We start from the raw sequence: 62,396 nt of genomic DNA, 5'->3' as shown, positions 1-62,396 counted from the left end.
ATTACAGGTGAGCTTTAAGGAACCAGGTTCTCTACCGCCATCTAGCGTTGAGGAGTATGGGCCGATACCGCAGCGCCCCCTGGTAGCTTGGAGGACGTGACAATGTGCTGAGACATTACAAATACCTTGATAATACTGATAACCGTGATAATTTTGGTCACTATAATTGTGATAGGAAATTTTCATACCGTTAGTGTGTATTTTATTTTTACTTTCAAATTAGCGGCAATTTTTCGTCAGTTGATTGATTTGACAACAACAAAACAGTAGGCTGTGACAATCTCACTTATAGTAAATATAGAATGTTTAATTTACTAACAAAACGAAAACAAATAGGCCATGCTATAGGGTACAACGGGGCTAAAGGCAACAGATTTTGTGTGAAAATAAACCATACAAGTTGTTTATTTTGTTTAATAGGGTAAAAGGCTCACCAACATGGGGCAAAAGGCACATAATAGATAGAATACAAATACTTTATATCTAGTATATTTGTATCTAGTATAAATAGATACAAATACTTTAGCTTTTTTAAAAAATGTCATAGTTAATATTTGTTCAACACAATCACTGTTGCAAAGTTTGATTTTCTGCTTGTTTTGCTAAATAAATAAACAATTATTTTTTGTTAAAAATTAAAAAAATGTTAATATATTTAAAAATATATTTTAAAATACAGAGACAAAATCATTTTAAAAAGTAAAGATTCTGAAATCACTGAAGGGGATCCCATAATAATTTAATATAGATTTACAGTGGTAACTACAAATGAAATTTTATTATATAATATGATTATATCATGTTTTGGAATATAATGGTTTCATTCTAAACATGGTGATTATCTCTAAGGTGGACGCCCAACATAATATGTGATATGTACCATACTTTTAAATATTCATTATTTAAAAACTGTTGATCTTACCTTAAATAAAACTGAAAATCATTAAGAAGAGTAATTTTCATTTGCTACTTAAATTCTGATTGTGAAGTTCCTTTCTGAAGTTCCTGCTTATCTGAGCTGTAGATCCTGAACTGAGAGACTGAAGAGTGTCATTGTTCTCTACAGGTTGAACCGTTGTGGTGTCACAGATGAAGGTTGTGCTGCTCTGGCTTCTGCTCTGAAATCAAACCCCTCACACATGAGACAACTGGATCTGTATGGGAATAAACTAGGAGCATCAACATTGACTCTGCTTTCTGCTGGAGTGAAAGATCCCCACTGTAAACTGGAAATATTGCGGTAAGCTTGTTTACGACATTGTTCAAGTTTAACAGCCACTCACTTTAATGTATTTTGAAAGAAGTAGATGAATATAAAGTGTTTCACGATAAAGCTGAATTTGTGTGTGTTTTGAACAAGGAAAAAATGAAATAAATCTGTGAAGCTGTCAGTTATAAGCGTTGCCTGCTATGACATGACAAGCTTGACGCATCGTCATGGAACTATGAATGTGATATTTTCTAAACCATTGTCACCTTAAACTCACACTGGGGGCTCAGAAAGAAAATGTTACCCTTTCATGTGAAAGGGGTTAACAAAATCTAGGTGTGTCAGTAGATTAAAATAATTTAACATTATTTTGTTCTTTGTATATCTTTCAATCTTTAAAAAAAAAAAAAATTGGTAACACTTTATAATAACTTTCAATCATTAACATTTAGCATTTTGTAATGTTTAATTAGTTAATATACTTCCTTTGTGCAGATCTCACAATTTACAGAATTTGTATTAAGGTAGGATTGCTGTACATCATTGTGTGTGTATGTGTGTGATCCAACTCTTAACAAAGATAACGTAAATCAGATTACAGATCAGAATAAGTTATTCCACTTAGATAACTACATTTTATGATCAGTACGTTTTGTGTTATGAATTCAGAAAATCAAAATCCTTCTATATAAATTCTTAAACACTAGGCTTAAGCCCCCAAATATCTCAAAATACACTAAAAAACATCTTTAGAACACTTTTGCTGTTCAATAGTAGTTGACCGGGAGGGGACGTTTTCGGTTCACTTAATTTTGTCATGGCCACAACGTAATATATCGTTCCCACAAATTAATATCTCATGGCCAGGATATATTTTCATATTCCCACAAGATCATTTTGTCAAGGGAACGACATCGTTATGTCGTGGTCATGAGATGCTATGTTGAGAGAATTTCATCCATTTCTTGTGGCCACGACTTCTTATGATGAGGGAACGACAAACATTTTTTTCGTCACATCTTAATGTCAAATTAATTAACACAAAATAATAGTCTCAAAAGCTTTTGATTTATTCACTGTTAATAACCATAATAATAATATTACTACTACTACTACAACGACTACTACTACTAATAATAATAATATAGTTTGAAGATAAATATTTTTTAGCTTTTCTTATAAGCTAATTTATATTATTTTTGTTAACATGTTTATGTGTGTCATAGAGAAAAGGGGAAGGTAAAGCAAACGTATTTTTGCCAAACTATTTTGATATGTAATTTAAATAATACAGAATATTACATTCTGCATGATACAATATAAAGATTTCACTGTGATCTGATTTTGTAATTTTTGTTTTTTTTAGTTACGAAAACATTACTTAAAACCAGGTTTTCCTATGTTTATTCATGTAAAAACGAGTGGAATGTACAGAACACTAGATTAAAAAAAAGATTACTGCATATTAACAGTGTAAACATGAACCATGCGACCATATAATATCATTTAAATGTTAATAAATAAAGAAGTCCACTTCTAGAACAACAATTTACAGATAATGTACTCACCCCCTTGTCATCCAAGATGTTCATGTCTTTCTTTCTTCAGTCGTAAAGAAATTATGTGTTTTGAGGAAAACATTTCAGGATTTTTCTCCATATAATGGACTGGTATTGTGCCCCGAGTTTGAACTTCCAAAATGCAGTTTAAATGCGGCTTCAACGATCACAATTGGGGTTGTAAACGATCCCAGCCGAGGAAGAAGGGTCTTATCTACCGAAACGATCGGTTATTTTCATTTAAAAAAATACAATTTAAATACTTTTTAATCTCAAACGCCTTGTCTTACTCTCCCTGAACTCTGTGTATTCTAGCTCAAGACAGTTAGGGTGTGTTGAACACTGTTGTTCTGGAAGTGGACTTCTCCTTTAAGTGTATCTGCAATCATAAATCAAAGAAGAATTTTTAAATATATATATATTTAGGTGACGAGGATCACTCAGTCGCTTTGTGTCAAACTGAAATGCAGTTAAGGGGTTTTTGACCAGTGAATGTGTGCAAATGCGCAGTTTGTCCATCACTGAAACAGCGGCATTACATTACGTTTTACAAACATTTTACAAAGTTTGTTGTAGCTATATGGGCGCTCAGTTTTTTTCTTTTCTAAAATACATTTGACCAAAATTTCATTTTGAGATGAAATGCTACTGTTTGCACAGGCTATTTAAGGGTATTGGCTATAGACTAGACGGAATGCAGAGCCCTCTCTCTCTGGTCCCACACGTCTCAGACCTTAAATACATAAAATACGAGCCTTTATAGACAAGTGTTTCTTGCGTAAAGAAAATGTTGTACTTATTCAAACAAAGCACAAGACTTGCAAGACTTCGTTCAGCTAAGCTGCTGTGGAACTTCCTTCATTCCTTCCTTCCTTCATCCTTCATTCTGTCAAGAGAGAGGGGGTGGAATTATGAGGTTTGACTGACAATTTGAGCGGATCCAACAAGATTTAGTCACAAGCTTGTTTTAGACAAACGTAAAGGGTGACCAATAGGCACTGATTTATTGAAGGGAAAAAAAAACAACGCCACCAAAAAAAGGGCCCTACCTGTGCACGTGCCTGCATGCGATGCTGTCTACGCACGACGTTTATCAGCTTTGGTCTAATGGTTAGGGAGTCGGGCTTGTAATCGAAAGGTTGTAGGTTCGAGTCCCAGGTCCGGCAGGGATTGAAGGTGGAGGGAGTGAATAACCAGCACTCTCTCCACCCTCAATACCACAACTGAGGTGAGTCTTGAGGCTTGAGCAAGGCACCGATCCCCCAACTGCTCCCTGGGCGCTGCAGCGATAGCAATATGGCTGCCTACTGCTCCGGGTGTGTGTTCACGGGGTGTGTGCGTGTTTGTTCACTACTCACTACTGTGTGTGTGCACTTGGATGGGTTAAATGCAGAGCACAGATTCTGAGTATGGGTCACCATACTTGGCCTCACGTTACGTCCTTTCCTTTTCTTTAAATAAATGTTACATAAAGTACATCATATAAAATAGGCCTATACAAGAAAACATTTTTATCCATCACACAGTCTTCTCACACAGTCCATTAACTGATCGTCTTTTTTCGTATTATTATTATTATTATCCTATTATTATTGGTTATATTTTTATATTAGTTTTTTAATTTCCATCTAAATAACATATATTTTATTTTATTTCATGTAATTAATAGACTGGCCTATGTAAATACTATAGTGTTTCATTGAGGAATGAATCATTCACATAGTTTCGTTTGTAAACGCATGAAAACACGCTTATTTATCATCACACCGGCATAAATACAATCAGAAAATCAAAACTTTATTGGCATAATTGTCGCATGTTTACAGTATTTGCAAAATATGGTAGCAAAAAATAGCATATACAAAATGTTAATTAGATAAAGCAATACAGAGTAAATATAAAAATATAGCAATAACCGGTTATTATATAATTTATTATTATTATAATTATTATTATTAGTTTTATTTATTTATTTATTTATTTTAGGCTATTATCATTTTAATAACTGGTTAGGGCTATATTTTGTAAAAAAAATTTATGCCAATAAAATTTAGATTTTATGATTGTATTTATGTCGGTGTGTGATGATAAATTTACAAATGAAACTATGTGAATGATTCATTCTTCAGGCCGGGGGGGCTGTTTTTGTGTGTAGATGTTCTATTAATGCACAGAGATTGTCTGCCTGAGGGGAGAAGTGCAAACAGGTTGTGGCTGGGGTGAGAGTAACATGGTATGTCATTAAGGTGCTGTGTTTATATGATCTTGCAAGATCATTTTGATGAATTGGATTTATCTTTGATTTTTTTGACATGCAGATTTTAATTGTCATTTTTACAAAAACTGTTCAGATTAGAGGTCTTCAGGGGTCCACTTGGATCTGAAAACCCAAGGTCTGACCCAAGACCTAAGCGGACACGGGTTCGGTATTAGCAGCCTCGGGTCTCAGTGTGAATGTGTCAAATCCTCTGCTGAAACTCGGCAGAAGTCTCCCTCCCACCCTGGGGACAGAGGATTCATTAATCTGGGGTTACCACAAATGTAGATACTTTCATATACTACTACAGTTACCAAGCATGAAGAATAAAAACTGAAATAAGTCACTGACCACAGATGTGAATCGTTTAGAATGCATTGCCGTTTACAGCAAAATGCTGTATTATTAGAAAAACAGTCAGCTGCAAAAAAAATTACTGTAATTTTTACAGCAATTCATTACAGTGTAATGGAGCAGTGGGTAAATAAGTCAGCAGGACACCGGGATTTTTCCTGACTGACTGTGCGACTGCATATATCAATGCTGTTTACGTTCGGGTCCAGTTGGGTTTGAAAATAGCCTAAATGCCATCGGGTAGGGTCGGACTCGGGTATAATTTAAGTTTTTCTTTTAAACAATGTATTTATGCACGTCGGGTCTGCGTAAGAAGTGATATGGGTCAGTTTGGGTTGGGTACAGATTTTAGGACCCGAGAAGACCTCTAGTTCAGGTAACATCTTCCTCTGGCATTTCACAAGTGGAAAAAATTCTCTCCCTTCTACCACGCAGCCTATGACAACTATGGTAACTATGTCAGATCCTGAATGTTTAGAAGTGGCTTTTAAATATCTATCTACTTCAGTTGACCCAATGTATATTGTTATTACTATTATTAGAAGTACTATTTTTGTCATATTTCATTAATTGTAATTAATAGTTTCTTTTGGTTGTTCTCAAGTGGAGAATTTTTTTTTTTTACACATTTGATTGTCTGCGTTTTGCTTTCAGGTTTAAACCCATAGTGATCCCATGAATGATGGCGTGGTCGTGATGAGTGATTAGATGGCTGCAAGGTCTGGTTTGGGGAGGACATTTTTCCAGGGAGGACGTGTTGTTTCAGAAGAGCGCCGAACATGACGAAAGCTTAGCAGATGAAGAGACCAGTATCAAGAGGTTCTGCCGATTTGTTTGGGGACTATTTTCCATCATTAATTGATCTTTACCATACATCTCTGCCATATGTACATCAACTTGACAGTCACCATTGTAAGCTACTACTAAATATATTGTAAAATCTTTAATTTAGTGTAAAGTTGCTTTTCAACGATATGTATCGTGAAAAGCGCTATACAAATAAATTTGAATTGAATTTGACTATTTTAACGCAAAAGGTCTACATTTTGTGCACCTAATTATAAGGAGTTTGTTACCTAAGATCGATGAAATAAGATTCACATTTGTAAAAATTTACATTTGTATTTTTGATTAATATATTTATTTATCCTTTTGCTTGCAAGGAAAACTTGGAATGTTTACTTGCCTTCAGTAAGCAAATGTTTTACTTATATTAGTTTATTAGTTTTTGCTGTATTGAAATTATTTTTTTAAACATGGTGGCTTTTTCTAGCTTCAAAGAAAAAATTTGTTTCTGACATCTTTGTGGCAGTAGTTTTTATGGATCTAAAACCACCTTGGGTGTGCATAATTTTCTAATACTTTAAAGGTCCATCATCAATTAATCCTTACATAATGTAATTTATAATTGATGTAACTAAATGCCCTCTCTGGGGTTTAACCATTCGTTATATAAACCCAAAATACACAAAGCCACAAATACAAATTTTCTGCTCTTAAGGTTCAGTTCACCAAGATACCTACTCCTTTACCACCACCCTTGAATTTATACATTTACTATAACAATGAATATAGTCAAGTTTTGCCCTATAATTTCACATTCTAAAATCGGTTTCACTGTCCAAATATGTGTCAGGGTTGGGGTGTAGGGAAGAGGCGAGGACTCAAGTTGCAGGAGAATGGGCTTTTTATTTATATAAAAATAAAACAAAAACCACAACAAAAACTACCCCGTGGGGGGAAAAACACTGCTGGCAGCTTGGCAGGGCAGGATCGGACACAGACAGGGAACATACGATGACGAACTCGCACAGGACTGAAAACACAAGGACAATAAATAGAGAGCAAACGAGGCAGGTAATGAGGAAAACACAGGTGGGGCAAATTCACCAATTATCAGGAAACAAGATGGGTGGGGTCAAGACAATAGACATGAGAGCACATGGCACATGGAAACAGAACAAAAGCCACATGCTCACACAAAAACAAAAACACGACAAAAACGCAGCTAATGAGAAAACTCATAAGCTGCGTGTTCACACAACACGCGACATAAAAGCACGCAGCCAGCGAAAAACCAGCTGCGTGCTACACATTACAAGACATAACATAACATAACATGAAAGCACACAGCCAAAAACTTGAGCTGCGTGCAACACCAGCACAAGACAACACAAAACAAATCACGTTGACAGAAGAGCATACGGACCAAGCAAGCTCGAGACCGCATACTCCCACAATAAGACAGAACATGGAGCATGAGTGTCCGAACCCCGACACTAAACCAAAACTCATCAAGACATGAGTGGCGGGATCCAAACACCATGCTCCAACAAGAAACAAGGCACGCAGAAAACATGAAAACAAGACATGATGGGAGTGACAGGGCTCTGTCACAAAACCACAAGAAACCTAGACAGAAGTGACAGAACCCTGACAATATGTCACAATGCATAAGTTAGCAATAACTTCTGTTACATGACTTTAAGTTTGCTAAGCAGAGCAGGACACTAATTATGAGATGGTGTGATAACAAAAATCAAAATGGCAAGATCCAAGAGGATTGCTTTTCTTAAATTTCAATTGACATTGCATTTTTCTAGCTGTAAAGGTTAAAAACAGGGGTGCCCAAACTTGGTCCTGGTCCTTGGTTTATCTCCAACTTGGTTGTGGCTAGAGGGAATACAGCTCAGACTGGAAGCTAACGATTATTGTTGTACAGTGTGACAAAAATAACGTTAGATTGATGTACGCATGCCCAGTAGCCAGAGCTGTATCCCTTCTAGTCTTTACCTTGCCAGGGGGTTTCTAATATGCCTAGTAAGAGATTGATTAGCTGGTTCAGGTGTGTCTAATCAGCCCTCCGTGACTGAGTTTGGGCACCTCTGGGTTAAAACAATGTTAAGATACTGACAAACAGTAGTGTTTCCTTGGACTCAGACTCTGCACTTTGTGACTCGGACTTGAGTCCAGCTCGGCCCATTTTGGACTCGGATTCGTCTCTGACTCGATTGGTTGAAGAATCTGACTCGACTTAGGTGGACTTGAACCCAACACTTAGAATCTGATAAAAAATTAATTGCTAAAAGTCTAGTTGATAAGCTTCCTGTGTCCAAAGGAAATTATGGGATTCATTTTGTTAAGAGATTTTATTCAAAACAAGGCGTGTTGCCAAATAGTTTTTCTTTTGAAAAAAGTTGGTGTAAATCAAATTACTAAAATGCTAGAAGAGCTTCAAGTCAACTGGGTTGGACGATATTTTAGCTTTATTGTTAATCTTTTCTTGGAAAATTGTATTGTCCCATCCGATATGAAGTTAGGTAAAATTATTCCATTATTCAAAAAAGGTAACAGATACGAATCTGGAAACTATTGTCCAATTTCCATTCTTAGCGTGGCCTCAAATTTTAGAAAGAATTGTGTATAAACAGATGTATGAGTATTTAAGTAATAGTAGTTTAATTTATGATTTTCAGTCAGCTTTTAGGAAATCTTATTCGACTGATACTTTACTTTATTTAACAGATTTTAAAAGGAGGCAGATTGATGAAGGTAAAATGTGTGGTATGGTACTTTTAGAGCTACAAAAAGTGTTTGACATGGTAAAACATTCAATACTTTTATACAAGTGTCATGGGTTTTTCAAGTAAAGTGATATCCTGGATGAATTCTTATTTAACTGGGAGAGTTCAGAGGATAGAAATTCATGGGGTTCTTTCTGAGGAAAAGTTTGTTAAAAATGGAGTCCCGCAGTGTTTTAGGCCCTCTTTTGTTTCTTTTATACATAAATGACATGCACGCAGTTTGTGATTGTGATCTGTTTTTATATTCTGATTATTCTGCTTTATTAATTTCAGATAAGGATGTGGGTAGGAATTTAGGTAAGGAGGTTTGTAAAGTAAGAGACTGGCTCACTGAAAACAAACTGATGTTGCATTTATGTAAAACTGAATCCATATTATTTGGGTCTAAAAAATAATCTGAATAAGGTTTCTAAGATGTCTGTTAAGATGGGGGATTGTTTAATATCAAATAGAATTTTGCTAGAACAAAATTTCTTGCCAGACGTGTTAGTTTTTTTGATAAACAGACTATAAAATTACTTGCGTCATGTTTAGTGTCATGTCATTTGGAATATGCATATATTTCTTGGATGTCTGATTTGTCTCGTGGTTGGTTGGATAAGTTAGAAAAATCTCAGAATAAATTGATATGGTTAGATTCAGGGTTCAGTCGTTTTACACATGTGGAGGTTTTCCATTTTAAGTGTTTTGATTGGTTATCAATAGAAAGCAGACTAGAACACATTAAATTAAAATGGTACATAAGATTATCAATAAAGCTCCTTCATATTTTAATGCACCTTTTTTAGGGTAAATGAGCAACATTGTTATAAAACTAGGCAAAGTCTTATGGATATTACATTGTCATTTTGAAACTATGCATGGTCGTAGGTCTTTTAAATATTCCGGAGCACTTTTGTGGAATAAGTTACCTCTGAATATTAAAGGTATTTCAAATATGGCTAGTTTTAGTTTTAAGCTAAAAGTTGGCTTTTATGTAAGTTGTTTTGTTGACAAATTTGTATTACACATTTGGTTATTTGTGACTGGTTATTTTTGTAAATGTGTAATTTTATTGTAATTTTTGTATTTATAATGTAGTGCCAGTGTACCTGTTACCGGGAGTTGAGCTTTACAAGGACCACAATCTAAACAAGTTTTGTTTTTAAACAAAAAGAAAGAAAAAGAAAAGATCATCACACGCGCATGTGTTTGTGTAACTTTGCAGAATGATCCAATCCTTGATCCAAAGTCAAACAAGGAAATAGGGTGACCACATGGCAGTAGGGCTGTTGCGGGCCATAGATGTGATTTTGTGGGACAATTGTTATGCTTACTGTCATGCTATGTAAATACTGATTACATCCGTTGTCATATGCGCTGATCTGTGTTTCTGAGTGTTCACTTCCAAGCGAGAGAAAGCACGTCTTTTTTATGATTCAGTTCAATTCAATTCAAGTTTATTTGTATAACGCTTTTCACGATACAATTCGTTGCAAAGCAGCTTTACAGAAAATTAATGTTCTTACAATATAGTTAGTAGTAGCTTACTAGTGGTGACTATGTTAAGCTGACGTACATATGGCAGAGATGTACGGTAAAGTTAATGACGCAATCAAACAGACAATTAACAGTATTAACAGTAATAAATTATATGTTGCAATCAAAAGCAAAATTTGGTAGTGCTGTATATTGTTTCCGGGTTGGCATATCTCTTTTTAGGTGTTCTGGATCCAGACTGAAGCTTGTGTAATTCCTAACTACCACAGGATGTCAATCCCGTGGCAGAAACAGAGGAACAAATGGGGACATAATTAGCGTAGCTGCTGTTCAACCAAGCAAAAATTATTTGTTTAACCCAAGCTAAAGAATAATAATAATATGCATATGATCAGATACTGCAGTACAAGATTATGAGATGCACTATTTGAATGCTTGGCTAAAGAGATGTGGCTTTAATCTAGATTTAAATACAGAGAGTGTAACGTTCAAACTCCGAACGTTATCAGGAAGGCTGTTCCAGAGTTTGGAAGCCAAATGTGAAAAAGCTCTACCTCCTTTAGAGGACTTTCCTATCCTAGGTACTACCAAAAGTCCAGAGTTTTGTGACCTTAGGGAGCGTGATGGATTCTAGCGTGATAGAAGACTAGTTAATAGGTAGTGTAGAGACTGTAAAATTAGGGTAATATGATCATATTTTCTTGAACGGGTAAGGACTCTAGCAGCTGCATTTTGGACAACCTATAGCTTGTTAATTAAAGATGAAGGGGAACCACCTAGTAGTGCATTACAGTAGTCCAGTCTAGAGGTCATGAATGCATGAACTAGCTTTTCTGCATAAGAAACAGGTAACATATTTAATAGTTTGGCGGTGTTTCTAAGATGGAAGAATGCTGTTTTAGTAACATGAGAAATTGAATTTTTCAAAAGTTGCTGTCTAATATATAACACACAGATTTTTGACTGTAGAGGAAGTAATAGTACATCCGTCTAATTGCAAATTGTAAATCAAAAGATTCTGTGTACTGCATGTTGGTCCAATAAGTAAAATCTCTGTCTTATCTGAATTTAATTGGAGAAAATTATTGGTCATCCAATCTTTTACATTTTTAACACACTCTGTTAACTGAAGTTTCATCTGGTCATGTTGAGATATATAGTTGAGTATCATCAGCATAACAATGGAAACTAATCCTGTGTTTTCTAACAATATTACCAAGGTGCAGCATGTATATTGAAAATAGCAGAGGACCTAGGACAGATCCTTGTGGCACTCCATACTGGTGATAATTGAGATGACTCCCCATTTAAATAAACAAAGTGGTAGCGGTCGGACAGGTAGGATCTAAACCATCTTAAAGCCTGCCCTTGGATACCTGCATAATTTTGTAGTCGATCTATGAGTATGTCATGATCTATAGTGTCGAACGCAGCACTAAGATCAAGTAAAACTAGCACTGAGATGTAGCCTTGGACTGACGCAAGAAGCAAGTCATTAGTGATTTTAACAAGTGCAGTTTCTGTGCTATGATGGGGCCTGAAACCTGAAATTCTTCATAGAGATTTTTTTTTTTTTTTTGCAAGAGGGAGCACAGCTGAGCAGACACAACTTTTTCTAAAATTTTGGACATAAACAAAGTTTAGAAATGGGTCTGTAATTTGCCAGTTCACTATGGTCTAGTTGTGGTTTCTAAAGAAGAGGCTTAACTGCCAGCTTGAATGGTTTTGGGATGTGACATAAAGATAACGATTAGTTAATAATATTGAGAAGAGGTTCTTCTGCTACAGGTAACAACTGTAAATTCCCAGAACATAATTTAGTGGGTACAGGATCTAATATGCATGTTGTTGGTTTAGACACAGTGATGAGTTTATTTAGCTCTTCCTGTCATATAGTTGTAAAGCACTGCAGTTTTTCTTTGGGTGTGGCGAAAGAAGCCAATGTATTAGACGCTGTAGAATCTACATTTGTTATTGTATTTCTGATGTTATCTATTTTATCAGTGAAGAAATTCATAAAGTCATTACTATTAAACTGTAAGGGAAAATATTGGGTGATGAAGATTGGGTGATGTCTGATTATTTGTTAATCTAGCCACTGTGCTGAATAAGAACCTTGGATTGTTTTGGTTATTTTCTATGAGTTTGCGGATATGTTCTGCCCTGGCAGCTTTTAGAGCATGTCTATATCTAGACATACTGTTTTTCCACGCAATTCTAAAAACTTCCAAGTTAGTTTTTCTCCATTTGCACCCAAGATTACGAGTTTCTTTCTTAAGAGAGCTCATTCTCACATTTAACTGTTTCGCTTAATCGTGTTATTACATTACATTTTTCTGTGGACTTTCTCTGTCACTCTCTCTTTAAGCTCATCTCTAACTCCTCTTATCTCCTTTCACTGCATCTTGCTTTCTCTATATGTTTCTTCTCTATATGTTTCTTCTCTGTGGTGTGCATCCCTTCTCTCCACTAACCACTTCTCTTCTCTTGATATTAATGAAGCTACTGACAGCTCCACCTAAATATCCTGCCTTGACAATATCTGTACTTTCACCTCCTGTCCAGCATATGAATCTTCTTAACCATTAGGCTCTTCATAACCATCAGTCAAGCTTAGAGCTGCTGAGAGCAAATGACACAAGACCAAAATCCACACAAAGTCTCACCTCCTGTCAACTTTTTCCTCTGGTGTTTCTGTTCCCAAGGTCTTATACTAGCAGAACAAAACAAGTAACACCTCAGATACTCATAAACTGTTCACAACATTCTCATTTCTTCCACCTTCTCCCACTTCTTCTCTGACTGCTGAGGATTTTGCCACCTATTACACTGATAAAGTGGCAACCATAAGTATCCAGTTCTCTATGAAACTGGCACACTGCAAACCTCCACTCATGCATGTTAAACTCTTTCTTCTTTCTCTCTCCATATAGAGATAAATGTCTCCAAAGTTTTTTGTGTCAGCAATCCTACAACGTTGTAAAAAATAAATCCGTTATTGTTACGTGGGATAAGGGAAGATTTCAGCTGAAGTGTATTGAAAGCTTATAGGACTTTTGTTTTTATTTTTATGACTTATTGTAGTAGGAAGGAGGACTTTTGTTCTGATAGCTGAGCACCTGAACAGAAGAAGGCCTAGTGGAGTAGATGCAAGCAAACTTGGAGAAAACAGCAGCTCTGAGAGCACATGCTATGGTTGACAACTCTGCCTGCTCTGGAGGATTACTTTTTTTTTTTTTTTTTTTTTTTTTTTAAATGTGTTTCCAGATTATTTTTCTCTTCAATGAAGGCACATGTGGATTTTCACCATTACTGGACTATTAGCTTTTATTGTTTTTTTTTTTCTCCCCTCTATGAGAGAAGCATTTATTTATAGTTGATTTTCAAAATACACCAAACTTTGTTTTGGTTTACTGATGTCAACAAGCCAAGTTTATTATAACCTGTTCCTTAGACCCGTACAGTATCTCTCTTCTAAACTGCTACCTGCTGCTTCTACACATCTCTGATTACTAGCAACTTTCCCACTGCATTTAAGCAGGCTCAGGTAACCCAACTGCTCAAAAAACAGCACTCAGTCCTATAGCAGCTGAAAAGTACAGACCAGTCTCTCTCCTCTTTTTTTTTTTTTTTGTCAAAAACCCTTGAAGAGTTGTTCTGCTTTTCTTCTCAGCTTTCATTTCTTAATGATGTTTCAGTAAAATTTCCTAAATCCAGAAACTTAGATGGATTTTGTGTGGTTCACATTTTTGTAGCCATGTGGTCTTAAAGTATACTAAATAAATATGTTTGTTTTCTCTCAACCATCTACTTAAATACAGGAAAATAATGTGAAAAAATGTGATTTTGAATGATTTCCAATTCTTCTGTTTGTTGTTTGACTGTCCCGTCTGCTTTAAAGTTTGTCTGTTCTGATGAAATAGATGTTCATTTTCTCATGTGTTTCTTCAAACCCAGACTCCATTATAACGGTAAGAACAACCTTCACTATCAAACATTTATCTCAGGTCACTCTCTTTCTGTCGAGTTGGATCTCTTGCCTGTTCCTGCAGTCTTGTTTCTGCTCTCAAACAGAGTTGAAGCTGCTTAAAAATATCGGAAATAAGCAGAAGACTGAATGAAACACATTTCATTTATTTGATGCTGGACCTGCTTTTAGCTCCAGTGATGATCTTACTTCTGTCCTCCACTTAATGCTCAGTTGTTTTGTTGTATAACAGCGCCCCCATGTGTCATCAGCTGACTTTTGGGGGTCTGAGCTTTTCTGATGCTGATAGTGATGTTGTGATGTTTTCTTTTTCTGTAGATGATGTTTTGTTTCGGGACTGTTCATGTCTGGATGACATGGTTCAGGGTAGCATGATGAAACATACTTAATTTAGTAATAACCATATCACTGTAATGTAGGGGAAAATGTGCCAAAATTCAAAAACCTTTTGGATATGTCTAAAAAAAATTAATGTATTCATAGCAAATGTTTTTTTTATGTAATCAAACTGAGGAATTTTAATGACTTTTTTTTTCATCTTAGATTTAAGTGTTTATTTAAAATAAAGACTTAAAAATCTCTAGGTTATTTGTTTTATGTTCTGTGAAACATATGTGTGTTTGTTCCTCTATGTTAATGACAAGATTAATAACTATGTTTGACAACACATTTGATCTTAAACTATTTTAAATTAGATCAGGATAAAAATGTAAGATGTCAAATGCTCTAAGGGTCATGTTGTCACATTTCACGTCCTTTAGAAAAAAGTGTATTAATAAAAGTAACCATTAATGTACCAAATATTTGTGAACTTAATATGGGGAAATAGAAAACACTCTAAACTCCAAATGAATTTACACAAACTGGAAAAAAAATAAAAAATAAATAAACTAAATGGTGTTTGATGCCTCCTGCTCTCCTCTAAAATAAATCACTGTGTAATGAGAACTATGCCAGAAAAATAGGAAATTAGTGTGATACTGAAATTAAAAGATTTTTGTATTTATTAATGTTATTTAAGTTATTATTACATTTAACTTTAAATGATTAAATGCTTGAGTCTTCTGATCCAAAAGAATCTTATTTGTGCATAAGTAATATTCATGAAATTAAACATTTCAAAGCCATTAAATGTTTACTGATTAAGACTTGTGAGGTTTCAGTCTCTCACTCATACCAAACTGTTTATGAACTGAATGGAATGTGCTGGAGATTTCCTCTTCAAACAGGATTGGCAACTTTTGCCAGAAGTGAAAGAGTTTGTATTGCTTTTTTTTTTTTTTTGTTTGTTTTTTGTTTTGTGCCATTTTACACCAGAGCACTGTGTGTTCATCAGTTGCCTTAGTAGTATTTCTAGTTGCCTTTACAGGACTTTATGTGGTGAAGAAACATTTTATGAGAATCTACAAACATGTCGGGAACCTGTGGTAAACTACAGTAATATTTTTATGAAGGTGAGTGAGCATTAGTCAGGTGAGCTGCATTCATGACTTCCTCATTAACTTCAATGCTTTCTTGCATTTTTAAAAACTTAAACATGAAGAACTTAAAGAAATACATTTCTTAAACTTATTATATCATTATAGGGTAGTTGAGCATATAGGTCATTTAATAAAAAAAAAAAAATACATTGTTTAATAATCGATACAAATTGGTGAATAATTTGTAGTCATCCCAACATTCTATTATTCACAAATAAAAACATAAAGTAACCAACAAATGATATCTAGTTTACATACATAAATTAGCATATTTAAAAATATAAGTTTGGTAGACTAAGGAGGTTGTTTTTTATTTATTTAATTGTATTATTTTATATACATGATTGAGGTCTTTTTATTATAACAATTGTTTTTAATTGGACTACATTTTGGTAAAAGGACCATTGCCTGCTGATCCATATTATGCCATCAGTGCATTTTGCATTGTTGTTTTACAAAAGCCACAGAGTATGTGTTAAAGCAGGCATGAGTGCCTATAATAGAGGTACCATTCTAATGAAGTCTAAATTTAGTAGTATTTTTTTTTTTTTTTTTTTTTTTTTTTTGCAACCTTTAACTAATAATGGACACTGAGCCATTTTAACAAAACAAATTTATAAATGACAAGACAAAATAAATTTGTTATAAAAATAAGTTTGAATGTTAAAATGTTTGTCTTCGTCTATTTCCTTCTGTTTGTTTTAACTTGCATTTATGCTTTAGATTTGATTTGTGTGCTCATTGTAAAAATTCCAAAATAATTTTTAATTAGTCTACTAAAATACACTAAAAAATAAAAGTTAATAATTATCTGTAAATAGTTCAGTTTGTCTTGTACATTTAAAAAAAAACAAAGAAAAATGAAATCAGATGGTTAATGCTTGTTAATAAGTGGTCAAATGGTTACAACCCTTCCTATCTATGGGGCATGTTGTCACATTTCACTTCCTTCTCTTTGGCTAAATAACAAACAAAAAAAATTAACTACATGAATGAAATAATACTGACTAAAAGGGTACTTTTAGTGCTACTTTAATGTTGTTGTTGTTGTTGTTGTTGTAATATTTTACTTGAAAATAGTAAATACTCTAATTTCTGAATTAAAAAAAAATTAATTTAAAATCATTAATATTCATGAGATTAAAAATCTTAAAGCCTTTAAATGTTTACTGATCAAAACTAGTGAGGTACTAGTTTCTTTCTCTCTTTCTTATAACCAATCTGTTTATGAACTGAACTGGACAAGCTGGATTTTTTTAAACTGGATTGGCAACTTTTGCAAACAGAAGTAAAAGAATTTTTACACCGTGTGCCATTTTACACCAGGACATACTATTTTTTAACTCACAAAAACCAAGCATCAGAGTGATTTAATAGTAATATTTGTATTTACAGGAATTCACATGGGAGGGGGTAAACACTTTCTGAGAATCTACAAACATGTTGGGAGCCTGTTGTAAACAACATTTTGATGAAGGTGGGTGAGCATTATTCAGGTGAGCTGCTTTCATGTGACTTTGTCATTAGTAACCAAAGGCTTTCTTGAAGTATTTTAAAAACTTAAACATGAAGTACTGGAAGAAACATTCATTTCACAATTGTATTAGGCCTATAGATTTTTTGGGTTGGACATCTTATTTAATTTAAAAAAAAATGATTGGTAAATTACTTATCATCCCAACTCTCCACAATCTGCAATATAGGTCTTCAATCCTGCTCCTGGTGACCCACTTTCCTGCAGAGTTTTGCTCCAACCCTAATCAAACATACCTGAACCAGATAATCAAGGTCTTAAGGATCATTAGAAGTCACAGGCCAGGTGTGCTGAAGCAGGTTTAGTGTTAAAACCCATGTACAAATAAATTAAAGGTAAGCAACGTGAATTTAAATTTTTCTTGTATTTCAGTAAATCAGTGTTTCTGTGAATGAATCATGAATGAGAAAGAAACATTCAGTGATGAAGATTCTCCAGGATGCAGGTACATCAAACTCTTCTTATTATTTGAATGTTATTGAAATACATTATATGTCACACAACAGGGTGTTTGCCAATGGTTGATAAGTTTATATTAGTGGTTTTTCTCTGTCGTATTGTGAGACTGAAATAAAATTAGGACCCTGACTGTCAAAACATGGACTGAAAACATGGTCAATATAAATAGCCTTAAATTAAAAGATAAATTAAATGGACAGATGAGTGACATAGTATCTATATGAACTTTTGTCTCTATTATATTTGCTCTGTTCTAATGTCCGTAATATATTAAAGTCAATTCCAGACGGAGAAATTAAACTCACTGGAGTCCAGCTGTGTGTCCTTGAAGAGTGATGGGTCTATGAGAGAGCCAATAAAATTTAGGGGTGAACACAAATCAACTGATCTGAGGTACAACATTTCTGTCAAGATAGATATTGTCTTTTTGATATTTATATAGATATAAAATCAATTATGTGAATCCTTCTTGGGTCTAATCTGGTATCTTTATTCTACTGTCTCTATTCCATTAAAGTCAATTCCACAGGGAGGGATGCAGTGATGGATCTATGAGAGAGCCAGTAAAATTTAAACATGCATCAACTGATTTGAGGTACCCCATTTTTCTTTAGACAAACAAAAAGATCACCAATATGCAACCAATTATGCATACAGGGCAGAATTCTTCAAATATCCACTCATCAAAATACAGAAATGGGCAATCAAATTCTGGAAGCATTTAAAACGTATTGTACAGTAAAGTGATTTTTGAGCACAGAATTAATTATTTGTTTGTTTGTCTGACATCTGTTACTGATAATCTGGTTAATTTTCTATTTTGCATTTTAACCTTTTTACTTTTTAATTTATGTTCTGCAATTTGATAATATGTCATTTATTTTTCAGTTGTTTCAAAGCAGATTCAAATCAAATCTGCTGAAGAAGTTTCAGTGTCTGTATGAAGGAACAGAAAAGCAGGAAAACCCAACACTCCTGAATGAGATCTACACAGAGCTCTACATCACAGAGAGTGAAAATGGAGAGATCAGTAATGAGCATGAGGTGAGACAGATTGAGACACAATCAAGGACAGTGGCAACAGAAGACACACCAATCAAATGCAATGACATCTTTAGACCTTTACCTGGACAAGACAAAGCCATCAGAACTGTGCTGACAAAGGGAGTCGCTGGCATTGGAAAAACAGTCTCTGTGCAGAAGTTCATTGTGGACTGGGCTGAAGGGAAAGAGAATCAGGACATCCAGCTCATATTTCCACTTCCTTTCAGAGAGCTCAACTTGATGAAGGATGAAACACTCAGTTTTTCAAATCTTCTTCATGTCTTTTTCCCTGAAACCAAAGAAATAGAAATATCTAGTGATGAATATAAAGTGTTGTTTATCTTTGATGGTCTAGATGAGTGTCGTCTGTCTCTGATTTTCAAAGTGATGTGAGGTTGTGTGATGTAAGTGAATCAGCCTCAGTGGATGTGCTGCTGATGAACCTCATTGTGGGGAATCTGCTTCCCTCTGCTCTCATCTGGATCACCTCCAGACCAGCAGCAGCTGATCTCATTCCCTCTGAGTGTGTCCATCGAGGAACAGAGGTACGAGGCTTCAATGATCCACAGAAGGAGGAATACTTCAGGAAGAGAATCAGTGATCAGAGTCTGGCCAATACAATCATCACACACCTGAAGTCATCAAGGAGCCTCTACATCATGTGCCACATCCCAGTGTTCTGCTGGATCTCAGCCACTGTTCTAGAGAAGATGTTGAGTGAAGCAGAGAGTGGAGAGATTCCCAAGACTCTCACTCAGATGTACACACACTTCCTGATCCTTCAGACCAGCATCAAACATGACAAGGACTATGAAAGGAAAGTCAAAGATGAAAATATGATTGCCAAACTGGGCAAACTGGCTTTCCAGCAGCTTGTGAAAGGCAACCTGATCTTCTATGAGGAAGACTTGAGAGAGTGTGGCATTGATGAGACAGAAGCATCAGTGTACTCAGGATTGTGTACTCAGATCTTCAGAGAGGAGTTTGGCTTGTATCAGGGAAAAGTCTTCTGCTTTGTTCATCTGAGCATCCAGGAACATTTAGCAGCTTTATATGCACATCTGTCCCTTATGACAAAAAACAGAAATGTGTTTATTACACTGTCTTCTAGTCCTTTGAAGCATTTAAAGAAGGCTTTACATGTTTCATTATCTGAGCTGCATCAGAGAGCTGTGAAAAAGGCCTTCAAGAGTAAGAATGGACATTTGGATCTTTTCCTGCGTTTTCTTCTGGGTCTCTCATTGGAGTCCAATCAGACTCTCTTACAAGAACTACTGACACAGACAGGAAGTTGTTCCTACAACAAAGATGAAACAGTTGAGTACATCAAACAGAAGATTAGAAAGAATCGCTGTCCAGAGAGATCCATCAATCTGTTCCACTGTCTGAATGAACTGGGTGATGATTCACTGATGCAGGAGATCCAAGATTTTTTGACATCTGGAAAAATAACAGAAACCAAACTCTCCTCTTCACAGTGGTCAGCTCTGGTTTATGTGTTGCTGACATCAGAGCAAAAGATGGATGTTTTCAAACTAAAACTGTTTATTGGATCCCAAAATACAGCAGACAAAGTTCTTCAGAAGCTGCAGCCTGTGGTTAAAGAGTCTAAATCAGTTCAGTAAGTCACACTAAAACCAATCATTACACCAATAAAATGTGATCACATGAACATGATTTTGACTTTAGCATGCATCTTACCAAAGCAACAAAATGGGTTAAATTTCTACAAAGGCAGTCAGCAAGAGAGTGCTTACTAAAGCATGCTGAGAATTTTTTTTGTGTCTGTGTGGGAGCTGATTGATGTAGATGTCAACATATGAATATGACTGCACTCAAAACCGGCCGTTTGTCCTGTAATGATATTTATGTGGATGTTTTACATTTTATTCTGTGGTCGCAGCTTGTATCAGTTCACCATGCATCTTCAATCTCTATAGGTTGATGGATTGTGGTGTTACAGATGAAGGTTGTGCTGCTCTGGCTTCAGTTCTGAGATCAAACCCCTCACACATGAGAAATATGAATCTGTCACTGAATAAACTAGGAGCATCAGGAGTGAATGTGCTCTCTGATGGACTGAAGGATCCTCACTGTAAACTTGAAAAACTGAGGTAAGACTGTGTAAATGGTAACATTCTCCATTTTCTTCTTCTTACATTGGGTCTTTTCACAGTACCAGTAGTACCAACTCAATTCTGTACCAGCTCAAAGTCAACAGCTTTTAAACCCTCCTTTGTGTTTTTGTGTGCATGCAGGCATATTTCATAATATTGTAAATATATATACAGGGAGAATAAGCAGAGTAGCCAAGGCGAGCTGAGTGACGTTATCAAGTAAGCTGCCGTTTCATTTGCAGAATTGCTGGATTTGCGTCCTCCTGTGTCCTTTGCATACTTGGTATAGAGAAACAGCTTATGTAAAGGTTCCTCTGTTGCAAAAAACCCCTAATGGCCAATCAGTGGTGTTTACTGTAGGTTGGTCAGAATGCGCTCTGTACACTTTTTGTAAAAAAAAAAAAAAAAAATTGTTTTTACACACTTTTTTTACACAGTTTTACACACTTGCAAGATCTTGCTATTATAATGAGAAAAAAATCATACATACAGTGTAAAGAAGATATTCATTGTGTAGTAAGTTTGGGTTCTCTACATAATCCCTTCACAATTTTAAGAAAAGCTTTGTTTATCTAAAAGGGCCAAACATCCACATATACTGTTTTCAGGAATGGTGAAAATGAGTGTAAAAAATTATGCCAGTGAATCCGTAAATTGTTCACCAATTAATGGTGATAAATATTAAATATTCAACCTATTTCCTCAATGCCTTTTTTGTTGAAAGTGTTTGAGAAGATTGACTTTTTCCAACTGGCTTCATTCTAACATGAATATTGACAGATTTAATCAAGGGTTTAATCTAGATCTGTCTGATTTTAACTTTCCTCAAATTTCCTCAGATGACCTTTTTTTAGTGTTTGATGTATTCTTTCTAACTTCTGCTTAACTGATCACAATATCCAGGAGGTTGGGCTTAGTGGCATTGTTTTGCATTGGTTTTCTTCTTATCTGACCAATAGGTCTTTATCAGTTACAATTGGTAATCATTTATCTCCTTTAGTTCCCCTATTATGGAGCCTATGAATTGGGATGTAGCTAATATGTAATCTTTGGGGTCTAATTTTAGGAAATATGAGATTGCATACCACTGCTATGCTGAGGATACTTAATTGTATGTCCTATCAAACCCAGTTGATAAGTCCTGTTCTACTATTGTTCTTTGAAGTGTCTTGAGGATGTAAAATCCTGGATGGCTAAGAAATTTTTTATTGTTTTGTTTTTGTTGTCTTGGCTCTTTGCCCCATATTTATAGTTATTTGGATCCCCTCTCTTGTTTCCATGCACAAAAAATCTGAATGTATAATTTGATTATTTTGAGTTAATTTGAAATTTTGAGTTGAATTTTGCAAAACAAGTGAATACTGTGGTGAGAACTGATTTCTACTACTTAAGTTTAATAGATAAGATAAAACCAATGCTCTCACCTAGTGATTTGGAGACAATCATCCATGCTTTAAATATCATCTAGAATTGCACTATAATGTGTATTTAGGAATTTCCCAGTCATTGGTAAATCTGTTGCAGCTTTCTCAAAATGCTGCTGCTTTTGACTGTATGAGAAAGAAGGACAGATTCACTCTGATTTTAACATCCTTGCAATGGTTACTGGTTAGACTCAAATAAAAAAAAAAAGTGATCAGCCTTTTCTATAGCCAAGCCTGGCTTTGAAGAACGCACTTTTATACTTTTTGAGTCTGCCCCATCACAGACTGCTTTTAAAATGGTTTTTTTGAATTATTTTTTTAGCTTTTTGTCTGATTGTTGTTGTTGTTGTTGTCAAGTTTTTTTTATGATCCTCTGTTGTTGTTTTTGTTGTTGTTGATGTTTTTCTTGATTTACTCTTCTCTTGTGGCAGTAGAAATGTGCTATGTAAGAAAAATAAAATGGAACTAAACATGTTCCATCTTCCCCAAATTCAAGTAAATATTTAACCCAGGACATAGATTTGTAATAGCATGGGTTTTAATGTTCTCTACTAGAGATTTTCAGAAGTCTGAATAAAATCAAATGTAACCATTCATTGTTAGTAAGGTGAAATGGTTCATGCAATTACATAATCATTCAATTCAGATAATCGATAATTTTTCAATCATAAATCATTCCCAACCATGATTTTAACTGAGGGCTCTGGCATTGACTCTGCCAATCAGGGGTGTCACAACTGAGGAGAAAAGGGGGGATGGAGTGTCTGACTGAGAATGCAAACCCAGAAAGAGTTTCATTGTTCTCCACAGGTTGGGTAAATGTGGTGTCACAGATGAAGGTTGTGCTGCTCTGGCTTCAGCTCTGAGATCAAACCCATCACATCTGAGAGAACTGGATCTGTCATTGAATAAACTAGGAGACTCGGGTCTGAATCTGCTCTCTGATGGATTGAAGGATCCTCACTGTACACTGGAAATACTGCGGTAAGATTGTATGAATGAACATTCTTTTCATTTTGCTCCTATGATCAATATGAACAAAATGAAAATTTAAAGTGTCCTGTCATATAATTCAATGTTGTTTTAATCTTTATTATATTCTTTAGAAAGTTTTGCCATAATTTAAATATTTATGATGATAGTATAGGGTGAGTAGCAGTGTTAGCACAGTTTTTCAAAGAATCTAAACCCTTCTGAAACTTGGTTTATACTTGCTGTGTCCACAAGTTTGTTTTGTTGCACTTAAAAATGTTTTAGAGACAGTAGCATTGCTTCCCTTTCATAGGTTCACTCCACACTGTCACTGATGCTGTGGGAACAGCCCCAGAGTGATGGTTGTCTAACCCTAATCAAACACCGGAGTTCAACACCCCTGCCTTATACCATCCCACCAATTCATTGGGCACTTACACAAGGACTATGTCACATATATACAGATATCTTTCAGAAAGAGGTTTGTCTGTGAAAAGCGAATGTCGTGTTCTTTGCTTACTGTTTTAGACCAGTTTACCACCCCTATTAGGCAGACACAATGGGCCTCATTCATGAAACACAAGCAGAACGAATTTGTGTAAATCATTTTTAAAGCCGTTCTGACGTAAACTTTCCAATTCATAAAAAAGGTTCATATTCTTAAAAATGAGATGCTAGTAATATGTTGACACTGTGGATATTCCAAATCATAGCAACTAAAGCGCCTCAGCTGGAAGAATGCTGTGCAAGCAAAGCATTTTCAAGTGCCACCAGCTGGTTATTTTAAGAAGAGCGCCTGACATGTTTTCAGCTGGCTAAAAACTCTTTATTGGACACACGTTATTGAATATTTATTGTTAGGCATATGGCCTAATCTTAATCTTTATTGCATTTATGCAATATACCGAAGGCAAACCTGAGAAAGTAGACCAGAATATTCCACTGCGTTCCTGGACACGCAATTTTATTTTATTTTTTTGTGTGTGTAATTTATAGGCTGGGATTATGCTAATTGTGAATGAGCGTGCATGAGTGCCCTATTTACAAATGACTGGATTTCATTAACATACACATTTAACTATCAGATTGGATGTTTACAAAGCATTTGTGAATCTGGAGTTTCGGGAAGGTCTGTTTTATGTGCAAATTACACTTATTTACACAAGTTTCATGAATGAGGCTCAATGTGTTTTTAATAATATCTGTATGACAAATTAATTGCAGGAAGCAAAACATGACAGGTACTGTATGTTGTTTTGCGCTTATTGGCCTCTCTGATTTGTCTGTCTGCTTTAGGCTTTTTTTCTTTTTGAGGAAAGAAGAGCGTTGGTTTTAACCTGTTCATTTTAATCCGGACTAGATATGGCTAGATGACTAGATATCCCCTAGATATCCCACCAGGTCGATGGAAGAAATACACAGACTGTATGCTCTTGAGTGAAAAACTCTTTGTTTTCTGGTGTGGTGTGGGCAACGTAACTTAAAACCAGTCCACTGTACTATAGGTTCAGTGCTGGAGTTCCTATTAAGTGGTGGTCCCAACAAACATGTTTTTACTCCGAACTCGTCACATATTAATGCTTGGTCAGGACCCCTTGGCATTACCTTTTGAGACTCTGGGTACCTCTTCAGCCTCAGTTTTGGATGTCCAGGGTCCTCCATTGCTTCTAGTTGTTTGCATTATGAGTAGCATTTAATAGTTTGCATGCATTTGCAAAAATCATTTTATATAAATTTATACTTTCATAGATATTTTGGAGCACCTAACCCCACCCCTACCCTAAACCTACCCACCTTTGAACAATATAAAACACACAACAGGCAAATAAACATACAGTGACAGGTACATATCGCAAAAACTGACCATAAAAAGCAGTATAAAAGTATTACAAACAAGTCCGTTTAATTCCAAGTCCTCTGATATCTTTATGTGAAAAACAGAGTAAAGGTTTTAATTGCTAAAAATGATTGATTTTTTTTTTTTTAAACACCCCAACATACAGTATATGCAATAATGGCAAAATTATTACCCAATATGCAATTTAATCATGACAATAAAATTCCCATTGCCTTTTGCATCAGCATAGTGATGTCAAAGGTTTCTTTTTTTAAAGGAATGGAGGAATGCTCCTGTTTTCTACAAGGAGCATGAGGGCTTACACCTTTCCGCCCTGTGTGAATTCCTTCATGAGACTTACCAGTTGCTGTAGTACAGGGATGTCCAAAGTCCGGCCCGTGGATACATTTCAAACAGCCCGCAGCTTGTCTATTAATATATATTATATGTGGCACACCAAGCATAATTTACAAGTGACAGCTTCACAATGTCAACACAAGGTGACGGCATTAGATTTTAGGCCATATGTAGCAGTAACACATGAGTGTTACCATTTCTTTAGCACACAAGAATACCTAAATAATACCCCAAAGGTGGAACAGTGGTACTTGTGTGAACCGCACTGCATGTGATTTAAAGTTTAAAGCCAGATGAAACTGCACTAACATTCTCAACAACACTGACACAGGAAACAGAAGAAACATTGAGACAACAATCCAGCTAAAATAACCTACTTTTAAATCTAAAAATATCTTTACAATATTTACAATGGATTTAATGTAGTAACTGTGTTATTGTGGCAGAAATGTAGGATATTTATATCAAATTTTATTATATCATCAATGTTGACATGTAGGTCAATTGAACGCATTAAGGGAGTAATGAAATATAGGCCAAATTATACAGATTATATTTTTTGTCTGTATAATTTTGTCTGTGTCCACAGCATTGAAACGGACCCCTTTAAAAATAAATAAATAAATAAATTATAAATAAAGGTCTGAATGTGAGGATGGCACCTGGCTCCCATGTCTTGGACAGGACACTGTCCTTGGTCTTCCAGATAAAACCGGAAATGTAGTAGAAGGCATTATTCTATACTGTTCTTACAGTCTCAGCAACACAGCATGGAGTGAACCTATGAAAGGGAATGTCTCTGTTAGTGTTGGGTTCGAGTCCACCTAAGTCGAGTCCGAGTCGAGTCCAAGTCTTTTACCAATCGAGTCCGAGACGAGTCCGAGTCCAAAATGGGCCGAGTCGGACTCAAGTCCGAATCCCAAAGGGCCGAGTCCGAGTCGAGTCCGTCCGAGTCCAAGGAAACACTACTGTCAGTATCTTAACATTGTTTTAATTCAGGGGTGCCCAAACTCGGTCCTGGAGATTGGTGTCCTACAGATTTTAGCTCCAGTCCCAATTAAACACACCTGAACCAGCTAATCAAGCTCTTACTAGGCATACTAGAAACCCCCTGGCAGGTGTGTTGAGGTAAGTTGGAGCTAAACCAAGGACCAGGACCGAGTTTGGGCACCCCTGATTTTAACCTTTACAACTAGAAAAATGCAATGTCAGTTGAAATGTAAGAAAAGCAAACCTCTAGTGGATCTTGCCATTTTGATTTTTGATTTCACAACATCTCATAAGTGTCCATGCTCTGCTTAGCAAACTTAAAGTCATTGTACAGAAGTTATGGGTGATCTATGTAATGTGACATATTTTAGAGTGAAACAGGACTTTATAGGGCGGGACTTGACTTTATTCATTGATGTAGTAAATGTATAAATTCGAGGGTGGGGGTCAAGGAGTAGGTATCTTGGTGAATGGGACCTTAAGAGCAGAAAATGCACCTCTTTTATTTCTGATTGTGGCTGTGTGTGTTTTGGGTTGGAGGTTGTGAGGGATAAACCTAGACTTTACAATGGCACACACTGTGTATAAAGCCCTACCTTTCCGTAAGTCACAGCAAACTCACACCTGTTTTCTTTTTGAATACATTTATAGTTACATTAATTACAATAAATTACATTATATAAGGAATAATTGATGATGGGCCATTTAATTATTAGAAAATCATGCACACCCAAGATGGTTTTGGACCCATAAAAACTGTTGCTGCAAAGATGTTAGAAAAAAATATTTTTCTTTTAAGCTAGAAACTGTCACCATGTTTAAATAAGAATTTCAATACAGAAAAAACTAATCAACTAATGTAAGTAAAACATTCTTGAGCTCAAGGCAAGTAAACACTCCAAGTATTACAAGCAAAAGTATTAATACATATAGTAATCAAAAATACAAATGAAATAATATTTTTTAAATAGAATTGTAGGGTTTTTTTGTATTTTTTTTTTTGTATTGTTTTATTTTTTTATGTAGGTCTATATAAAGGCTATCACAGAAATAGACTACAGACATTTCATGAAGTAATGAATGTTAAAATTAAACAGCAAAATCTTCACTGTATACATTAAAGATGATTCAGTCAAGAACAGTGAGTGATGTTCTCGCTTTTTTTTGTTGTTGTTGTTGTTTGATTAATATTTATGACGCGGTCGGCTGCTGCAGGTTTACGCTGCTGTCGCTTTAAGATCTGACGCACAGGTCAAATATTTTGACGCATCAGTGTTTCTCCCAACTGTTCAGGTTTACTTAAGACAAAACCGACTTCATTTACATGAATAGTCTCCAATACGAGTGTGTGTGTAGCAGTAACAGAACCTATTAAAAGCGAAAGAGAACTGTATTCGCACACTGACTGAGAGCCGCGTTCTGTGAGCGCGCTTTGAGTGTGCGCGCACTAGTGATGCGCGGATGGCGGTTTATATCCGCGGGTCGGGTGGGTCGGGAAATAAAAAAAAAAAAATGCATTCCGATTATTTGCGGGTGGGTCGCGGGTGGATGAGATGAATCAATAATGAGGCAAATATTAACTACATTTTCTAAAATATGAACCTGTTCTATATACTTTTTTTCAGGCAAACGATTTCATTTTTGGGTGTGTGTCTGTGTGTTCACCTGTTCGAGAAGTTGTGACAGAAAAAAAAAAACATTCCGATCAAGTTTGAGGGAAGTTACGCCTGTGTTAGTGCTATTGAGTAGGGCAATATTTAGTGGTGTAGTGCAGTACCTGCGGATACCCATTTTTAATCCGTCGTCTTTGCGTGTACTCACTTCTAAATTCCCTCAGATGCGCATCATTCAGTAGTGTCCTGCATTAGCCAAAATCATGACAGGCCACCATTTTTAATTCAGTCGTATGTGAATAAATGCAAATATTCGCTCAAAACACATAGTAAGGACGGTAGGGAATGTGGCGTCGGCTTCCTTTGAAATATGTTTGATGATTGCGCCTGATGCGCCCGCTCCGTCCGCGCCACCACCAGATTTGCCGAGTAGTAAAATTAACAATTATTATTGATTACTAATTTGAATCAGTACATTATAACGAAACCAATACGTTAAAAATGAAAAGAATTAGATTTTTATGATCTGAAATTTCTTAAACTGGTGATTCCCTGTAATCTTTTGTCCAGGGATCCAGTAGGCGTTCCCAATTGATTTCATCAGAGATTGCGGAGAGTCACGTCCAGATGTCAGTTAACGTTATTCTTTTTAGCGCGGATTTGTCTTAAAAGCACAAACGATTAAGCTTACATAAGTGTGCTGCGATGTGCAGATCAGCTGAATTAATCTGCTGTTAAAAATTAATCATCCATTCATCATATCATCATGCAAAACTATGAATTAGAATAACTGTAAACGACGATCGGGTGCGGTTATCTAAATCAGAGAAAAAGAGGTGCGGGTGGGTGACGGGCGGATAATTTATTTGAAGCTGCGGATTCGGGTGACGTTTGAGCTCATCCGCGCATCTCCAGTGCGCACATAAACCCGTCGGCTTTCAAGTAGCTACTGGACAAGACTTTCGTGATAATGCATCGAGCCAGTGACATTTCCGTGAACTGTCTCTGGACTCGGACGGACTCGGGATATTTTTAGAGTCCGAAAGGCTTGAGTCCGAGTCAAGTCCGAGTAAAAATGCATTCGAGTCCGTGACAAGTCCGAGTCACCTAAAAATTGTACTCGAGACCGGACTCGAGTCCGAGTGCGAGTCCGAGTACCCCAACTCTAGTCTCTGTTACATATACTTTGGTTCCCTGAATAGGAAAGGAGACATTGCATTGCCAGCCAGTCTCCTACTTTGTGAAGTGCTTCCTTAATGAAAAAAAACTGAGTGCTTAGATGGTGCGAGCATGGTCTTAAGGTGGTGTAAAGTGCCACTAGCCAATGAACTGGTATTAGGGTTTTAGACAACTGTCACATAACATCAGTGACGCAGCGTGTTGTTCAGATTCAGGGAACCAAGGTTATATATGTAATCGTGATGGTTTCATTTCAAAGTGCAAAGTGGAGGTTGACTTTTCTTGCTAAATAAATAAATAATGGACATAAGACATTTAAATGTGAATCATGTTAAGTAAGCACATATCTGTAAAATATATGAGACAAAATTAGACAACAGTCGAAAAAAAGGTATTCAAATAATAATCAATATTTGTAATATTCACTGAGTCATGTCTTACAGAGTACTTTAACTGAAAATCAATGTAGGCACACCACAGCTCTAGCAATAAAAAAATATTTTTTAATATCTATAAATATATTTCTGTTGCTCAAGCACAATGTAGAAGTGGGTCTGAACCTTAGACTGGACCTGTTAATCATGCTGTGGATTAGGTTTCTCTTTCTGATTGTGAAGTTCCTCCATATCTCAGCTGTAGATCCTGAACTGAGAGACTGAAGAGTGTCATTGTTCTCTACAGGTTGAGTGATTGTGGTGTCACAGATGAAGGTTGTGCTGCTCTGGCTTCAGCTCTGAGATCAAACCCCTCACACCTGAGACTACTAGATCTGTCTTTGAATAAATTAGAAGCGTCAGGACTGAATCTGCTCTCTGATCTTCTGAAGGATCTTCACTGTAAACTGGAGATACTGTGGTAAGACTACATGAATGTCTTAACATCCACCCCCATTTATTCCAGTGGTCTTCTGCTTACTTCTGAGTTGGAACTCTTGTTAACTAATTTTATAATGAGCTACGGTGTTTTTGTTGGCTTTAATTTTAAGTTTAAAAAGGGGTTAAAAGGGCATTCTAGGTCATTGCATGAAAAGGGTTTTGAACCAATAATTAAAACCTTTCAGAATTTAGTAGGAAATGACTACTTTTCGTTTTATGTTTTGCCTGGCCACTAAGAAATATAGAGCCGAGAATCAGCAGCATTACAGTGAAATCTATCCCCATGTTTCCTAATGATATTTCCCAAGGGTAACATGTACAAGGTGAAAAGCAAAGGTCCTAGTACTGAGCATTGTGGTGCACCATACTAAACTTGCGATTGATGTGATGATACCTCTTCATTTATTATATCTGTGACAATAAATTGATGCATTGTGATTCATAAATCGATTTGAGATTTTTCCAAATGCATCACAATTCTCTTGGGAATCAATTCTAAGCTTAGTTGTTAACAGTAGATGGTGCTCCAATCTAGTTTTTAACCACACACTTAAATTCTCACAAAGATGAGTGCTTGAACGAGTCATGTAATTGCACCTATGCTCAGAATGCATTTATGATGTGAGATTAATGTACACAGCCCACTGTAAACACCCTTGAAATTCGCTTCAACCTTTTCAGACATTATGAATTAATAATTTTGGTTCAAGTGTAAGGAAGCAAGTATAGTACAGCTGTTTCTAAAGCATGAAGTACCATCTGCTGTTAAAAACAAAGTTCAGAATCGATTCAAGAGAGAATTGTGATGCATTCTGAAAATTTTAGAATCAAAGCAGAATCATTTCACAATTTGCAATGCATTGATTTATTTTTCCAAACCGTATCAGTTACTACTACAAATTGATAACCATGCCAGTTTCTACTTCCACCCTGATTATCCAAGACTGAGATGCTACTGAGCAAGGCACGAAACACCCAATTTCTTCCCAGTGCTACACACTGAGTGTGTGTTCACTGTTTATGTGTGTTCACTACTCACTGTTCATTCACTGTTTGTGGGCACTTGGATGGGTGAAATGCAAAGCATACATTTCAAATACGGGTTGCCATACTTGGCCTGCACTTCACAATAGACACAATAGACTGGACCTGTTAACTATGTCATGGATTTAGTCCGTCTTTCTGATAGTGAAGTTCCTGTTTATCTGAGCTGTAGATTCTGAGCTGAGAGACTGAGGAGTGTCATTTGTTTTTACAGGTTAAGGTATTGTGGAGTCACAGATGAAGGTTGTGCTGCTCTGGCTTCAGCTCTGAGATCAAACCCCTCACACCTGAGACAACTGGATCTGTCTGGAAATGAGCTAGGAGTTTTAGAACTGAATCTGCTTTCTGCTGGACTGAAAGATCCTGTCTGTAAACTGAGGATACTGTGGTAAGATTGTAAGAATGTATCAACATTCTCTTTCATTTTCCTTCTAAGAATAATGAATAAAATTAAAACCAAAACTAATCAAGACTAAAATGTGTCCTGTCTATGGGTGTAACAATATGCCACTGTTTGGTTCTTATCTCAGTTTTGGAGGCATGGTTTGGTTTATTCTGTTTGCTGTTGAAGCAGGGTTCAGGTCATAGCACCAGCAATGCTAAATAAACACTAGATTCACTTTTAAATGAATAATAACAACTGCATTTTAACTTAACTTCATCTTCATTAACTTTATACATTGGCTTCACATTTCTCGTTACTGGCTCTCATTGTCCTTCCACCATGCAAGTGGATTTGAATCAACTGAAGACCTCCTCTTTCACCATTTGAGATGAAGACTTGGGTGCAGGGGTGCTCTGTTCCACTGGAAACAACTTTCCAAACAACAAGCACAAAGTCACAAAATAGTTTAAAGTTAATATCATATCTGACACATAGAACTACCAAAAACAAAGAGATGCTCACTTCTAACGATCTATGTTTTTTAAATGGTGAAATTAAATAATAATAATAATAATAATAATAATAATAATAATAATAAAATTATATATTTGTAAAATGGTTTTCACAGGACATATCCACTAGTGAAATGCATTGCAGGCCTTTGAGAAACTAATTGGTATTGGTAAAATTGTATTTATTAAATTAAAATTACAATTTTGAAAGGACACTTTTTGTGCACCCATCTATGAAAATAATTCTTTTTTTTTTTAAATTGTTTATTTGGGACTTTTAGACATTTAGACTCTTTTGTGTGACTAATTAGATTAATTAATGTTCATGTAATTATTTAGATTCAAAATATTTCATTCATAATCCTAATAAATATATTATTAGGATATTAATATAATATATTATATAATATAATATATTACCTGAATATCTTCAAAAGTTGCTGCAACTTAATATTAATATACAACTAGATAATCTAATTATATTTCCTTGACTGTCCCTAGAAAGACAACTACTTATAGTCATTCCCCTTTTGAATTTGCTGCCCCAAATGAATGGAATGTGCTACAGAAGCTATTGAAACTAGAGACAAATACTTCAGTTCTTGTATTTAATAAACAAAACTACTAGTGAGTACTTTTACCTCAACCTGTAAAAGTTTTAACTGAGAATTTTTTTGTTTTGTTTTATTTAATGTGCCTTATCTGTATTCTAATGCATGTTTGCCAGGCTGTTATTGAAAATGAGAACCTGTTCTTAATGACTTGAATGAAATTGTTTTCTACAGGTTGAGTGATTGTGGTGTCACATATGAAGGTTGTGCTGCTCTGGCTTCAGCTCTGAGATCAAACCCCTCACACCTGAGAGAACTGGATCTGACTGGAAATAAATTAAGACACTCAGATGTGAAGCTTCTCTCTGATCTGAAGGATAATCCACATTATAAATTGGAAACGGTTAAGTGAGTAGTGACTTTGTCTGAATTAATATTAGAAAGTTGATAGTTTCCCTTGGGTTACTTTCTTGACATGTTTAATAAGAGTTTGATTCTGTTTATAGTATGAATTAAGTATGAAATATATATATTTATTTATTTATTTATTTATTTATTTATTTGTCCTAACACTACATTAGTTTACTTTTATTACTGACCGTTCACATGCACACTCATGCAATTATAATGAGATTTAGGCAATATTTAGGCCACCAGTCTCTGCTCCTTATCTTTATCCAGAGCTGGCATGAAGAATGCAATGGCAACTTCGTTTGCAGTGCAGTTATCATATTTCAGTTTTATCACAGTGCCCAACAACCATCCAGTACATCTATAGAAATGTGTCTAGCGTTTGACTTTAGATTAAAACACTGGCCAGTAACACACCTAATGTATGCAAGTTAAATATTTGTATTGTGCATTGGGGTATAATAGCAGTAAAACTAACCACACTTTTTAGTGAATGATCACAATAAAGAAAACTGCATGTAAACAGGAGTGAATATGTTTGTACGTCATGTAAAAAATCTTACTGTGATTTTGTCCTTACTCTGATTATTGGAATTATTATTATATTACATTATTATAAACATAGTCATTGTTTTTTTATACCTGAAATTATTAGTTTTTTTTAGAAAATGTCAATTGTAAAAGATGGTGGTAAACATATTCACTCTTTTTGTTGTCACAAATAAAACTAACCAAGTACAGAAAGACGACATATATGCAGGATTATGGATAAAGGTCAAGGGTCATCAGTCATGTTGGTTTGGATGCAAAGTCAAAGTCTAAATGGTTAAAAAAAAAAATATATATATATATATATATATATATATGTCACAGTGTTCGTTTATTATCTCTGACTAATAGTGCAAGTAGTTTGTTATAGTTATTCTAAAGTGGTGGTCTAAGTCTGTGTTTTACTTACAGGTTTTAGATGTTAGTCTGACCTTCTCTGGATCAGCTGATGGTGAATAAAGAGCCACTACAGACAGACATCATTTTCAACAGAATCAAAAGACACAAACCCATTGTCATCATCACAAACGCATGTGTAACTTTACAGAATGAAATGTAGCTAGTAAGGAGTCTAAACTGCACTTTTAAGCCTGTTAAGATAGGTTAGTTCATTTTTTTGCTAGTTTATCTAGTTGATACTTTTTAGACTTTGAGCTGTTAATGGAGGAGGTGAACTAAGCAGTAAAGCAATCGGTGAGGTAGTGAGGAACTAAAGCAGCAGCAAAAGACCTACTCAGGTTTACACATATCCACAGAGCAAAGTCAAGCACTGCAATGCTATGTTAGCCATTGTCAGATGGAAGAACTGTTGTTACCTACTGTATGTTCTCTCCTTCACCACAGCCCGCCACTGTCTTTCACTTTATCCTACTGTAACTTTTTGCTGCTTTTGACACCAGATCCACCCTTTCTGATTTGGTGGTTTCAATGCAATTACGTAAAATATTACTTTTGTTTTTTGTTTGTTTGTTTTTTTTTGTTTGTTTTTTTTTGTTTTTGTTTTTTTTTTTTTAAAGTAACTAGTAAAGTAACATATTACTTTAGAATTTCTAAGACAATATCTGAGTTACTTTTTCAAATAAGTAATGCCATTTATTTTTTTCCCCATTTATTGATCGACAAATTGTCAGGAAATTGGGAGTAAACATGATGTTACTGTATTCTAGACTAAATGTGAACATGCATTAATTCATCTCACTCACAAAAAACAGATTCAGTATTCCTCAGAATGAATAAAAACAGTGAAATGCAAACTCAGAATATGACGCAAACCTGCAATAATTAAACGTTAAATAAAACAAATATCCTTTGTATTTAATCCCATTTTATTAATCAGTGTTTTTGCTGCTGACCTTCAATGATGCGATTCAACCATACTAATACGCAAAAATTACTTGAAATAAACTAACATTTGTGCTGCTTTTTTTTTTTTTTTTTTTTTTACAGCTGAAGTGTGATCTCCTGCATAAATGTACTTTTCTTTAAGCCTGAGGTGAATTCATTTCACTTTTGGTGTAAAAGGTCTTTTACATTAGAATTGTTTTATATTAAAAACAAAGAAGCAAGCCCTGATTTAAAAGTAAAGCAAAAGTAACGCAATGCATTACTTTCCTTAAAAAGTAACCAAGTAACGTAATTAGTTACTTTTTCAGGGAGCAACTCAAATTTGTAATGCATTACTTTTAAAAGTAACTTTCCCCAACACTGTCCATGACTAAACCTAGCAGATCATCCAGAATGAGATGGTACTTGATCTGGACTTCAATCAGCAAAAGAGAACTTGTGTCACACCCTTCTTGAACTCAATCCACTGGTTTTCATTGTATGTCAGAATTAAGTTTAAGACTATGGCACTTTCAGGACTGCTGCTAAAAAAAAAGTCAATACACTCTTAAAACTGTATATTCCTTCCACTATGGTAACTGAATATGCAGTGTTCCTTCACAATAAGGCACAAAGACACTCCAAAACCTTTCAGCCACATAGGACTCTCTTGTCTGATTAAAGTTTGTCTATTCTAATGGAACAAATGTTCATTTGATAATATTTCTCCAAATCCAGACTACATTATAACTGTTGAATAACGTTACAGAGAGATCCCTCTCTTTCTGTCCAGTTGGATCTAGCTAATAGCTTTGACACTGGACAATGAATTCATCACCATCTGAGACCTATATAGACTTAAATCCTGAGTGAAAGCATCCATATACTTTGCACAATATAGCTGCCATCTTTACCCATAAAAGTCTTGGTAAATATGGCAGATGGTGGACTAAGAGATTACATGTCTATACAGAAACATAGTGGTTTCATAATCAATAACCACGGAATGGAATACAGTTTCATCAACAGCACTTTGCTGAATGGTTTTTAACAAAAAGAAGAGTTTAATTTCATTGAAAAGTTATGAATATATAAGATGATATAAGAAATATAAGCAAAAGGCAGAACATGAATGACAGACTTTTGAAATTACACTTAAGAGATGCTCCTTTGAATAGTTTTTTTAAATAGATTTTTCCAATCAATTAACTGTTATTCATTTTGTTCCAGTGTGCTTCTGGAACAAAATTAAAATTCTTCATGTGTTTGAATGAATCAAGTGTGAAACCAGACTGACGCTGCAGGGGCCGACAGGAACAATCGCACTCATGCTAGCACCGCAGCAAACTTGCCCAATGTAAAAGTTTCCTTATTAGTGTTACAAAAATGTCAAAAGTCCTAATGAAGGTGTTGATCGACACTTATAACCAATGCCCTGCAAAATCCCTGGACAAACAGCTCTAATTTCATAAAGAGATTAAATGTTCACTGGAGTCCAGACCAGGTTTTTTCTCTTGCTGCCAGCAATGAAAGTGAAAGCAAATTGATTTACCTGTGCCATTTTATACCTGAGTTTAAGATTCTCTTAATCAGAAAAACTGTTAGAATGGCTAATAGTGATTGTTTTAGTTGCTTATACAGGAATTTACGTGCACGTGAACCATGTAAATTTTGAGCACCTGTGTCTAGTAGCCTAATATTTTAATAAGGTGAGTGTTCAGGTGAAGTGCTTAAAAGAGTCTTCCGCTTAAATCTACAATATCCGTAAATACTAACTTAAAAAAAAAAAAAAAAAAAAAAAAAACCAAAACATGACATTTTGTTATCCTTATTGTCACGGTAAGTGCTGGATAGATGAGTCGAGAGACGAGATACGATACAAATAACAATTTAATATAACTCTTAGTAGGAACAGGCAGGAACAGAACGATAATCCACACACATCCAAATAACGTCAAGGACCGACAGCAAACTCAAATCACAAGCAGACTTATAAAGGGTGGTGATTAAGACACAGACAGGTGTAGTAAATAAACTAATCAGGACAAAATGAGGACAGGAAGAACCAAATATGGGCACAATGGGAAAAACAAACATAAACAGTCCAAATGGCACACAGAACTCTGACATTACTCCCCCCTCCTGGAAGGCGCGACCTCGCGGCGTGGAAAGGGAGTGAAAATAATAAAGTCATTGTGGGAGGAGGCTCTGGTGGCGGACGGTCTTCCGGGAGGAGGACAATAAACAAAGTCCAGGGTGGTGACGACGGAGGGAGGAGCCAGGGAGAACTCAGGAGGGACCCGGAGCAGGAGGAGCCATGCGAGACCCAGACCACAGCCATCATGACGACCCACGGTGGAGCCGATGGAGGGAGGAGCCATGGTGGAGAAAAGGCTGACGACTCCAGGGGGGCGACCGACGGAGGCGGAGCCGCTGGCGGAGGAGCTGGCGGAGGAGCCCGAGGCGGAGACGGAGAGCCGAAGATCCAGGGCGACACCGAGGATCCGGCGGGCCAAGGCGGAGCCCTAGGCTCTGGCGACCGAGGCGTAGGCGGAGATCCGAAGGTCCGCGGCGGAGCCGGAGCGACAGAGGATGGAGGCTGTGCCAGAGGGAGGAAGGAGGTCCACAAAGCCGGTGGGACGGAGTGACGAGGCGCAGCCGTAGGAACAGAGTCCTGAGGTGATGAAGGGCCGACGACCGACCAGGGCGGAGCCGGAAAGACGAGGGAGCCCGGTGGAGCTGGTGGACCGATGGGCGACGATGGAGACGAGGGCGCTGAGAGCCGTGGTGAAGCCGCAGGGTCGGAGGGCTGAGGCGGAGTTCTGGACTCTGAGGCTGGAGGCGGAGATGAGGGATCCTCCAGCCCTGACGCCGATGGAAGCTGGCAGACCCGCGGCGCACCCACTGCACAGGTGGTGGGCTGAGGGTGAGCAGAGGGGCTGTCAGGGGACAGCGGTGAGCAGACAGATGTTGACATAGGCAGAAGAGGGAGGGTGGGTGGGGATTCCATACAGGCAGGCATAACGAGACAGGTAGATACTTCTGTAAAGAAGTCTATTAAATCCCCAGAGTTATTCTCTAGATCTTCCGTAGAAAAGTCAATCAAGTCCCCAGAGTTATCCTCTAGATCTTCCGTAGAAAAGTCAATCAAGTCCCCAGAGTTATCATCCAGCTCACCCCCAGCAGTGGTGCAGTGGGCAGGGCTCTCCATAGCCCTCACACGCTCCATCTTGCACTCCCCGTCATGGTAGATGTAGCCGGCTCTCGCACCTGATCGGATGTGTAGGGCTCTGGCTCTGTGGCGATCTTTAGCTCTGTCGCTCGTGGCTCTGGCTCGTCATCCGCGGTGGGCTCGGGCTCAAACTCCGCGTGTCGGGGTGCTGGTTGGCTGGGCTCTGGGTCTTGAGTGGGGCTGGTGTCATCCTCCGCGGTCAACGAAGATCTACAGGACACCAGCACCCACTCCATGTAGTCGGCGAAGCTCTCTCGTGGACCCTCCCCGGACAGCTGCGCTTTCGTGGCGATGTTCAGTCCTGCACGGTAAAATGTGCAAAGGCTGCTGTCCGGGAAGTGTGTGAGTGGTACGAGGTGGACAAAGTCTCTAGTGTGGTCCACGAGAGAGCGATTCCCCTGCTCCAGGAGAAGGAGGAGGACAGCAGGGTTATCCATAACGAAAAACAAAAAAAACAAACACTGAGAAAAAAAAAAACGGAAAAAATAAAGCAGGGAAACGCCGGGGATAAACTGTAGGGTCGGTCCTTCTTTCACGGTAAGTGCTGGATAGATGAGTCGAGAGACGAGATACGATACAAATAACAATTTAATATAACTCTTAGTAGGAACAGGCAGGAACAGAACGATAATCCACACACATCCAAATAACGTCAAGGACCGACAGCAAACTCAAATCACAAGCAGACTTATAAAGGGTGGTGATTAAGACACAGACAGGTGTAGTAAATAAACTAATCAGGACAAAATGAGGACAGGAAGAACCAAATATGGGCACAATGGGAAAAACAAACATAAACAGTCCAAATGGCACACAGAACTCTGACACTTATACCTTATTTAATATTTATTTATTTATTTATTTATTGATGATGTTGTTAGGCTAATGTGTCTGTATGTGACTATTTAATTGTCGAGAGAGAGTCCATACAAAATGCCAAAATAAAACATTTTTGTATGTTTGTTTACCTCATCTGAGGCTGTCACAGTAGAGAGGAGAAACGTGTTGACGATTAATGGGGGTCCCTTGATTTCAACTGAGAGGTGGTTTTTGGACCCCCTGAACACTTTTTACTACTTTTTACTACCGGATGCAGGTACTTCAGAGGCTTTATATGATTTTACCGTTATATAAAATGTATATCACATAACAGGATGTTCTGGGGGTTTGCGATAGTTGTGAATTTGTTCTGAGTAGTTTTCTTATGTTGTTGTGCTAAAAAGAGTTTAAGACCATAAGGATCTTTGTACACAAGGTAACATTATCCTTGTGCAATGTCAGTGCTCTTCAACCTTTTTAAAGCATTTTAGAGAAGATTCTCTGTATTCTACATTCTACAAATTATAAGAAAATTCTATTCTATTTTTTTTTTTTATAATAATATATCTGTTCTGTTCATTTTGATCATTCTATGGACAAACCACTAGACTATACTGGAGGACACAGATCTGCATTGTTTTATGCTAAATAACTAAATGTGCCTTTGTAAATCTTTTTTTTTTTTTCTTAACATTGTTTCTATATCTTATTCGCTCTCAAAGCCTTCGCCAAACCGGTATTTAAATTATTATTATTATTATTATTATTATTATTATTATTATTATTATTATTATTATTTGTCGCATGGAATCATAATTTTGTTAGTAGCCTAGCAGTAATTTACGTGTAGCCTACATGACGGGAAACATGAACATTCAAAAGAACAATCAAACCTAACATTTCTATCAAGGTGACTTCCGCACTAACATGAAATATTATAAATACTTCATATAAAAGTAAGTGTTTAAAGAAACGTTAATGTATAATTGTGTATAATGTATAAACTTGTTGGACATAGCTTGTTATTTAGTTTACGTATTTGGATTTCTTACACGGGAAAAGATGGTACAGTTGCAAAACATTTTGCATTCCCTTCAGTTTCTCAAAGACGGTTTTGTATTGGAAAGCCAAAATTACATACAAACTTTCAGCTTCTGTATGATGGTCAGGTACATATGTGGCAGAGTGGGTAAGTTCCCTCCACTGTATTTAGAATGAGAGCCTATCAGAACGGAGTTGTTACATAAAGGCTGCGATAAGGTTACCTGAGATGCGTCATTGCTTACTCCGCCCTTTTGTGCGTGCGGGTTTCCGCCTAATGTTGCAGGGGGGGCTCGTCCATATCAGTAAATCTTATTTATGTATTGTAGCTGGAATATCAGCGTGTTCGCGGCTTCGTGGTGGTGGGCAAGCTGTCACTGTCCCTCGGCAGGTTAAGTTTGATTAATCGTTTGCGTGGCGTTCACGCTTGGTATAACTTGCATGGTTTTTATTTCAGCTGGGTTGATTCCGCTCATCCTCCAGAAAACTGCTGAGATTTGTGCTGTGAGCAGCTGTATGATTTGTGTGTCTCGGTAACCGATATCTTGTAAGTATAGTTACATTTTTTGTGAATAATTGATCGAATTAATTTAATGAATGGTCTGTTTTTGGGAGCGCTCCGTCTTTTAGGGGTTAGGTGATCGCCTCCTGCATAAAACAGGATTAAGACGGCGCTGCTGTTTTGCTGTTTGCGTGTTTTTAAATATTTTTTCCCCCTCTCTTTCATACTAAAGCCAGTGGTTGTGGCAGTAGTTGTCCCGATTATTTGACCGCCTATTTGTTTGGTTGATTGCGCTGACCTGCCGTCCAGTCTTTGAATTACCGGCTGTGTGTAAGTTTGTTGTTGTGATTTTTCTTTTGTTTTGGAGTTTGGTTTCTTTATATTGCTTGTATACTTACTCTTAGTTTTGGTTGTGCCATTGTATGATTTGTTTTGTGTATTGTATGGTTTTTCTTTATTCTTGATTTTGTTTTGCTCAGTTTGAACCTGATTATTTTGAAGTTATAGTCAGTCTTTTTGCTTTGTATTTCTTTTTTTTTTCCACATTTTATTAAGTGACAATTGTCCATTGTCAGTCGTGTTGTGTACTGTTTAACAATTTGGAATTTGTCTTATTTCATCAGGTTCCAGTATAATTTTGTTTGGTGTATTAATTGCCTAATTGTTTTCTTTGTTGTTGTTGTTGTTGTTGTTGTTGTTGTTGTTGTTGTTTTAGCCCTGAGTTGGGCGGCTAGTTGTTGTAGTATCCCAGGTGATGGTATTTGGAGAACAGAGTGTGGATTGCTGTTTGTAGTCACTCACTTCACTGTGTGTGTGTGTACTTGTTTTTGCTACATTGTGGGGACCAAATGTCCCCACAAGGATAGTAAAACCTGAAATTTTTGACATTGTGGGGACCGGCTTGTGGTCCCCATGGGTACAAAAGCTTATAAATCATACAGAATGAGATTTTTTGAGAAAGTAAAAATGCAGAAAGTTTTCTGTAAGGGTTAGGTTTAGGGGTAGGGTTAGGGTAAGGGGATAGAAAATACAGTGTGGACGGTATACAAACCATTGCGCCTATGGAGAGTCCCCACAAAGATAATAAACCAGACGTGTGTGTGTGTGCGTGGTTTATAGTTAATCACCTTGCAGCTAGCCTACCCTGCTACGGGTGAGCCTTAGTATTTCAGTTATTTGTTTGTGTGTGATTTGTATTGAACCATCTCTTTGCTTGATCTTAAGTATTTTATCTGAATATTGTGAATTTAATAAACATTTTTGTGTACTAATACCTATGCCACTGCCTTTCATGGCAACAAACCTATGTCTGGTTTTCATCAAGTATTTAGTTCCCCTCACTTTAAAGGGGTGGCGTAGTCAGCATTAATACCCTTTTTTTCAAGGGTTGGTATTTATAGTAAAATTGATTCATCCCCTGTAGTCCACGCTACACATATAATCACGATTTTACTTGTGATGGCAGCCCTGTTCTCCCCTACAAACTACTGATAGTAGTAATGCATCGTGGTCAGAAACACATCGTGAATGTGTAACGTCTAATACGCCTTAAAACTAATACCGTGACACATCTAACCTAGTACTACATATTCAACACAAACTGTTCATCGTTCTTTGGCTGTAGTACTTTTTCATAAGTGCAGCAAAAATTTAACGTTGTATACAGTATATAGGCACTCTGAATTCTTATAAAGTGAACAGATGAACAGTGTTTCAGTATATCTGAATCAGTGTTGTCTCTGTGCAGCTGTATGAAGACTGAATGAATAATGGAGGACGAAGAAACATCCAAAGATGGAGATTTTTCTCCAGGACACAGGTACATCTTTATGAGTTTTTATGTTGTTATAGAAAATGCATTGTACACTGTAAAAAGTCATTCTTTAGGATTGTAGATTTCAATGAATGTATTATGTAAACTTTATTAAACAAAATTAATTTCTTGATTTTTAAAAGATTTTTTGAGTTAAAACCATTCATGACAGGAATGACAAGAATTAACGTAATTTATGTTGTTAAAGAGAGAAAATTGAATAAATCCAACATGATTGAAATGAGCTCTTTTTAATTTACAAACATTTCCTGTTACAACGCGCGGTTTAATCAGCTCCTGAGCGGGAGACACGTGTGCTGGAGTTCCCGCTGACAACCTGGAGGCAAAGCTAATTGTCGCTCTTTTTCAGTTGATTTCACAAAGGTAAGGGATATTATTCCATTTATATAGGGGAAAAAAAAACAGTTAATAATTCAAATTGTATACTTTATCTGATATAGGCGTCAGTACCAGTTAATGGTCGGCTATTTAAAATTGACGTGGTAGTAGTGCTCTTGAACAGTAAAGATGCTAATTCGTTCATATAAAGTTACTACCGATTACTAACGTTAGCTTAACTAACGGGGAACGAGCAACATTGTTTAATAATGGCTGTAACGTTAGTCAGTGTCCGATCTGGGACAACGAATTCTTATTTTGTTGCCTAATGTTAGTGTTATGTCCATGTCACGCATTGGCTCCTTATGTTTGAACTAGGGTGTTGCTCATGAAGTATGGGAATCATGTTGTTTAACATTAGCACTGCCATTGAACAGTGTGCAAAATAGTTTTAACATATCTGTGAGGACCTGATGTGGCGATCTGCCAGGACGTATTGTGTTAATAAACCGTAATCACTGACACGTGTGTTTGTGTATGTTATTTAAATAAAGTCCCTTAAACCTAATCATTCCTCATAGTTACACATCTTGTTAAGAGCTATAAATAAGATTGAACAGTAATTATCTGCGATTGCGATTGTACAGAAGCCCTGAACTTAGTTTGTAATTGTTTGTTTCACATTTCTATTTTTTTTTTTTTTTTTTTTTTGCAGAATTGCAGAATAGAATTTAAGAACAACAATGAAAAGATTGACAACACAAAATCATTAATCAATTTCCAAGTGTGCAAGACATAAAAGAGCGATGGCCAGCCAGATGGTTTCAGCTTTCTCAAGTGAGTTACCAATCATGTTTAGAGACCAAAAGGAACATAATGTATCTGAAAACATTAATTTGTTTTTTTGGATAAAAGGGTGAGAAATGAATAAATGTAAATTATAAACTCTTCAAAACATCAACAGGTTTTCTCATTTCATAACTACTGTAAGTTAAATAATTAAATGTGATGATAAACTTTACTGGATGCTTAAAGCTGAACATGCATTTTGTGAAAGACTGAAAACAGTTCAGTGCAGGTTTATAATGAAGCATTTTGTTCATTTTCAATTATAGTAACAGCTTCAGTAACAAAATACAATAACAACCTTAAGTTAGTTTCATGGACTTTCACTGCAAAAATTCAATAAGTCCTGTTTTTATTTAGCAACCTCTGTTGATAGATGCAAACTTTTTAATTTATAAAATTTACAAAAAATTTAAATGTACTTTTTTTTAGCCCAAGTGCTCAAGCCAAATGGTCAAGGTAGAAAGGAACAAAATTGTGGAGGCAAAAACACCTTGGGAGAGGCTTATACAGTTATATTGTTTACCTGTTTACATTTTTTGCACCCTATTTTACATGACTAAATTAACCTCTCTGCAGAAGACATAGCATTATTATTTTTTATTTGATTTTATTATTTTTTTTAGGATGAGCAGTGTTCTGTCGATATGATGAGAGGTGGTCATCAGCTGCATTCTAGAATTCCTTGGGGAACATAAAGGAAACCTCAAAGAACTTTGCAAAGTAAGCAATCTTAATTTCAATATACCAGAAGTGTGAATTTATTTCAAAATTATTGTGGTTTACTTCCTGAAGAGGCCATGATATTGTTGATTGGACTTTCTGATTAAACAAATTGTTTAGTTTCAGATCTTGTCTTTTTATCAATATTTTGTAGGTTTTAAGTGTCACTACTGTTTAATATTACAGGACAATGAACATCAGACAGAAAATGAACAGCGCTTGTGATGGCTGTAGTTGTGACAGGAGCTTCCAGTGACAGTCCAAAGGACATTGGAATTGTTATCAAGGGGAGAAAATTGTTACAGGCCTGCTTGCTGTGTCCTCCTTGGTTTGATGTATGCACTGATTCTCCATTATCCCAGACTAAAATCAAAGTATACCTTTTAGGACCAGTGGTGGCCAAAATTATTAAAACAATAGTATTTTCACCAGCTAAAAAATGTATTTAAGTCTGTTATTTCTGTCTTTTGCTGTAGTGTGTCAGTAGAAAATATCAGTTTACATTTCCAAACATTCATTTTGCCATTAATTGTAGTAATCAAGTGAGATGTTTGTCTGACAACAGCCAGTGCTCCACACAGAGATCTGCACTCATGATCATCCAGTCTGTCTGGACTGACATGAAGAAACAGAACAAACTGAGACAGACTAAATCCAGAAGAACTGTGGAGAACAACTTCTCCAAGATGCTTCAAGAGGCCTACCTGCAAAGCTACAGTAATGTCAAAAGGTTTAGGCACTTGTAATACTAAAAAAATAATGTCATAAATAGATTTTCTTTATTAGTTAACTTCTATTTACTAAATTAAATCAACATTTGACCATTCTTTGCTTTTTACACAGCTTTTGCACTACAGTAGGTGAACTTGCACATAGTTTTTCAGGTAGCTTTGCAGGGAGGATTCTTGAAGCATTTTGGGGATGTTGTTCTCCGCAGTTCTTCTGGATTTAGTTTGTCTCAGTTTTTTTTCTGCTTCTTCATGTCATTTCAGACAGACTGGATGATGATCAGATCAGATCTCTGTGTGTAGCAAACAAAAATCTCACTGGATTATTACAATTAATGGCGAAATGAATGTTTGGAAAATGTAAACTGGATCCCTTCAAAGAGGTTTTGAACTGCTGTCCTAAAATGGTTTTATCTGTTCTGTGGTTCCATGTCACCAAACAAATAGCTGACATATTTTCACATTTTGTGCCTATTTTAAACAATTTGTACTTAAAAAGAAAGAGACAAAGGACAGTTGACCTACTGTTGAGACTAGTAAATGTATATTTTGTCTGAGAATGCTAATAGATGCTGTTGTTGGCAATAAAGCAGAAGCTTGTAATTAATCTTTATTGTCTGTGTCTGTTATTTATATCTGAAATCATATTAAAATTATTTTTATTAATCAAATTATTAAAAATAAAAAATTGTTATATCAAAACAATTCTTTTAATTAGTATTCATTAGGATAGTGCTCCAATGAAAACAATATTTTAGTTTACATTTTACTTAAATTTTTTTTGTGTGTGCTATTTGCATCTACTTAATTTGAATGACTAATTTTAAGGAGCTTGTTTGATTAATCCTAACTCATTTCTCAATAGTAGCTAAATTTAATAATATTGCTTGTAATCTGTTGCCACAATTTTACTGAGTAGATGTAGTGTGTATTATTTGTTACGGTGTATGCCTCAGAATTAGGTGTTCTGGCATGGTTTGTAGGAAGTTTAGAGTGGTTGTTTCTGTCTCACTTTCATTTTGAGATGTGGGTCTCACACGGGGCCTCTGTACTGTCCTATTAAAAGAGCACATATCTATGTTGATAAAAAGATGAACTGATAAGTGACATGGAGCTTGTGCTATGATGGTGGCTGAACAAACGCACAGTGGATTAGTTTCAAGTTGACAAAACCAAACCAATCCAATCCGTTTTTTTTGATACCATGATGCTGATTATCTTTCTCTGTCAGCTGCACATTGAACGTGTCACTGTAATGAAAAGCCAATCACATGCCTTGAAACTGTGAATCACTTCAAAATTTAAACACATTTACACAGCAAGATGAAAAGAACTATCCATGAAAGAGGACAATGTAAAGAAAACATCTTGCCATATCAGTGCAATGAAACGTGATATTCATGTAGTTGATAATATACAGTACAGTATATAAGTAGGCAGAGACTAAATCTAAGCTCATATGTTGTCATGTATAAAGCTTTATCTATTGATTCTAAAGCTTATTTGTGTCACATATATATCTGTATATATTTGTATTCATTTAAAATGAAAGCTTAATTATAATTATTAAACTAATAATAGCTTCTGTAGCTTTCATGGTACCTAAAATATAGATAGATAGGTAGATAGGTAGATCGGTAGATAATCAGTATCTTATTAGGTTCATTATGTAAAATCAGCTATATGAATTCTCTATTTTATTATCTTTGTTGTTCTTTATTGTCTCTTCAATTGAAGCCCATTCCACAATCAGAAACCAAACCCACCAGCGTCCAGCTGTGTGTCCATGAAGAGTGACTGGTCTAAGCAGCAGCCAGTAACATTTAAGAATAAACATACACCAGCTGATTTGAGGTACAACATTTCAGTTCATATAGGTTATATTAGTGCTTCCCAATCCTGTCTTGGAGGCCCTATAACTATACATTTAGTATTTCTTTCTCAGCAGGTTTGGGAAGCAATTGATGTGTAAATGGATGGATAGATGTAGATTGTTTTGTTCCTGTCAGAGTGTGTTTTCTGTCTGTCTCTCTCTATCTCGCTCTGTCATTTTTCTTAGTTTCTTTTCTTGTTTCTGATGGCGTTTGCTCTGTCCAAGAGGAATGTGGATAGGTGAGATGTCACATGACATACATAGTGCCATATGCAGGTCATTTGATGTTTAGACACCTCAGGTTATAGAGGTAAAATGTAAAAAGTAAATGCCACCCTAAGTTTTGGGTTTAGTTAGAGTAGGAAAGTTTAGGGTGCTTGGCGCTGAAGATTTTCTTTGTTTATTTATTTGCCAAGTTATAGACATGTTAAAACTAGTATTGCTCTTTGCAGCGCAATATTTGACCAAATGGGTAAAATTACGGTTATTTTGGTCAGCTAATGCAAGTAAGCTCATCATTCTGCCTGCTTTAAATCAGACACAGAGATGAAATAGTGCCGTAAGATTACATTTATTTGAATGAATTATAACATTTATTTCAATTAAGTATCGATTGAGAGAGAGAGAGAGAGAGAGAGAAAGAAAGAGATGACAGTTGTGTGTGCATTACCTGCCTACTGCACGTCCCTCTCTACAAACAGCAAATTAATTCAAAAACAGCGATTTTTACAACCTTGTTGCTGAAGAATATAATGTAGTGATCTAGTATTTTATTAATAAAAATATCAGGGAAGCGTTGACAAATTTACGTGTGTGTGCAGGGCAATCTATCTCCACCCCTCTCTCTCTGTGTGTGTGTACGAGTGATGTGTGTTGGTTAGTGTGCATCACGCATTAATTTAGAACGGTGATTAAACTGACTTGAAACTACCTGTGCATACCTGACAGCCAATCGGAATCCAGTATTCAGATGGACTTCAGAATAATTGTATATATTTTTGTTCATTTTCGTAATTAACACTTTTTGTTTATATACTTGTACCCTTATTTTGTTCACTTTTGTACAATAAATCACTTTTTTTTTGGCCTTACTTTATTTAGTGTTGTCTCTTGCCATCACCATCACTCTAAATTTCATCACAACCTACTTCCAAATTAAGAGATTCTAACATAAACAAAAAGAGAACCAGTTTATCTATGTTGTACTGTTGTCTCAATTCTATTAAAGTCAGTTCTGTTCAGAGAGATCAAACCCACCAGAGCCCAGCTGTGTGCCCATGAAGAGTGACTGGTCTATAATGCAGCCAAAAACATTAGAGGGAAGACACACATCAGCTGATCTAAGGTACAACATTTCTCTAGATATACTAAATGAGGCTTTTTCAGTCCTTTCCTGGAGACCCGAACATTAGTGTAGTGCCAAATGTTTAGAAAGTTGAGACTATGCCTTTTTATGACTTATCAACTCAAACTTGAATGTGTAAGTCAAAGGAGGCCATAATGATGTAGCAGGTCACATTTCTTTTTCTTTTAGAATTCAATATTGTTACTATCAGTATTTTAAAAAACATTCAGAGCCTGCCAACTCATTCAGGAAGTTTAGTTTATTCAGGTTATGTAGGTTCATTAAACTGGTTTACAAAACTCAGGAAAAACTAAAAAATGTGCATGTACCTGAAGTATTTTCAGATGAATTGAATTGAGAAGAGAATCAATCTATATCAATAAAATCTACAGTAGTCAACATTTGAAGTGGATCAAAACGTTTCATAAAAGTCCCAAAACCAAAACAATACCCATTCTTGTCTTAGGACAACTTTGATTAAATTTCTTGATCCACTTCAAATATTGAATACTGTATATGAAGTCAATATTAATGTCTAGTTCTAATGGCTTGTACAATCTGCCAAATAACAACCCTACTGATATATAGACCAAAAGTGCTGTTGCTTGTGTGATATTGCATAATTGTTTAATTACCAAGTGTGAGTTTATTATAGTTTATTATACTATAACTTTTACCTCCTTATGTTGTATTCTATTTAATATTTCAGTCATGACTCTCAAGTGGTTCAAAGCGGATTGAAATCAAATCTGCTGAAGAAGTTTAACTTTCTGTATGAAGTAACAGAAAACCAGGGAAACCCAACACCCCTGAATGAGATCTATACAGAGCTCTACATCACAGAAAGTGAAAGTGGAGAGATTAATAATGAGCATGAGGTGAGACAAATTGAGACACAATCCAGGAGAGCAGCAACAGAAGACAAACCAATCAAATGCAAAGACATATTTAGACCTTTACCTGGACAAGACAAAGCCATCAGAACTGTGCTGACAAAGGGAGTCGCTGGCATTGGAAAAACAGTCTCTGTGCAGAAGTTCATTGTGGACTGGGCTGTAGGGAAAGAGAATCAGGACATCCAGCTCATATTTCCACTTCCTTTCAGAGAGCTCAACTTGTTGAGGAACAAGAAAATCAGTCTTTCAGCTGCTCTTCATGTCTTTTTCCCTGAAACTAAAAAAATTAATCCATTCAATGGTGAATATAAAGTTGCCTTTATTTTTGATGGTCTGGATGAGTGTCGTCTGTCTCTGGATTTTCAGAGTGATGTGAGGTTGTGTGATGTAAGTGAATCAGCCTCAGTGGACGTGCTGCTGATGAACCTCATTGTGGGAAATCTGCTTCCCTCTGCTCTCATCTGGATCACCTCCAGACCAGCAGCAGCTGATCTCATTCCCTCTGAGTGTGTCCATCGAGTGACAGAGGTACGAGGCTTCAATGAGCCACAGAAGGAGGAATACTTCAGTAAGAGAATCAGTGATCAGAGTCTGGCCAATACAATCATCACACACCTGAAGTCATCAAGGAGCCTCTACATCATGTGCCACATCCCAGTGTTCTGCTGGATCTCAGCCACTGTTCTAGAGAAGATGTTGCAGAAATTACAGAAAGGAAAGATTCCCAAGACTCTTACACAAATGTACACACACTTCCTGATCATGCAGACCAACATCAAACATGAGAAGGACTATGAAAAGACAGTCAAAGATGAAGACATGATCATCAAACTGGGGAAACTGGCTTTTCAGCAGCTTGTGAAAGGCAACCTGATCTTCTATGAGGAAGACCTGAGAGAGTGTGGCATTGATGAGACCGAAGCATCAGTGTACTCAGGATTGTGCACTCAGATCTTCAGAGAGGAGTTTGGCTTGTATCAGGGGAAAGTCTTCTGCTTTGTTCATCTGAGCATCCAGGAACATCTAGCAGCTCTATATGCACACCTCTCCTTTACAAATAACAGAATAAATGTGTTTGACCAAACTGAACACAGTCTATTCTCTAAAGTTTCCAACTACTTAAAATATAATTCATTATCTGGTCTGCATCAGAGAGCTGTGGATGAGACTTTACAGAGTAAGAATGGACATCTGGATCTTTTCCTTCGTTTCCTTCTGGGTCTCTCACGGAAGTCTAATCAGACTCTTTTACAAAAGCTACTGACAAAAACCGGAAGCTGCTTCTACGATAAAGATAAAACAGTTCAGTACATCAAACAGAAGATCAGGGAGAATCACTCTCCAGAGAGATCCATGAATCTGTTTCACTGTCTGAATGAACTGGGTGATGATTCACTGATGCAGGAGATCCAAGATTATCTGACATCTGGGAAAATTAAGCAAATCAAACTCTCCTCTTCACAGTGGTCAGCTCTGGTTTATGTGTTGCTGACATCAGAGCAGAAGATGGATGTTTTTGATCTAAAACAGTTTATTGGAGCACAAAATACAGCAGATGAAGTTCTTCAGAAGCTGCTGCCTGTGGTTAAAGAATCCAGATCCGTTCAGTAAGTCACACCAATAACAATCACTACACTGATAAAACATAATTATGATTGTAACATGTGCTTTCTTAAAGCAAAGTGTGTGAGACACAGTTACTGAAGCAACTAAGCTGTTCATTTGTAGCAGCCAGTATATGAAAGATGAGATGAAGAATTGAATATCGAATATGTAAAACAGCAACAGTGTATTTTTCTTTATATTGATGCTTTGTAATTAGGATTATTTGTCCTCTAATATTTTTTTCTGTATGTTTTATTATTTGTATGAATTACATTATTATTTGTTGTTGTTTTTTTCTTTAATTGAGGATAAGTTCATGCATGTTCTTTAATCTTGTGCGTAGCTTGTGGAGCTGTGGTGTCACATATAAAGGTTGTGCTGTTTTGGCTTCAGCTCTGAGATCAAACCCCTCACACCTGAGAGAACTGGATCTGTCTGGAAATCAAATAGGAGTGTCAGGAATGAATCTGTTATTTGATGGTCTAAAGGGTCCTCATAGTAAACTGGAAGCACTTTGGTAAGGCTGTTTAAGTCAAATAAAATAAAAAAAAATATGATCCTGTTTATGACTGTTTATATTTATAAGTTCACTTAAAGAGTATACTTGCAGTTTAAAACTACTAAACTAGTAGTTTACTGAGACTATACTTCAAAGTGTACTAAAAATAAAGTATTTAATTAGTAAATTATCAGTATACCTATATGTTCACTTTTAGTATGCTTGCAGTACAAACTGAAAACATGTAAACTAGTTGTGTACTCAAAGTTCACTACTGTTATACTTAAAAGTGTACTTCAAAGTATAATTTATGTACTAGAAAGTGGGCCAATTTAGTCCCAATGAGTATTGAAATAGTACACTTAAAAGTATACTACTAGTACACTGATATTTGTATACTTACTACATAAAGTCTAAAAAATATACTTTACTTAAGTATACTTTATAAAATAAACTTGAAGTATACTTCTTTTTGGTAAGGGAGTAGGCCCTCAAAGAGAGCATTACAATAGCCAGTCTGGACAGAACAAGACCTTGGACAAGGAGTTGTGTGGCCTTTTCTTATTGGAAGGGTCTATTCTTCTTAATATTGTATAAAGCAAATCTGCAGGACCAGGCCAGTGTAGCAAAACACAGTTACCAAAACCATGTTTCTCGGCAATGACAACCATGCTAAAATCTAATGAGAAAAGAAACAGAACACTTACAAGCTGCTTGTACATATGCACAAAACGCATGTCATAGATCTCTTTCTGATTGTGAAGTTCTGAACTGAGAGACTGAAGAGTGTCATTGTTCTCTACAGGTTGAGTGATTGTGGTGTCACAGATGTAGGTTGTGCTGCTCTGACTTCAGCTCTGAGATCAAACCCCTCACACCTGAGAGAACTGGATCTGTCTCGAAATGAAATAAGAGCATCAGGAATGAAGCTGCTCTCTGCTGTACTGGAGAATCCTTACTGTGAACTGGAGATACTAAGGTAAATAATTTCCTTAAATCACACACTGTTCCTCACAAAAGAAATATTCACTAATAGCATATACCTGTAGGTCCATCTGTAGCGTTTTATGATCTGAATTCTGATGCACAGTGTAGGCAAACCATAAAATTGACATTTATGCATATAGAAGAAACTTTTATCCAATGCAACTTGCAACAACAATAGTCATAATATACAATACCTCGTTTATTAGGCTATGTTCAGACTGCCAGCAAAAATCAGATTTTTTGCATACCTGATTTTTCTTTTTCTTTTTTTTAATCTGATTCAGATCACATTTGGAGGTGGTTTGAAGTGTGATTTCAATCAGATTTTTATAAATGCATCTCAGTCTGGACACCCTGGCTGGTCAGATTTTCAAGTTGCGCAGTCTTTTGCATCATACTTTCATTTCGCACAACAATAACATCAAAACTTGTGACGGAAATATCAGAACTATTTCATACGCACAGGGTATTAATTTTCAAGTACAGAACTTTCTAAATAAATTTTTATTTTTACTAGTATAAATTTTATTTAGAGAGCTCTTTATTATTTTATTTTTATTTTTTTTACTAGTAACAATTCCAGTTAGGGAACTCTCTTATTAAATTTAACTAGTAAAATGCAATTACAGAGCTCTATAATTCAGGTTGCTGTAAAATAAATCATGACACTTTTTGCTGATTTTTCACGAGATGTCACGGAAACATTTCCAATGTAAATTAAATATTAATAATAATTAGATATTATATTTAATTTGGTAGCAAAACATAAAGTGTTGCACATTTTATTGGTGCAAAAATGAGTATGTGTATTTTGTACACCATTTGTAAGAGCTTTTTATGGCATACTTAGAAGCACCGTAATTACAAAATTGTGTAATCTGTTATAGAGACTACTGAACAGACATTTTGAAGTTTATTTTTAATGCAAAGAATTGAAAATCAAAATAAAGCTCTGTAAATGCTCTTTATAACACTATAAGTATGTACCATCATGTAACAAAAAGTTCTACATGCAATTGTGGTCTTCATGCTTACATGAACACTTGGGCTAAATACTGGAAATAAGTCATATAAGTGGTCAAGTGCAAAGCCTTGTTAGATCAGGTCCCCACGCCAGACAATTAGGATCCAGCCCCGGACACCAGATCCCGTCAGAAAATATCAGTCTTTCGGTAACAGAACAACTAGTCAGCAAGCTGTAGTTACCCCAACCCCACTAACAGCAGGTTTCTGTCAGTTATGAAGTTGACCGATGGAAGCCAGAAAAGAGCAGAAGCAGGAGACGAAGTGATGATGGTAAAAAGGTACAGAATTTATTGAACAGTTTTAGTTGCGTATGTCTCAATGTTCAGACTTTGTCTGGGGAGTACAGGTCAAAGAACAATGATATATCAAACGGATGCAACATCCCATAAACCTTGAATTTCCATAAACATCCCCGTTATCTATTTCTTAGACCAAACAATTCATGAAACCTCACAATCATGGAACTGAACAATAATGAAAATGCATAAGCAAAGAAAATAATAAGAAATATAAAATATAAAAACATATAAATGAATAATATTTAAATAATCAAATAAATAATTAAATATGAATTATGTAAATGACTAATGATTGTAAAATGATTATGAATAATTATGTAAATAAATGATTATAAATGAAATTAAAAACAAACATAAAATTTAAACACAACACAATAATTTGCATGGAAGGATCTAAGGATCCTTCAGCCTGCAAGTTTGAATATTTGGACAAGACTAAGACAGCAATGATAAATGGATACATAGAAATACATTTAAATTACGCTTGTGAAGTTCCTGGTTATAAGTTCCTGTAATTTGTTCTGTACAGGTTATATAGTTGTGATATCACATATGAAGGTTGTGTTGCTTTGGCCTCAGCTCTGAGTTCAAACACATCACACTTGAGAAAACTGGATCTGTCTAAAAATAAAATAGGAGACTCAGGAGTGAATCTGCTCTCTGGTGGACTGAAGGATCCTCGCTGTAAACTGGAGATACTGCTGTAAGAATAAATTTATATTTTTGATTTTCTTCCTTTTGTAAATGTTGTTGAGTTTAAACATTATTGAGTGATGCAATGATCTGACAGCTGCTTTCAAATCATAAACATGTTGAGGATTTGGGGGTACTCACATAAAAATAATAGATTGTCACATTCGTTATGATATTAAAATGAATCTCATCATTCACCATGTAGAAGTGGGTCTGAACTTTAGACTGGAGCTGTTAATTGTGGTGTGGATTATGTCTCTCATTCTGATTGTTCCTGCTTATCTGAGCTGTTGATCCTGAACTGGGAGACTGAATAGTGTCATTGTTCTCTCCAGGTTGTGGGATTGTGGTGTCACAGAAGAAGGTTGTGCTGCTCTGGCTTCAGCTCTGAGATCAAACCCCTCACACCTGAAAGAACTGAATCTGACTGGAAATAAACTAAGAGACTCTGATGTGAAGCTGCTCTCTGATCTGAAGGATAATCCACATTATGAATTGAAGACGCTTAAGTGAGTAGTGCTAGTTACTTACTATAAACATGTTTAAATTAGATTTTGTTAGTAATTTATGCTACGGAGCTGTTGAATGCTTTAATATGATTGGCTGAAGAATGTTCTAAGGTGTGCAGTTATTTTCAAGGGAAACATATGGCGAAAGTAGTTCCAAGAAGGTCTTCACTGCATTACATGCCCATATCACTTTACCAAATGATTTCAGTTATTTTAAAGGTCCTTCCAGTCTACAACAGTAAAATAACCAAAACATACAACACTGATGAAGCAAATAAATATAATAAAAATGACAAATTATTTCCATGTTTTTGCCACAAAATTCTGTTTTATTATGTAAGGAGAGTGCATACTCGTTCTCCCCCATACAAACGCACACACATACAGTAGATGAACAGTAGTGAAAAACTTTACATTTTTCTTCATAACTCACAGACTACTTGAAACACACCAGTCATCGTTTGATACAAGAAACACATATAATTTACAATACAACTATTTAACAATACAATTGAGATATTTTCGCTAACTATAATATTAAATTAAATGCAAGATGCTTAGTTAGAGTTAGAGTGTTACAATTGTAACACTAAAAAATAAGTCATATTAATCCACTGTATCTCAAATTAAAGCCTTTCTCAAAGTAATCACTTTATTGCTTTAGTAATAATGTTACTTCAGATATTTTTTATTATATTATTATTATTATTATTATTATTATATTTTTTTTTTGTATGTGGTTGATGGTTCATATGCATTCAACAAGCAAAATTCTGTGTGACTGTCTGTGATTTACTTACAGGTTTTAGCTGTTCTCTGGATCAGCTAATGGTGAATAAAGAGTCACTACAGACAGACATCAACATTCAACAGAATCAACAGATACAAACCCATAGTGATCATCATACATGCATGTGTTTGTGTAACATTACAGAATGATCCAATCCTTGATCTAAAGTCAAACAAGGAAACCTTTGGGTACCACATTTTGCATAATAACATCACCAGTTGTTAGTGACAATCTGAGTTATCTTCCATTCAATCCATAATCCAGTAGATTTCAACTCAACATAAAAGTTGTTGAAATCTGCCTAAAAGAGTTGCAATCTGCCTTTGATAGACTTGATAATAAAAAAAAACACTCTGTGCTCTGAATATGATGCCTTTGTATTCTAGTTTTGTTTATTATTTTACGGTGAACTGTGAGCTCAAATCACATTTTACACTTAAGTTACCATATTCTGTCAGTTGCAAGTTAATGTCATAGATACGTGTGCAGAGTAATGATCGTTCACACAATTGCTCTAAGAGGGAGGTAGACAACACTGCTCCTGGGGATATGGTCCTGCAGAGTTCAGCCCCAACAACTGCACTTGAACCAGCTAATCAAGGTATTCAGGGTTAGTTGAATATTGTAGTCAGGTGTGACGGGAACTGAAGTTTGAAAAAAAAAAAAAAAAAAAAAAAAGTGCAGGTGCAAATCAGGAGCAGGTGTTGGCTACCCCTGGAATAGCCTATGACATGTAAATGATTTTCAATCCTGTTAACTAAATTATCATGACATTTTGATGTCTCAGATTTAACATCTACCAGATATCTCTTACAGTGAGTATCTTGTATGTCCACCAGCTGTTTTAAGTACTATAGTGCATCTCATCCTCATAACTACACCAGATTTTACAATTCTTGCTGAGATATTTCTCCACTCTTCCACAAAGGCATTTGCAAGCAAAGGACTGTTTCAGCTGTCCTTCATTTCTCCCTGTACCACTTTTTTTTATGTGTATTATATTACAGACATTGAAGTTTATTGCTCTGGCCGCATCTGCAGTCCTCTTGCCTCCCTGCAGTGGGAATATGGCATATTCACACAGGTGTTTAGGGACCCTGGGCATCTTTCTTCTGGTGTTTTTCATAGTCGATAGAAAGGTCTCTTTACCGGTCTTTTAGTTACAATATTCTAAGTTATTGTAAATGTGACCTAATTATCACCTATAAACTGTAAGTGTCTTAAGGATTGTTCCACACATGTGTGTGCAATAATTGTTTATGGTTCATTGAACCAGCATGAAAACCCGTTAAGCAAGCAACCGTTGAACAAGCATGAAAAACATGCTTAAACCGTTTCCAGTAAAGACTTATAAAGCTTATTTGGATTAAGCATAGTGTTTGATCAGCTGACTACTGTTTCCTGCAGGTCCTTTCTGGATGTCTGTAATCTGATCCAATATGGAAGCATAGATGTAGATGTTTGTCTCCAGTGCTAGAAGATTCTTTATGTAGTTTTGAGGCAAGCCGGTGCTTTTTTTGGATTAGTCAGTCAGGCTGAGGGTGAAGGGTAAATTGTAATTTTGTATGGTGGTAAAGATGGACAGGATCTGAAATGATTCAGCTTGTATGTCAGGCAGAGAAGTGGTCCCTCCTTTGTTTCCACTGAGACATCTAATGAGCTGTATGCACCCTCATGAACCTGTTCCTTCATAAAACTTGTGCAAGATGCAGAATACAGTTGTATGCAAAAGTGTGATCTCCCTAGGTGAAAAAATGTTTCATATATTTTCTCATTAACGAACACAGTAGAATCATGTCTGTAAGCACATGTAGACAATGCATTTCTGCTTTATTTATTTTATTAAACAAATGGAACAAAAATAAAACCATAAATGTACACCCTTTTAATCAGTATTTCATAATTTCACACCACACCAGAACTTACAGCTTCTAAATGTTTCTTGTACTTTGCTAACAGTCTTTCTATCTAGTTCAGCATTCTTAAGGTGTCTCACCTACACTGCATATTTGAGCATTTTAACTGTCAGACTGAACAGTAGCTGTAATGAACTGTGTTTTCTCAAACAGTGGTTTCCAACAAGGAGTTTGAACTGAATTTCTAAGACTACTAAGCTCAGATTTCCTGGGGGCTAAGTGAGGTCTGCCCATGCAGGGTCAGCGCTAAGGGGCCAACGTTTTGCCAGTAAGCAAAATCTCAGTGGCCCTGCACTGGCAGCCCACTGGGGGCCCTTAGGCTAGTGCCATTGTGATATTACCTAGAGGGAGAATAACAGAAACAGAGGAGGAGAAGGGGAGGTGGAGGGATGCCAGAAGAACTGAGGCTGGGACGGTGCAATGCTTATATAGGCTTGTAATGATGATTGACAGGACTGAATGATTAGATGTTAGAATTTAGATTAGATGTTTGGAACTTCATTTATGTTGTTTCTCCACTTGCATTTCTCTGATCACTTTCTCCAGTTTTATTTCACTCTCTTCTAATGCATATCTCTGACTTCTCTTTTCTCCTACAGGTTTCTCCTCTTTGGTGTCTCATCCATTCCCTCCAATAACTGCTTTGCTTCTCTTGATGTTAATAAAGCTACTGACAATCTCTGCTCCACTTTAACATTACAGTCTGTTCTCCAGTCCAGCATGTGTAACGCTCTCCAGTCCCTAGATCACAGATGCTCTTTATTACCACCCTGCAAACAAGCCTGCGGTGGCACTTTACAGGCCCACTTAGGACTAGCCTAAGGGCCCCCAGTGGGCTGCCAGTGCAGGGCCACTGAGACTTTGCTTATTGGCAAAACGTTGGCCCCTTAGCGCTGACCCTGCATGGGCAGACCTCACTTAGCCCCCAGGAAGCCCTCCTAGGCCCACACAGGACCCACACTATTAATCTACAGTAAAACATCTATTTCACTTTAAATACTTTTCAGCTACTGTAACTTAAGTCTTTGGGAAAAACAAATTATTATACAGTACATCTGAAATGATTGCAGTCACCACACAACTAATGTCTGTATTGCCAAAAATATACAGTAGTCAAAGGGATTTCAAATTAATAGATTTATTAAATACAAAATAGAAAACATTCAATTCAGGTTAATCCTGCCAATTTAACAGTATGAAATGGACCAACAATATCTATACAAATATAAAATATAAATTTACATAAAAATTAAAAACGGCAAATCACCTAAATTTATGTTCAGGAGTCTTAGTGAAAGTAAGTTGTTTTTTACCTGAGCCATTTTACACTTGAGCTTAAGTTTTTTTTTACTTGGAAAAAAACTGATCTTAAGTCTGTTGAATAGTATTATTTAGTTGCTTGTGCTGGAATTTACGTGTAGCTACGTAATGGGAAACCACGAAAACTTTGAGATCCTGTGTCTGTTAACGTTACATTTTGATCAAGGTGAGTCAGGTGAGGTGCATAAGTGATTTCCTCATTAATGTAAATTATAAAATAATAACTTATATTAATTAACAAAACAACTTGATGTAATTATTATATCTTTAATGGTCTTTTGTTGGACTACAGGTTTAAAAAAACATTTTATATATTTACTGTCATTTTCGGTACTGTTTGGGGAACATTATTATTAAAATCCTAAAATTTCAAACGCGATTAATAAGACATATGTGTAATTTAGTGTTCTACAAAATATATGCAATATCACAGACATTGTTTTAACACAATAAATGAGTTTTCACAGTGTTGCAGAGATGTAATCACATTTTTACCGTGTGACCTTTGCATCCATTGCTACACATGCGTTATCATAATATTTGTCACTTACAGCTTGTCACAATGAGTGTTTAAAAATAGCATACTTAGTGGAAAAAAGAGTGATTGAAAGAGATTTTCAAAGAGCTGCTTCAGATTTATCTGAGCAGCTCTATGAAAACTGAATGTATCATGGGGGACACACAAACATTCAGCGATAGAGATTTTTCTCCAGGATGCAGGTACATAAAAAATCTTTATATTATCCTAATGTTACATAAAACATATTGTATGTGACATAACTGGGTGTTTGCCAGGGCTGGCAAAGTGATCTTAGTGGGTGATAGATTTATCACAAGACATACATGAACTGATCTGAGGTACAACATTTCTGTATAGATGGATAGATTCTCTATATGAGGGTTATCTAAATGTCAAATCAACTATATGAATTCTCATCTCCATTACATTCTCTATTTTAATGTTTCTACTCTTGATCCCACAGAGAGAAATCAAACTCATTGGAGTCCATCTGTGAATCCATGAAGAGTGACAAATCTATGGAAAAACAAGCAACATTTAAGGAAGGATACATATCAAATGATTTGAGGTACGTTTGTGGAAACAACTTTTAACAACAATTTTAATTTGCATATCAAATGTCAATGCTAACTGTAAAATAACACCCAAGTTTTTGATCTGGTCAAATACCCTTAATGTGATACAGGGTAGTCTGTTATCTGTCTCACTGGTGACTGAGGAGACCCGAAATGACACACTCTTTCTTGTTAATATTAAGATGGCAAATATTACAAGTTAACCAAAATTGGAAGTTATCAAAACAATGTATTCTATTCTATTACACTTATAATGTACATCTATTCTATTCTATTTTGCCTTCATTAAAGTCAAAGACTAAGATTAAAACCACCGGAGCCCAGCTGTGTGTCCATGAAGAGTGTCGACTCTATGCACAAGTCATTAGAATTTAAGGGAAGAGACACATCAGCTGATCTGAGGTACAACATTTCTGTCTGTTTGTATAGACAGATATGTTTTTATAGCCCTATTCGGACGGGACTAGTTTTCCAGGGGGTCATTATAGAAATTTGTGTTTCACAGGCATGCTTTGTCATTTTATTCCCATCCGAATCTGCCAAGTCTGTGTTACCTCTGTAATAATTCCAGAGCAAATTACCCACTGTTTTTCGCAAACCTCAGTGATCCTATGGGAAATCTAATCTCATCCAAATGTGAATGTCTGTGTTTGCCGACAATACTTTTTTCCCCATTGAGTTTCCTTGTGTGTTTTTTCCTTGAATGAGCTGTTTAAACCAAAAGGGTCAAAGCAAATGTTCTTTCACAACATTTTTTCTGTTGACAACAGACTCAGGCATGTGGACTGTGTCAGAAAGTTATATTTTAAGTTATAAAACTTGCAGGATGTATTAAGTATACAAAGACCTCTTCTATGTCAAAAGATCAAGGGACATTTGGTTTCTCGTGCCATGACCCCTGCTGCTGTACTATTAGCATCATAATATTACTAACCTTCATTTCTGCACTCAGTCACATAACGTTTTAATTATATATGTACCCTTATGAAAATGAATTTAGAAAGTTAATGACTATATGCAATGCGCACATACAGATTATGTGATCTCTGCAAAGCCCAGATGTACAAAACAGACCCTCCCACTTCTAAACACGGAGATGCAAGTCCCATCTGAACCGGTACTTGTAATCAGGTCGGGTGATTTCAAAATTTAGTTTGGAAAAGTAGTCCTGTCCAAATAGAACTTATGTCAGGTTTATCTACATGTAAAAACAAATATAAGAATTCTTGACTGTGTTCTCTCTATTATATTGTCTCAGTTTATGTTGATTCCACAGAGAGCTCAATTTGATGATGGACAAAATACTTTGTCTTTCAGATCTACTTTGTGCCTTTTTTCCCTGAAACCAAAGAACTGCAATTAAGTGGTGAATATAAAGTTGCCTTTATTTTTGATGGTCTGGATGAGTGTCGTCTGTCTCTGGATTTTCAGAGCAGTGTAAAACTGTATAATATATCTGAATTTGCCTCAGTGGATGTGCTGCTGATGAACCTCATTGTGGGGAATCTGCTTCCCTCTGCTCTCATCTGGATCACCTCCAGACCAGCAGCAGCTGATCTCATTCCCTCTGAGTGTGTCCATCAAGTGACAGAGGTACGAGGCTTCAATGAGTCACAGAAGGAGGAATACTTCAGGAAGAGAATCAGTGATCAGAGTCTGGCCAATGCAATCATCACACACCTGAAGTCATCAAGGAGCCTCCACATCATGTGCCACATCCCAGTGTTCTGCTGGATCTCAGCCACTGTTCTAGAGAAGATGTTACAGAGATCATGGAAAGGGAAACATTTCCAAGACTCTCACTCAAATGTATACACACTTCCTGATAATTCAGACCAACATTAAACATAAGATGGACTATGAGAATAAAGTGAAGGATGAAGACATGATTCTCAACCTGGGGAAACTGGCTTTTCAGCAGCTTGTGAAATGCAACCTGATCTTCTATGAGGAAGACCTGAGAGAGTGTGGCATTGATGTGACAAAAGCATCAGTGTACTTAGGATTGTGCACTCAGATCTTCAGAGAGGAGTTTGGCTTGTATCAGGGGAAAGTCTTCTGCTTTGTTCATCTGAGCATCCAAGAACATCTAGCAGCTCTATATGCACACCTCTCCTTTACCAACAAGAACATAAATGTGTTTGACAAAAATGAACAGAGTTTGTGTTTTTTACCTGGTCTACATCAGAGAGCTATGGGATGAAGCTTTACAGAGTAAGAATGGACATCTGGATCTTTTCCTGCGTTTTCTTCTGGGTCTCTCACTGGAGAACTCTCAACTCTCATCTTACGAGAACTACTGACACAGACAGGAAGCTTCTCCTTCAACAAAGAAGAAACAGTCGAGTACATCAAACAGAAGATAATGGAGAATCGCTTTCCAGAGAGATCCATGAATCTGTTCTACTGTCT

At 36.2% G+C, this 62,396-nt stretch overlaps 2 protein-coding genes and 1 long non-coding RNA gene across 9 annotated transcripts; all 3 read left to right on the top strand.

Annotated features, from left to right (window-relative positions):
• Positions 1-15,779: 15,779 nt before the first annotated feature.
• Positions 15,780-35,019, top strand: LOC127158981 (NACHT, LRR and PYD domains-containing protein 12-like). The gene is given in 14 exon segments (XM_051101928.1): positions 15,780-15,885; positions 17,308-17,389; positions 17,616-17,700; positions 17,819-17,891; positions 18,182-18,298; positions 18,423-18,500; positions 18,808-19,319; positions 19,322-20,570; positions 20,890-21,063; positions 23,301-23,474; positions 30,120-30,293; positions 31,572-31,745; positions 33,040-33,213; positions 34,177-35,019. Coding segments are annotated over 11 exon segments (2,880 nt in total). The 5' UTR covers positions 15,780-15,885; positions 17,308-17,389; positions 17,616-17,700; positions 17,819-17,844; the 3' UTR covers positions 34,184-35,019.
• A 4,269-nt stretch (positions 35,020-39,288) lies between these two features.
• LOC127158979 (NLR family CARD domain-containing protein 3-like) lies at positions 39,289-61,620 on the top strand. 7 transcript variants are annotated; one of them, XM_051101923.1, is made up of 14 exons: positions 39,289-39,416; positions 40,638-40,727; positions 42,430-42,501; positions 46,869-46,985; positions 48,233-48,349; positions 49,059-50,852; positions 51,194-51,367; positions 52,155-52,328; positions 54,191-54,364; positions 54,690-54,863; positions 59,873-59,977; positions 60,276-60,386; positions 61,302-61,350; positions 61,456-61,551. In XM_051101923.1, exons 3-13 carry the CDS (start codon positions 42,452-42,454, stop codon positions 61,345-61,347), a joined length of 3,036 nt encoding a protein of 1,011 aa, XP_050957880.1. In that variant the 5' UTR covers positions 39,289-39,416; positions 40,638-40,727; positions 42,430-42,451; the 3' UTR covers positions 61,348-61,350; positions 61,456-61,551. The 7 variants fall into 7 exon arrangements, with proteins under 7 accessions (XP_050957880.1, XP_050957879.1, XP_050957878.1 ...); XM_051101922.1 differs by lacking the exon at positions 39,289-39,416 and having other exon boundaries at positions 40,450-40,727; positions 61,526-61,620; XM_051101921.1 differs by lacking the exon at positions 39,289-39,416 and having other exon boundaries at positions 40,450-40,727.
• On the top strand, positions 42,511-44,847 carry LOC127158983 (uncharacterized). Its single transcript, XR_007826332.1, has 4 exons — positions 42,511-42,879; positions 43,550-43,671; positions 44,316-44,403; positions 44,590-44,847. It is a non-coding gene; the product is annotated as an uncharacterized LOC127158983 (long non-coding RNA).
• Positions 61,621-62,396: the final 776 nt, after the last annotated feature.

Source organism: Labeo rohita, unplaced genomic scaffold (genome assembly GCF_022985175.1).
Source record: "Labeo rohita strain BAU-BD-2019 unplaced genomic scaffold, IGBB_LRoh.1.0 scaffold_183, whole genome shotgun sequence".
Lineage (NCBI taxonomy): Eukaryota > Metazoa > Chordata > Actinopteri > Cypriniformes > Cyprinidae > Labeo > Labeo rohita.
The sequence above is the reverse complement of the archived record's forward strand: the minus strand, read 5'-3'. Positions and strand labels throughout refer to the sequence as shown.

Coding starts and splice junctions, on each gene's coding strand:
- LOC127158979 (XM_051101922.1), top strand. CDS start 42,452: ATGGAGGACGAAGAAACATCCAAAGATGGAGATTTTTCTCCAGGACAC. Junction 48,350..49,058: donor CACACATCAGCTGATCTAAG/GTACAACATTTC, acceptor TTAATATTTCAG/TCATGACTCTCAAGTGGTTC. Junction 54,864..59,872: donor TATGAATTGAAGACGCTTAA/GTGAGTAGTGCT, acceptor TTGATCCCACAG/AGAGAAATCAAACTCATTGG.